The sequence below is a fragment of the Barbus barbus genome (genome assembly GCF_936440315.1).
Source record: "Barbus barbus genome assembly, chromosome: 35".
Classification (NCBI taxonomy): Eukaryota; Metazoa; Chordata; class Actinopteri; order Cypriniformes; family Cyprinidae; genus Barbus; species Barbus barbus.
Genome location: NC_136763.1, coordinates 25,216,657 through 25,285,452, shown reverse-complemented (window position 1 = coordinate 25,285,452; position 68,796 = coordinate 25,216,657). Strand labels below are relative to the sequence as shown.

The following is a 68,796-nucleotide window of genomic DNA, read 5'->3' as shown; positions in this document are numbered from 1 at the left end:
ATTTGATTGGTTTACTAGAATAGTCCCTTGTGTTTGATACAAGGGGATACTTCACTCGTTCCGCTTATTGCATCAGAGTGCGCAAACACACACACACAAAAAAGTATAACAGTGTATTTTATACTTTTATATTTTCACACAGACAATAACCGTTTCTCAAAAGAAATAGTGCCTATTTGAAAATTTGCAATGCCGATTTGGAAGCTCCAGGCGATCACCGGGTGCTCCGTGCTCATGTATCCGCCTCGAGCAGCCTTACGCTCGGCTAGTCCTCCCGACATCTGCCGCTAGCTCTGATGTCTCTGTGGTGATTAAACGAGAATCAATTTGTTTTGTGTATATTTAACAGGCATTCGTGGTCTCATGAATCTATTATTTGTTCCTGGTCATATCGTTTTGAGCACAAAGTTTAACTTTATATTTATTTTGAACTTTACCGTAGTAACTTGCAGCGCTGACTGTAGCAAACATTTGACTGTAAATTGTTTGCTTTTGTCTTTATTTCCTCTTATATAAACCTTTTATACTTTTCAAGATTCAAGATTTTTATTCGTCACATACACAATTATACAGAGTATAACCAGCAGTGAAATGTAAGTAAATATAACTGTGTACTATTATTGACATAAAAGAGGCAGAGTTGTGCTTATTGTCGCGCTTTATTGTCGATCGCTACTTTCCGGCATACACCACACCTATCAAGTAAAGGGTACTGTTGGCAGTGGAAACGCAGGCCTGATCAGAGTTACCCGTACCGAATCGTACTGAACTGTACCGTACCGTACCGCTCAGTGGAAACGAGGCATAAGGTTATCAAATACCCTGTTGCTGTCGGTACATAAGATATGCTTAAAACTAAAGGGAGATGGACTGCACAGGGATCCCTTCTTCACGATGCTGTTGAGCTTCAGGGAGCTATGGTATGTCATCATGAGGAGAAACTCTCCTATCTCACTGTGGATGATCTAGTTGTGTGGGTCACCCAGCTCTTGGGTCAATTGAGTCAGTTTGACTTATCCGACCAGGATACCATTTTGCCAGTGCCTGGACTACTAGCCATCTGCCAGATATTCTTGAGCCATGCATCAATAATCTGCCTGTATATGCTGGTGAACCTAATAATTGTTGCTTTTTCATTATACAGTATGAGGTGGTGTTCTCACCTGCACAACCGGTCAAGAGTGGCTTACGTTATCTAAACTGATTTGAAAATATGAATTTGGGGCATCATAATGGCCGTTCTGTGAGATGCTATCATGAAGGATGAAACTTTCTTCAACTTAAATCCAAATTATGCTGAATTTAGCGTTATTCACATCCTTACCAAAGACATCCATCTCGAGAGATATCCCCATCTTTTTGTCTGACGGTTTAGTTCACATTTAAAAGATTTATAACATAAACACACACACACATAACACAGTTGACAAAGTAACACAGTTGACAGGTATGAACGTAGTATCCATAAAGCCCATTTAAACACACACATATTATAATAACATACATTATAAAGTTAATGACTATATTACATTATTATAAAGTTAAATGAAGTTTTATAATGCATCATGACACTTCAAGTTGTAAGGACTTGTTTAATAACATCATAACACTTTATCAGTCGTGACTATGCAGACATTAGGGTGACCATACATGCCATTCTTCCCGGACATGTCCTGGCCAGGATTTCTATATTGCTTTGATTCAAAGTACCTCGAGAGCGTTTCGAAAACATAAGGAACCAAAGTCATACACCACACGCAAAAAAAGCCAAAACCTAGATATTTTAGGCAATGTAGAAATCCTGGCCAGTACGAAAAATGGCACAGAAACAGATATATGCCAAATCTATAATATTATATAGGTTTCAGTCAATCATGAGGAATTCTGAATGCATTATAGCCCTTGACAAATGTGAATATAATGTGTATATAATATTATGGATAGGCCTACTGAGTTCATAGAAAGTGTGGCCGTGATTAGATCAGTTCAGTTTATCCATTGTAATGCAAATCATGGTATTTAGGCAATTCCTATGTAATTTACGTATAATGACAATAGTTTGTGAATATTTTTTTTTTATCAACAGCACTAAGTGGGAGCATAAATTGACCCACAAAAGTTGTTTGCACTGCACTCTTTCGTCGCTTGATCTTTCGTTTAGGCGCGCTGATCCATTGAATCACTTATTACACAAAACCATGATCCACACTCACATGAAATAGTCTTTTCTTTTTGTTTTATTCAACATTTTATCACCAGTAGGACAAGGACACAAGGCCTCAAAGGCCTTCTTCGGTGTTTATAAATTGCATAAATTGACCCTGATTTGCCAACAATGTCAACCGTGTTAATCCTTGTCAACTGAGTTACAGCTGATGGGGAACACAGTTGACATTTCGGCCATTTTAGGGCCTTGCGCAAACTGCTGACCTTGGACTAGTTAGTACATGACCTTGATTAACTTATGTTTTTATATTCTGTCTCTACATCTTTATAAATATAACATGTGATGCAAGTTCACCAGAACATGTTGACGGTCAATTAATCTACTCTACGTGCAGACAATAATATAGATGAAATATTGAAGAGGAGAAGTTATGACTTTCCACAATGTCTTCAAACTTCCCTACAAAAAAGTAAAATACATCAAGTGATGTTGGACATGTGACTTTGGAACAAATCATTGCTGATTTATAGGGGGTTTGATAGTGAGTAACACAGTTGACACTGATTTCTCGGACATACACAGAATGGATGATTTAATGTAGATGCATGAGCAAAATATTTTTTAAAACACCTTTCTCATAATTTAATGATTATTTTGCACAAATAATTATAAGTCAAGTCAAGTCAAGTCTGCTTTATTGTCAATTCTTCCACATGTATAGCACAGACATACAGAGAATTGGAATTGCGTTACTCTCAGACCATTGGTGCATACAGTTAACATTAAACACGTTCAAATACAGATAATACAGTTTAAACATATGTACATACAACTATACAGCTATACAAATAAGGACATTGTAGAGAAAAATAAAGAAATAGATCAAGTGGCATAAGGCGCATGGCAGATAGTGCAAACCAGTTAAATAAATAAAAAACTGTGCAGATATATTTGTAGTGCAAAAAGAGCTTATCAATCTGAGAACATTGTGGAAAAATAAAAAAGATAAAGTGACACAAGGCACATGTCAGAATAGTTAGAGTGCAAACCAGTTAAATAAAACAAAACTGTGCAGATATATGTGTAGTGCAAAAAGAGCTTATCAGTCTGTTAAATTGACAGGAGAACAGTCTTTTTATCAGACCATCCGAAGAGGTAGTTTGCAGTCAATGCTGGATGAGATAGTGATCAGTCCAGTGCTGCACAAGTGACAGGTGCTGGTCACAGTTTTTAAGTGTGTGTGTGGGGGGGTAGTATCAGCGTAGTGTCAGAGTTCAGAGTTGCATGGGGTAAAAGAGGGGAGCGGGGGCAAGGATGGGAGGGAGTTCAGCTTCCTGACAGCCTGATGTATGAAGCTGTCCTTCAGTCTGCTGCTCCTCGTCTGGAGACTCCGCAGTCTCCTCCCTGATGGCAGCAGACTGAAGAAGCTGTGTGTCGGGTTGGTGGGATCACCTGCAATGCGGAGGGCTTTGCGGGTGAGACGGGTGCTGTAAATGTCCTGGAGGGAGGGGAGAGAGACAGCAACGATCTTCTCAGCTGCTCTCACTATGCGCTGAAGTGACTTGCGGCAGGATGCGTTGCAAGCGCCATACCACACAGTGATGCAGCTGGTTAGGATGCTCTCGATGGTGCCTCTGTAGAAGGTGCACATGATGGGGGCCGGGGCTCTGGCTCTTCTGAGTTTGCGGAGGAAGTAGAGACGCTGCTGTGCTTTCTTGGCCAGTGCTACAGTGTTGTTAGTCCAGGAGAGGTCCTCTGTGATGTGCACACCCAGGAACTTGGTGCTGCACACTCTCTCCACAGTCGCACCGTTGATGGTCAGAGGGGCATGCTGAGTGTGTACTCTCCTGAAGTCAACAACAATCTCCTTCGTCTTCTCCACATTCAGAGAGAGATTGTTGTCACTGCACCACCCGGCCAGGCGGCTCACCTCGCTCCTGTAGTTTGTCTCATCTCTGTTGCTAATGAGACCCACCACAGTTGTGTCATCCGCAAACTTAATGATCAGGTTTAAGTTGTGTGATGGTATGCAGTCGTGGGTCAGCAAAGTGAAGAGGAGGGGGCTCAGCACACATCCTTGGGGGGCCCCAGTGATCAGTGTGATGATGCTGGATGTGTTACTGCCAACCCGTACTGCTTGAGGTCTCCCGGTCAGGAAGTCCAACAGCCAGTTGCACAGAGAGGTGTTGAGCCCCAGCTGGACCAGTTTGTGTGTGAGCTGTTGAGGGATGATTGTGTTGAATGCTGAACTGAAGTCTATGAACAGCATCCTGACATATGAGTCTTTTTTGTCCAGATGTGTGAGGGCTGGGTGGAGGGCAGTGGCGATGGCATCATCGGTCGAGCGGTTGGACCTATATGCAAACTGGAAGGGGTCAAGTGAGGGGGGGAGGACAGACTTGATGTGGTGCATGACTAGCCGTTCAAAGCACTTCATGAGAACAGGAGTGAGTGCTATTGGACGGTAGTCATTGAAGCAGGATGGAGATGACTTCTTCGGGACTGGAATGATGGTGGTAGCTTTGAAGCATGTGGGGACAACGGCCTGATTTAGCGAGATGTTGAAGATGTCTGTGAAGACATCAGTGAGTTCCACTGCACAGTCTCTCAGTACACGCCCAGGAATGTTGTCAGGACCCGGAGCTTTGCGTGCGTTGATCCTGCTGAGGGATCTCCTCACACTGTCCGGGGACAGCGTCATCACCTGGTCGCCGGGAGGGGGTGGGGTCTTCTGTGCAGTGGTGCTGTTTTGTGCCTCAAAGCGAGCAAAGAAGGCATTCAGCTCGTTCAGCAGGGGGATGGTGCTGTCACAGGTCTGTGGTGGGGGCTTGTAGTCCGTAATGGTCTGTATCCCCTGCCACTAGCTCCGAGAGTCTCTGCTGTCGCTGAAACGATGGGCTATCCTCATGGAGTACTGTCTCTTGGCCTCTCTGATGCCGCGGGATAGGTTGGCCCTAGCTGTCTTCAGGCCCTCCTCATCTCCAGCTCTAAAGGCAGCGTTCCGAGCCTTCAGAAGTCTGTAGACCTCCCCTGTCATCCACGGCTTCTGGTTGGCCCGGACAGTGATGGACTTTGTGACTGTTACATCATCAATGCACTTGGAGATGTAGGCAGTGACAGTCTCTGAGTACTCTTGGAGGTCTGTAGTGTTGTTGTGTGTTGCAGCCTGTTTAAACATATTCCAGTCAGTGGTGTCAAAGCAGTCTTGAAGTGCCTCTGACGACCCTTCCGGCCACACTTGAATCTGTTTGTGAACTGGTTTGATGACTTTAACGAGCGGTCTGTATGCAGGCATTAGAATGACAGTGATGTGGTCTGAGGCTCCGAGGTGGGGGAGGGGGAGGGCCTTGTAAGCTCCTCTCTGGGTGGTGTAAACAAAGTCCAGGGTATTTTTTCCCCTTGTTGGAAAGTCTATGTGTTGATGTATTTTTGGGAACACACACTTTAAGTCTGCGTGGTTGAAATCCCCGGCCAAGATGAGAAAAGCATCTGGGTGGGCTGTCTGCTGCTCACTGGTGTGCTGGTACAGATCATTTAGTGCCTCACTCCTGTTGTTGTTGTTGGAGCTGGGAGGGATGTATACAGCAACGAGCAGTATGGCTGAATATTCCCTCGGTAGATAGAACGGCCGGCACTTAATAATCATAAACTCCACCAGGGGTGAGCAGTGTTTGCAGACCACAACAGCGTCGCGACACCATGCATCATTGATGTAAACACAGAGACCGCCGCCGCGGATCTTACCTCCCTCGACGAGAGCTCTGTCAGCTCGATAGCATGTTAGCTGGTCGAGCTGTATGGCGCAGTCCGGTACGCTGTTGTTAAGCCATGTTTCCGTAAACACAAAAACACAACAGTCTCTTACAGTCCTCTGAGTGGAGCGGAGTAGTCGGATGTAGTCCAGTTTATTGTTCAAAGAGCGTACGTTTGCCAGTACGATGGTGGGGATAGCTGGCTTGTGTGGGTTGGCTGCTAGCCTAGCTCGGATACCTCCGCGCTTACCCCTCTTCTGATTCCCCTCACGCCGCTTGTAGCGCCTCCGCTGTGGGCGAGATGCAGTAGTGGGGGTCGGTGATGGAGTAGGCTTTCGGAGCAGACCGAGGTCCCGCAGCTCTTCGGCGTGCGCTGAGTTTAACTCAAAAAATGTGATTCTGCCGACATCGAGCAGAAACTCACGACTGTATGCGCGCTTAAAGACAGGTAGACGAGACGAAGATGTGCAAAAACATTGCGACTTACAAGACAAAAAACACGAAAACACCTTTCGGTCGGGAGAGAGAGAAGCCGCTGTGACTGTGCGCGCCGCCATTTTGGGAATAAGAAATATATACAGAAAAATTTATTTTAGAGCCAATCTGAAGAGCAAAACCTCACATTTACCAAATCAGACAGCACAAAAACAGCAACTTCCAGTACAGAATAAGCCATTTTTGCAAGATAAAAGATGGATATCTGTTGAATTTTTGTATTAAATTAATTAGAAATGTCCCCTGATATAAAAGTGGTCATTGTTAATGACCAACAGTTAATTAAAAATTTGTAAAATTGATAATAGAGTCCATGGACATGACATGCACCTCTAATTATAGAATCACTCTTCAGGGAATCACAGTGAAGACCTAAAGACCTAAGATTTATTTAACTCCCTCTGCATCCCTATTGTTTTGGGTCACTCCTGACTTTCCTCACACAACCCTCACAGTCACAGGACAAACAACACTATCCTGTCTTGGAGACTTTCTTGTCATGTTACTTGTCTTGCATCTGTAGTCTCTCATCTCAAATTTTGTTGTTTACCACACTACTATTTTGATTGGGCCGACGGTTTGATTTTGATCCTAAATGACAGTTTGTGGCAGAGGTGGACACATCAGGAATGGGTGTCAGAGTGATTCTTTCCTGAGAATACCCTTATGATAATAAGTTACATCAGTGGCTTTTGAAGAGTGGTGTCCGACCACAGAATTCAGAAATACATCCAGTCTACCAAATGGCTGAATACCAGGTAGGCTCGTTGGGCTTTGTTCTTTTAGATGTTCCTCCAGATAACATTTTCCCTTGGGGCATGTTATCGGGGCTGTCACCTGACCCTAGCCAGGTGCCTGGGGAATTCCTGGCGGCTCTACTATTCATGCCTGCTGTAGTCCACACTGCCATTCTTTAGTGGGGTCACGCCTCCAAGCTAATGTATTGTTCTGGGGTAAGGAGGTTGCTGGCTTGTGGTGCTTTTGGTGGCAGGCCATGGCATCTGTTAGTTTGTTGGGGTGTGCAATGTGTGCACTCAAAACAAATCCTCTAATCAACCCCCGTTGGTCTGTTAAATTTCCTTCTTTGGTCACTTATTGCCCTGGATTTTTGTTAATGGTCTCTCTTCATCCAATGGCAATGCTGTAACATTTACATTTACATTTAGTCATTTGGCAGACGCTTTTATCCAAAGCGACTTACAATTGGGGAATACAAAAAGCGATTCATCTTGAAGAGGCAGTCAGACAGAGGAAGTGCTCGTAACACCAAGTCTCAGTCATTGCTCAAATAAGTACAAGCTAGGTGGAGAGAAAGATAGAGGGAAAGTTTTTTTTTTTTTTTTTTTTGTAACCCTCACCGTGGTGGATCAGTTTTCTATAGAGGACCACTTCGGTCCCTATCTAATCTTGGCTAGGGAGATGGCCCAGGTGGTCAATGACCATGTCTTCCGGAGGATGTGGCCTCTGACAGATGATCCAGTTTGTTACCCACTTTTGGAGGGAATTCTCCAGTCTGTCCACCAGCCTGTCGTCAGAATTCCCACCACAGATGAACTGTCAGACCATATGTGCCAAACAGGTTCTTGAGTGGATGCTCTGATGTTTGGTGTCCCACAACCCTTCCGCCTAGAGTAAGCAGCTTACTCGGGTGGGATATGCTCAAAGATCTCATTGCTGGTGTTTTTTATCCAAGCTTGTCCCAAATCATGTATTGTAAATGATATCAAACCCCATTGTTCCTATCCGAGGGAGATTAAACTGCTGCCCCCTCAGTCCAGGCATTTACCCAGCACTGCCGTCGTACATGGAGTAGGACCAGGAAGGTCCAGTCTGAGAGGTGCACCAAAAGAGCTGCTGTTGGACTATGGCACCCAGGTACATCTTTGGTCAAAGGGTGCAGTTCTCCATCAAGGACCTGCACTTAAACAAATGTTCTGGAACTATGTGAATCTGAAGCCGAAGGAATCAATGGATTCCTTACTTCTTATTCGCCTAAAGAAAGGTCCCTCAGTCTTCTACCTGTTTACTTGAGTTTTTAAGAATATACACACACACATAAACACTGTTTTACTGACAAGAGTTCGGGGTTGTAATTTGTTTATTATGATTTGTAAGTTGTACAGCTAAATGAATGAAATACCTGTGGTCCTTGTACAGTGTTGTTGGCCCTTTAAACCCAGATGGGGAAATAGTAGTGAGAATTCTTTGTTTGCTAAGTTTGGGATTGTACCAATAGTTAATATAGAATGGGTGTTTCAGGGACAACGTAAATGTAATGTTTCTTTTTTAAATAATGTTTCAGTCTATCAGTAAGTGGGAGTGAAAGGGAGACTTCCCTTTGGACAACACGTTGCCCCTTTTTAACATGAGTATGTTGCTGTAACAACTCATCAGTCCTAACAATAATTATAAAAACCACAATATATTTTAAAAGATACACTTCACCTGATCATCCACTTAAGCCTTTGGTGCTTGGCACCCAATAATTGTCAATTATTTATGATTATCTAGGAAAAAGGGTACAATATTTAATTTTTGAGAAAAATACTTTTCAGATTTTAATTTAATTCTAGCACTATTTCTGCAAAAACAATCCTGAATTAAAATTGAATACTCATGTGAAAACCAAACATTTTATTTAATATTTTATTTATGCATAAAGTAAGCAACTCTCTTTGTCTCCTCACAAAATCCATTAAATGTTACTGAAGTTTCTGACAAATTAACAAAACGTGTTTTTTTCTAAAACACCCTCAGCTGAAGATAAGGAATTCAGTGAAGCTGTTAAATCAGTATTTGCAATATCATGCAAGAAGAAGAAGAAAAAAAAGATGCTTTGTTTACTACAACTGATCTCTTTCTCTGTCCAAAATAATATACAGGTATGACTTCTATTGCTTCTTTCTATTTAAATCGGATATCCGAGTATGCAAACTGCAATATTGTTCCCAACACTTTGGAGAGATGCTTTTATAAGTAACTACAGACTAATTATGTGTGTGTATATGCAATATTAAACTGTATATGTATATAGAGGATCATTTCACACGTTTCTCTCCAGTGTTTTAAAATTATATTAGCATAAAAAGATCCATAAAATGCACAAAGTTTGTTACTATAGAACTAAAAGTTTTAACCAATTCAGTTACAGTATATAAGCATGTAACATAACAAAGAAAAATATTCAGTCATTACATAGAAATGCAGCAATCTTTTGTCAATAAACAGCAGACATCCCTCTAAAGATATACTCTGTGTAGTTGCCAGATATTATCACCAGAAAGCATTCTGATGCAAGGAAATGCCCAATTCTATCACTAGTTGTCCAACAGCTCTTAAAAAATACAGACGAGACTCTCGTCAAACAGTAGATATCATGTTAACAATAGAATGAGAAGTTAATAAACTGACAGGTACAATATCATTTGGTGCAACAATAACATCAGATGTCTGCCCTTGTCATCTGGCCCACGTGTGCTGAAGGCATTGCATATGCAGATTCACATTAGAGTAAACCTATGCATAAGACAACACTTCTATATCACACTGCAAACCTCGACTTTAAAACTTCCTTCTCAGATATTACAACGAGTCTTACAACCAAACAGCAAACTTATATCAATAGATATTTCAACACAGCTGTGCTTGAACACAAGGCAATATAATGTTAAAATGACTTTGGAAAGAAAACAACAGGCAGACTATCTGTCCTCATGTCAATATTTCAGTAAAATAATATGTACATAATTACTGTGTAAAAAAAAATACACATGAACACATCCTAAGCCCACAAGATCTTATTATAAGTTGCACATAAATCTGTATATGAAATTGTGGGGCTTTTGGATGTTTTCATTGTGTCATTCTCACAAAAACATATCTCAGCCATATATCACTCCAAAATCAGGAAGGGGGAACAAAAAACCTTTAGCATTCAGAAAATGAAGCCTATTTTTAGGCACTGATATTTTGTCAGATTTGACTCATTACGTTTAATGCAACCAATCATTTTACTTTTGAGTTGTTTTGTAATTCTCAATAATGGCTGTTATTGATGGCTCCTATTGGCTAAATAAAGCCACTAGGACAAAATTTTATATATTTTAATGTATATTCAAAAACACTTTTTTTTTCATTATGGTAATAAGACTATCAGTGAAATGTGCTAAATGTCCATAAAAAATACTGTAACGATGAAAAACTTAATGGCATAAAACAAACCTAATTTTCTTGATGCAAAATGTATGATTGTGAGGACCAGTGATCCACAAAACATGGCCTTGACAGGTCTTGTGAGATTTGCCAGTCATTAAGTGAGTGAAGTGAAAGGGACACTTCCTGTGAGCAGAACTCAACTGGTGGTGTCATTTCCACCAGCTCATGGCAATGACAGAACAAACCAGCTGTTACACATAGTAATATACACATCTTTCAAAGTCATACATAGTTACAATATCAGATCAAACATGTATCATTGAGAAAAAGCCTGTGAATGCTTAATGAATTAATACATGGAGCACACTGTGAATTTCCATATGGTTACACATGGGTACAGTGTTACAAACAGATCTCGCGATGGTAGTAGGACGTTACCTGAGTCCTCAGGACAGTAGGGTACTAACCCCTAGCACTTTACAGCAGGCCTATACATCACAAACGATGCTGATTTTAATCACACAATGCTGTTACATCTTACATGAAGTGTGTATCAATAGGTGTCAGTCGATAGATGATGGGTTGTACCTTTTGTTTTTTTGGTTAGTAACATGAAATTCCCATGTTAGGTGTTTTTTGTTCTTCACCTCTTAAAAGTACCATAAAACCCCTTCTAGCCCCATAATATATTGCCAAAAAGTATAAAACAACCCTCAATGATCAAAAGAGAACCTTGTTTGTTTCTATATAAAGAAACAGAGGAGAATTTCTCCTCATTGTGTCTGTAGCGCATCTGTCTGTCAGCAGGTGGAGCCACAGCGCCAGTGGCTCTGAGAGAGGTCTGGTGTGCTGTGTCTCAGGGCTTGTCTAAAGAGTATGGTGTCAGACAGCGAGTCGGCCCGGGGCGGGATGTAGAGGGCTCCACGTGGACGGAGGGGCAGTGGGAGGCTCCTGGGTGAAAGAGCAAGCCTGGCCCTCGACTTTTGCCACGCCGCGACCCTGACACAATCGCCGGTGTCTCAACAGTCTGTCTGTCCGTGAGAAGTTCTTGAGGTGAAAAACGGAGAAGTTAGTGGAAGTGTTCAACTAAAGCATTTACACTTTTGACTAATTTGACTAAAAAACCTAAATTACAAACTGGAAATTAATTTCATTTCTAAGTGTATTCCATTTGTACTTGGCTACAGTGATTGCTGGGTTGAAATGGTGCTTCTGCTAATTTAGAAAATCCACAAAAACAAAACAAATGACTCCTATTCAGGGTCAGAAAGCTCTTATATAAAAACAGAAAATATCTTAATTTGTGTTCTGAAGATGAACGAAGGTCTTACGGGTTTAGGATGACATGAGGGTGAGTAATTAATGACAGAATGTTCATTTTTGGGTGGACTATCCCTTTAACTCAAAAATGATTTAGTCATCATTTACTCACCCTCATGTTGTTTGTTTATTTATGTTTTAACACCATATCAGCAACATTGGCTATATTCATGGCAACATCAACAGCATCATAATTTGATCAATGCTAAAATTCCGGGAGAGACTTTTTCACAAATTTCAAGTCACAAATTGGTTTCTCTTCCCTCCTCTCAGAGTCTTGAATGGCCAATTTGACATCTTGTATATAAAACCTGGTCATATCCATTTTCAAAAGTAATTATTCCTTTCATTTACTGCTCATATAGTTTGCATTCATTTAATTCCATTTGCCTCATGTCGTTTTAAGTTTTGGTTACTTGGACTTTAAATGGAGGGACGGAAACCGCTCCGGTTTAAATAAAAATATCATCATTTTAGTTTAGAAGAAGTCTTATGGGTTTGAAACAACATGTGGGTGAGTAAATGCTGAAAAGTGTTATGAGGGCAAACCGACCAACTGTTCACTCACATACCTAGCAAAAGTGGCATCATCGTTCATTATTTGACATTTAGCCTACATATTTCAATTTAATGCAGTATTGCCCTAACGGTTTATATTGTTACATTTGGTCGAAATGGTAATAAAACTATTTCCAGACAGCTGTAAGGACAAAAGCACATTGCGACACCGATAGTCTCTGGAAGTCGGCAGCTCTTGAAAACGAATGCCTCTTTGTTGCTGCAAGTTTATTACGGTATGAAAGGGGCTAATGAATGATCATGGGAGTAATCTTATATCTGAAAACCCCTGTGTTATAAAACATGTTCTTACCTGCTGGCAGCGCTCACACTGGTAAGGCTTTTCACCGCTGTGAACACGCTTGTGTCTCTCCAGATGGTACCTCTGAATGAACCTCATGTCACACATGTCACAAGCAAATGGCTTCTCTCCTAACAGAGATAAAGAGTATTTATTGAAGCACCCCGCATCTTCATTCTCACAGCATGCCACAACATCGACAACGATTCTGAAACACTGCTTCTGACATGAAAGGATCGAGACTGATTGGCATATCGTGAAAATCTTAAATAGAGAGTAGATTCATGCTTAGAAATAAAGTATATGACTCCATACAAACTCGAGTTTGTAGAGTTTAATATGGAAATAAAACTGCTCAGTTGTAAAGTGGCACACTGGGGTTTTGGTTTTAAAAATCAGAAACCTAGTTTGAGACTTGAGGTTATGTTCTTGGAGAATAAATACGACTGATCACTGAAACTGGTCAAAAGAAACTATTTTTAATCGATTATGCTTTAACACTTAAATGAATGTAAATAAACTTAATAAAAACAAAAGTACATCCACAGAAACATGAGGCAGGAACACCTACGCAGATATTGTGAAACCTGATATTACACGTGAAGCAAGTCTTGCAAAGCTCGCACCCAAGAGAAGTTAATTAAACGGGTGAACATTTTTAAATGTCTTGATTTTGATGCAAACATTATATGATGCAGGATATAGCTAATAAATATTTAAAAAGAAACAGATGCTATTAAAAAAAAAAAATCAGTATTATACATTTTGGCCATTAATTTGAATGTCAATAATCTCAGTTTTTTTTCTTTCTTTTTTTCTCTAAACACCACAACATGTATACAAACTTTAGTTCCAATTAAGGGATACTGGATACGAATCAGGGGTACAGTGAGCGGACACATACCAGTATGAGTCAGGCTGTGTCTTTCCAAGTGGTAACGTTGGAAAAACCGCATGTCGCACATCGAGCAAGCATACGGCTTCACCCCTAAATGCAGAGTCAATTTTAGTGAGTGAATGCCTTTACACAACATTCAAAGCAAATAATGCTGTTTAAAAAATGTAGAGCATGCTCTTGATTTTTTTTCTTTTCTGCATGCTGTCATTAAACCCATTTTACTTATTACACCACTTGCAATATTATAAGACCAACAATTTATTGTCTAATGTAGTTTGTGTGTTTGGATGGTTTTAAAAAGGAAATAATTTTCCCAAACAACAAAGTGGCTAAAAGTTAAATGTTTTTCTTTTCTTTTCTTTTTTTAATTAGTAGATGAGAGAGGAGTCACAATAGACCTGCATAATGAACCCTGTCCATTCCTTTAAAGGGGTCATATGATGCGATTTCAAGTTTTCCGTTCTCTTTGGAGTGTTACAAGCTGATTGTGCATAGATGAGATCCCTGAAGTTCCAAAAACTAAAGTCTCAAAACCAAAGAGATGTTCTTTATCAAAGTTAAGACTCTGCCACGTCCCCCTAAAACGGCTCATTCAAACACGCCCCACATGTCTACGTCACGATGTGGAAATATTTGCATAATGCAGCCTAAATGTTCACACAAAGAGAGAAGGCATGGTTTCAATAACCGTAGTAGTGTTGATGCAGCCGTGTCAGGGAGAAGCTGTGCGTTTCCGTGTGAAAGCAAAAGCACTTTATTTGAGCTTCCCAAAGCAGATGCCAATCACAATGCACTGTGCCAGTTGGCCAATCAGAGCAGACTGTGCTTGTCGGAAGGAGGGGCTTTGTAGAAAACGAAGCGTTTGAGAGGCGGGGCATAGAGGACCTACAATGTACAGTATTTGAAAAATAATGTGTTTTTTGAACATTAAAGCATGTCAACATATTCTGTTACACCAAATAATGATCTTTAAAGCATCATATGACCTCTTTAAACTATGTGGCAGAACGCAAGGTACTTAAGGTAACTTCATGTCTCCTAATGAATTTATTTGAACAGTACCTAAGGAGAGGGTTAGAGAAAGATTCATTTAATTGGAAATGGAAATATCTATAAATAATCAGCAATTCAATAATAATAATTAATAAGCAGTTTCTGGGAATGGTGAATATGGAGCAACATGACAGGCCGCTATAAGTGAATCAGTGACATGATGACTTTGATGACAGATATACTGCGTATCTATCAGGTACAAAGTAAGACCTTCATGAAGCACTATCATTAAATTAATAAAACGTTGACGACTCTGACTTTAAAATGGGAATTAAAGAAATTGAATAAATGTCCATTTTATGCTTCCTTGACACATAAAGCATAAAATGGACATTTATTCAATTTCTTTAATTGAAGAAGAAAACTAACATGAACTACAAAAAGGCAGGGGTTTGAGATGACACATACCCGTATGAGTGAGGCTGTGTCTCTGCAGGTGGTAACGCTGAAAAAACCTCATGTCACACATCGAGCAAGCATACGGCTTCACCCCTGAATGCACAGAGCACCAACAGTTCATGTATGCGTTTATATTAATATAGCATTTTTTGGGGGAAAAAATAAACATAAAATCCTGCTCATAGCAAGTGCATCCGCAGTAACCAAAAAAAACACAAATACATATGGACTACATTACAAAGCATCCATAAATTAGATGAAGTATTATGTGTGCATTATAATAATCTTCTATTTAACATGAAATTGTGTGTGCGCCACAAACATGCCTGTTCATAACCCCCCCCTCCTCTGTAATCAGATGAGCAATTCAATTCAAAACAAATACTCCTGCTTTGGATTGTGGCATTATCATCAGCATGCGTTTTAGGAAAAATACAAACTCGAGTTTGTTGTAGTTTAAACAGATTGTGTCTCTCTCCATAACATACTGAGAGCTTTCACAGGGCTCGCAAAATTTCGGTCAGGCATTCTTCAGATTCTGGTAGCCCAAAATAAAAAAAAAAATAAAAAAAATGGCTGAACTTTACTGCAGAAAATCAGCATGATTAAAAACATCCATTATTGTAATTTTCTTCAAATAAGCAGGGGTGCAAGGGATTTTGTTGTTTGATTAACATTAATGACAGACAGCAGCAGGTATTTACCGCCTGAATGCACGTATCTAATATGGACGATACACATGCGATTTTTTTTCTCCACTGTTTACGTTCACTTAAGACAAAACAAGAATACTTGAGACGGGTATTTTGAGAATTTTGTGTCCGGTCAAGCTCAAGGATACGTGAAAGAGGAATCAATTCTGTGTTTGCACGCTGTCTGAAACACCACTCTCTATGAGTGCTTTGAGTGTGTGTGCAAATAAAACAGCACGCCCTACAGTACTCTTTCACTTCTTCATGCACTGAAAAGTTTAAAACGCTTGAATGTTTAAATTAGCAATGAATGCAAATGACCAACTATGATCCGTTTCACCATTACAAGCAAGTGAACAACGTGAATCACTATTCCAGGCAGGGCGGCGACACATTTTAGCCCGTCGGGCTAGAGATTTTGCGAGCCCTGCTTTGAGAGGCAATTCATAATAATATGTACACAGAGATTCCACCTACCCGTATGGGTGAGGCTGTGTCTCTGTAGATGGTAACGTTGGAAAAAACGCATGTCGCACATGGTGCAAGCATAAGGCTTCACCCCTAAATGCACAAAGTAGCAGTGTATTAGCCTTACTGCCACCTGTCAACTTAAACCAAGCACTCATGGGAACTGCTCAACTCACAGAACAACACAGTCTCATTAGCCAGTTATGCATAGAATGCTAAGAGCAGTTCACACACTGAGCATCTACTAGACATGAAATACACTGCAGTGCTGCCACCTTAGAAAAAAAAAATGGAAATAGTTTTGCTCAGGTTCTGGATTAAGCTAAACAAATCTGGGTTAAAGTGCAACTATGAGCTTATAGTTTTAGCCATTTTACCTTTTGAGAAGTGCTTTTTCTTGATACTTAATGCGCTACTACTATAAAGCTACAGAATAATTATTATTTTTCTCAAATTTAGACTGAAGAATATCAAGCTTATTTTTGGTCTGATTTTGTGCATCGACTGTTAAAGTGTATGAATGTGGACAGAATTGTCATTTTGGATGAACTAACATGTAAATGTATAATACATCAATAAATAATCATATGAAAATGTATAAATCTGTAGTGTCAATGATAGCTGAACAGTATGCACTTTAACCCAAGAGCACATTCATTTAATTAAACAAATGGACACTCCATTTCTTCTGTTTGACAGTAATATATTAAACTAATTCATATTAAAATTGCATACTTCCAACTTCCTGTTAGACAATGTCAGCAGAGCTCAGATATGATCTAAGGGGGGTAAGACAGAAAGACACATACCAGTATGAGTGAGGCTGTGTCTCTGCAGATGGTAACGGTGGAAAAAACGCATGTCACACATGGAACAAGCATACGGCTTCACCCCTAGATGACCAGAGCAAAATATTAACCATACGCATCATCTCAATAACACAACCTAACAAATTCCAACTGAGAATCAGAGATAGTAGCCTAGTTTTACATTCTGACCCAATTGTCATGTTATGACTAAATCGTGGTTTAATTCTCCAAGTGATGATGTCGGAAATGCATATTTTCATAATTATTGCTCAATGCAGACTGTAGTTGTACTTGACTCTTCAATCTCTGAATTAACTGAAAATGTTCTTTCAAAATATCGCAGCAATAAAAAGTGATTAAATTACCTATGATGAACCTTTTTGTTCTCCCACAAAGTACATAAATACATGTGCATTTATACCCATCACTAGATTAATGTCTTCCAAATAACAATAAAAGAACAAACAATATATATCCCACTCATAAAACAATGAACCAACTACTATGAGTCAAACATGAACCACTGCACAAAGTTTTGTAATTTAGTGAAACTGGACATGTGTCATTCTTTCTTTAGGTGACTAACCATGACTGACACTGTGGGTGTTTTTAAGGGAAACTTCACTGATTCTCTTCTGAAAACCTTTTTAATAAATCTCAACAAGATAAAGCAGTTAATGGTAAAAGTTTATATCATTTTGAACATTATTTCATGTTCATTTATTTTACATGCTGAAGAAAATCAGCAGTGTGAGAGTGGTACAAAGAGACGACACATACCCGTATGGGTGATGGTGTGTCTTTGGAGATGGTAGCGTTGGAAAAACCTCATATCACACATTGTGCAAGCAAACGGCTTCACCCCTAAACGCAGAGTACTAGTATTAGAATGGACTTTCTGATATCAGCTTCAACGTAGCAACTTCATGATCAAACATAACAGAACATTCACAAAAATATATAGATTTTCACATTTTTAGATGGATAATCCTCTACTTAAAAAAAAAAAAAAAAAAATTGAAAATTGAAAATAACTAAAGTCTCCATGCATAATTATAAAAATCATATGAGAAAAAAAAAAAAAGTGTTCACAACAGTAGGCTCATTCTCAGGAAATGGTGCCATTTGTGCCCCATAAACGAAATACAAAAACTGTTGGAAAAAACACAGATATTGTAAAAACTAATATATAATGGTCTAACAGATTCCCCTTTTATTTAATATGAAATTGCTACCAAGCAAAACATTTTAAATGTTTAGTAAATGATGGTGGTGGTGTAGTTTTAAGGCTGCTGCATGACAAGCGTTATTTCTAATTAGTTATTTTTATAATGCTGGGGCGGTCTAACCATGTAGCATTCTGTGTAGATTTCTAATGGGTCAGATGTGTTTTGTTGTCTGTGCTGCACATCTGATCTGCTCTGAGGCACAGAGTGGTGGTTTGTGTGACACTGATGCAAAATCACAGATTTCATGCTCCCCAATGGACATCACACTGCCTGAACTCTTCACTATCCTCTATGTGCCATTTCTTTTACAGAGAATAGTAAATATAGACAAGGGACTGATTTCTAAGGCCCAAGTACCATTTCTTTTTCTGCATTACGCACCATCTTGCACACAGCTGTGTCCGCGCAGCTTTCAAAGTACACTCAACCGCAGATGAGCATGGATGGACGACTTCGACACACGTACAATAGCACCTAGCCGTCTCAACATTCACCATCTGCATGGACCAAAAACAAAATTGGCCTGCAATTTGTTTTGGAGGACACTATAGATAACCCTAAAGGCCCCGATATACTTCAAGTGAAACCAAAGACAAACTGGTGTGATGTCAGTCTGTCAAGATCAGATGCGAGTAAAATAATACACTGGAGAGCTGCTGCACAGCAGAAACTGATTTTTTTTTCTTTTTTTACAGGAGTCTATTGTATGAAGTATTACACAAACATATGATTTGACTGGAGTGCTGAACTGGGTTGGCTGACAGTGGGTGGAGTCCACACATTTGTGAATTGGCGCTAGAAATGTTTCAAAATCCACAAATGTGTGCAGCGATCCACAAACGCACAGAAAGCCATTCCCAAATGTACAGGGAGCGATCCACAAATTAATGCCAGGCAAAGTTGTGTTAGTGACATAAAGTCACTTTTTTTTGCAAATCTCATTTTATTCATTTGTGAACTTAATTCATGTTTGGGAAACCAAGATTTATTTGTGGATCTCATTCCATTTATTTGTCAATGTTTCATTTTTAATTTATTTGGAATTATGCAACAATTCTATCTCCTTAGTTTTCCGGTGAAACAAGGCACCTTGTGGAACAACTGATCAGAGCAAAACATAAACAGTGATGTTTTCTATTACATGCACAGAAATATGAACTAATTCTGTGTGCTGCAATGGTATTATTTACTAGTTAAGGCCAATTTGAGCCAACAGTAACCGGTTTAAAATAAATGTAGTGCTTCGGGGTTAGTAGCAATACATAATTACTAGAACCTTGCAAGGCAAACACTGACCAGCATCTACATTAAAATGACATGAATAACATTGTTTTAATATACCGTTTCAATGGTACTTGTCAAGGGGTGGGATATATTAGAAATCAAATGAGCAGTCAATTCTTGAATTTCATGTGTTGCAAGCAAGAAAAAGGGCAAGCGAAAAGATCTGAGTGACTCTGACAAAAGGCCAAATGGTGATGGCTAGACGATTGACTTGGAGCATCTCCAAAACGCCAAGTCTTGTGGGGTATTCCCAATTTGCAGTGGTTTAGGACCTACCAAACACGATGCAAGGAAGGACAACCAATGAACCAGAGTCAGGGTCATGGGCACTCAAGGCTCACTAATGAATGTGGAAAGTGAAGGCTAGCCTGTCTGGTCTGGTCTGATCACACAGAGTTCAAATCAACCGCTGAAAGCACCTAAAATGACACATGAGCAACAGAACTGGATTCATGGAATAGTTTGCCTGGTCTGATGAATCACATTGTCTTTTAGTCGTTTACCTGGAGAAGAGATGGCAGCAGGGGAAGAAACTCTATGGGAAGAAGCGTTTTTCTCTGTGTAATGTTCTGTTGGAAACCTTGGGTCCTGGCATTCATGTGGATGTTACTTTGATACAAACCAGTGTTACTGCAGACACCCCTTTATGGCTGTGCTGTTTGCTGATGGCAGTGCCCTCTTTCAGCAGAATAATGCACCCTGCCACACTGCAAACATTGTTCAGGAATGATTTGAGGAACATGATAAAGAGCTCAAGGTGTTGCCTTGGCCTCCCAATTTCCCAGATCTCAATCCAATTGAGCATCTATGGGATGTGCCGGAGGAAAAATCCGATTAATGGAGGACTTGCAGAATCCATCCATCCTTGCAACTTGCAGGATTTAAAGGATCTGCTGCTAATTGGTGCCAGAGACCACAGGACACATTTAGAGGTCTTATGAAGTCCAAGCCTTGATGTGCCAGAGCTGTTTTGGCAGCATAAGGGGACCTACACAACATTAGACAGGTGGTTTTAATGTTGTTGCTGATCAGTGTTTTTAGTATTAGCCGCTGAAAAAAAGGTCCAACTTTATATTAGGGGTCTTTAACTATTATGTACTTACACTGCTGACCAGTGGTTGCATTAGATTTTCTCATCGTCTGTCATTTTGACGGACAGGGTCGTAAAAATCTCATTATAATCTATCATTACCCATCATTTTAATTTTCATATTTTATTGAAAAGAAATGTAATAAATTGTTCACATTTTCATTTTTAATCATGAATGTACTATTATGCATTTGTTTATTTAGAGAACAAATGAACATAGACTGTGCATTATGTTCAACACCATATAAAGCAGATTCATTTTTAATTGTTTATTTTTTCACAGTGAAAGCAGAGGCCACTAAAACACAATGTTTGTGTCTGAAATATAGGCGCAGGCAAGTTTTAATTTTGTTCTGAAGGCTCACCCCCCCTGCGCTCTTCTGCGGTCTCTGCTGGAGACTGCAGTTAACCGCACCACTTCAGCCAAAATGTTCTTCCAGGGAAGTAGTTTGCATGAATGTGGATCTGCAAGCATTGCTTCACCGGGAGGAAATCCCACAGATCAAAGACGAGACAATAATAGATAACAGCTAATTAATATGCACACTCACCACCAACTAGACAGGGGTGGAAATTACAGTTGCAAGTTGCAATAGATTTCTCCTTCACGGATAAAAAAAAAATAAAAAAATCAGAATCAGTCAATGACGAAAAATATTTCATTAATGCAACCACTGCTGCTGACAATACCCATACCCCATTATTTAAGTTATTTCTGAGAAACGGTGTTGAAAATTAAAACAGTCAAACAGACAAATTTGTGAATATGTTCTAGCTGCCTTTACTGTGTGTGTTCAAATTATGTTTGTTTGTGTAACATATAGCGTGTTCATGAATTTGGGGGCAAAGCAATGAAGGGAGGGACGCGTTTCTTTTTGTTAGCGGTGGGTTTGTTTGAGTGTTAACTTCACTGTAATCACTTACTGTACCTTTAAACCTAACCATATTACCTTAACGTAAGCACATAGTAGTTAACAACTAATATAAAGTGTGCCCAAAAAAAACAAAAACATATTGGTTAAGTAGTAAACTGAATATTGTGGGGGGATGTGCCCCCCAAGGTGTCCCACAATGTCTATGAGTGTTATGGCCCTGCACTTTTGGGCTAAGGTGGGAAAATATATTTCTTGGATGCAGTAACTTTCAGCACCTCTTCGAACAAACAAACAAAAGAAAATTTCTGTGCCGGGATATGGCAGAGTTCCCTGAGAATGGGCCATGACACACACTCCTCTGGCCTGTGGCTGTGTCACTGGAGATGACGACGTTGACCAAATTAAATAAATAAAATAGGTGCAACTCAGAGGACACTGAAAAAAATATGTTTACCCCTTTGGGGTAAAAAAAGCCAAAATGCATAGAGAACCATGGAAAGTGTGATTGCCATGTGGTAAAGGCTGCAAACTAAAGTGTCTTATGTGCTTAAATGTGCATTGCCCCCTTGGACTCATACCCGTATGGGTTAGGCTGTGTCTCTGCAGGTGGTAACGCTGAAAAAACCTCATGTCACACATGGAACAAGCATACGGCTTCACTCCTAAACACAGAGTACCGGAGTGTTAAGTTTTGATGAATAAAAACTTTCAGTATGTCCAACACCCCATTGCATTGTCTGTAACTATGCCCAAACTCGAGTTTGTTGCAGTCAACCCTATCTTTGCAAACTGTTTTGCTTACATGTTTTGTCATGAACTATAAAAACCAATGTGTACAAGGTATTAAAGCATTGCTGCCAACTGTGTAATAATACTGAGCCAGAAACCTTTGAAGGAATATTTGGAGGTTTCCCCATGTTCCCAATCAGTTCCCTGTTTATAATCTTGTTAGTGTAGAAACCAAGTTTTTTTTGTAAAATTTACAAAAAAAAAAAAACGAGTATAGTGACAAACACTGACAAGTTGGCAACAGTGCTAAGCAGTGCATTGGTGTAGTCAAGTCAAGAACAATGCAAAGGGTAAGGAGAGATGGCTCATACCCGTATGAGTGAGGCTGTGTCTCTGCAGATGGTAACGTTGAAAAAAACGCCTGTCACACATGGAGCAAGCATACGGCTTCACCCCTAGATGACCAGAGCAAAATATGCATAAGATTTAATACAAAGATATGTATATGCAACAGGTTTATGTCAATATAGGAGCTGATTGTAGACAGATATTGCTGAAATCGCATGCTTCACAAGAACAGAGTGCAAGAGATGTTTGCAAGCACATAAAAAGCAAGTGAAATATGGCTGCACAGCTTAATAAGGCACTGACTCACAACACAAGTGCTAATAATGGCTACCAGCTACTAACACAGCAAGTGTTAACACTAACACTTTTGAAGGTTAGCAGGAAACTGTCTCAAGTCATTTTACTTCCATATTTCTAAAGGAAATAGAATATTCAACAAGTAAAAAGTTATTTTATATATTGTAAACAATGTCTAATACAATAAATCGAAGATACGGATAACATAATCAGTGCTTTATATCGATAATTTAGCACAAACTACTCCTTTAAATTCTCCTCTCATTTCAGTTATACTTATCAAAATGGCCATTTTGACAATTTTGTGTGACTTTGACCTAAGCCATGAGAGACGACTTTGTGCATGCTTTGTCATAAATTTTATGCAGTCCTGCATTGTACTGGTATACAGTTGTGCTCAAAATTATTCATACCCTTGGTAAATATGATCAAAGGAGGATGTACAAATAAATCTGTATCATTAATCCTTGATCTTTTATTTTTAAAATTTACAAAAAAGCATTGGAGAATAAAAATGTAAAATGGGAGGGAAATCTCATAATGAAATAAATGTTTCTCTCTAACGAACATTGGCCACAATTAACCATACTCTTTTATTCAATACGTTTTACAGCCTCCTTTTACCAAGATAACAGCTCTTAGGCCGTGTTCACACTTGGCGTCTTTTTCTGCAGCTCAGAGCGTTTTTTCAAGTTGAAAAAATTTCAACTTTTCTGAAAAAAAACGCCCTACGTCAAGCGGCTTTTTGACAGCTGACCAATGACAAGCGAGTAGCGAGATCTGTCGTTTCCATAACAACAAGAAGAAAAATGGAGAAGGTGCCGGTAGATAGACTGCTCGTACTAGTTTCGGAGCACAAGGAGCTGTATGATATGAGCACAAAACTCTATCATAATATTGGTTCCTTCCCCGTATAATGTCGTGCACCCACAAACGTCGTTGTGAATCGACATTTTCTTTCCCGTTAACTTCAAAAGCCAATGCAAGAGCCAACTTTTTACTCTTTCTTGACATTTCTGCAGTACACAGCGCTAGGCTACTGTTACAGCTGTTGCTATGACAACAAAAGACGCTCTCAGCTGCTATTTGTAACAGACGCTGCCAGCTTTGTTTTTCATTAAAAAAACGCTCGTCAACTTTTTCTAGTCAAAAAAGACGCCAAGTGTGAACACGGCCTTAGTCTTCACCTATAATGTTTGATAAGTTTAGAGAACATCTGACGAGATCCGAGACCATTCCTTCATCCAGAATCACTCCAGACCCTTCAGATTCCCAGCTCCATGTTGGTACTTCTCTTTAGTGAAAATGACGTGACATACGGCCAAGTATGGTGACCCATACTCGGAATTCGTGCTCTGCATTTTATCCCATCCAACATGCACACACACAACAGTGAACACACACACACACAACAGTGAACACACACCCGGAGCAGTGGGCAGCCATTTATGCTGCGGCGCCCGGGGAGCAGTTGGGGGTTCGGTGCCTTGCTCAAGGGCACCTCAGTCGTGGTATTGAGGGTGGAGAGAGCGCTGGACATGCACTCCCCCCACCTACAATCCCTGCCAGCCCGAGACTCGAACCCACAACCTTTGGATTACGAGTCCGACTCTCTAACCATTAGGCCACGACTTAGTTCACCCTATTTATTTTCTACAGGGTTCACATCAGGGAACTGGGTTGTTGGCTTTGTTCTCAGTGACATTTGATTTTGATGTTTGTTTGTGGATCATTTTCCTGTTAGAAATTCCAACCACGGCCCATTATAAGAGTTCTAGCATGGACAGTCAGGTTTTCATAATGTTGGTATTTGCTAGAATCCATGATGCCATCTATCTGAACAAGATATCCAGGATCTCTGGCAGAAAATAGGCCCACAACATTAAAGACACAGCAGTATATTTCATTGTACACAAGAGGTACTTTATATCCCTGTGTGCAACCCATCTTGAGTGTTTGCTGCTAATTAAAAAGCTTTTTTGTTTGTTTGTTTCATCTGACCATAGAAGCCAGTGTCATTTGAGGCTCCAGTAGTGTCTAGCAAATTAATATGCCGGAGTTTGTTTCTGGATGAGAAACTTTTCTTTTCTAGATGTTTCTTCAAACCCTCCCAAACAACATGTGGTGATGCAGGTGCTGTTTGATCATTTGTTTAGGCTTTCTGACCCCAAGACTTCTCCAGCGGTGATCCTTGGAGAGTCACTAAAACTATCCTCCTCACCTTGCTTTAAGACAAAATAGACCCACATCCTCTTCCAGGCAGATTTGTAACATTTTCTGTCGAATGGAAATTCGTAATTATTGCCCTGATGGTGGAAATGGCTCTTTTCTTACAGCCACTTTCGAATTTGTAAAGTTCAACAATCTTTTGCTGCACATCAGAAATATATTCTTTGATTTTACTCATTGTGATCAACGATTGAGAGAATTTGGCCTTTGCGTTCCTTCATATTTATATTCCTGTGAAAAAGGAGGCCAAGGCTGGATAATTTCATGTTCTTAGTCACCCTGGTGTGATAAATGCAAATATGAATGGGAATATACTTCAGAGATATTTTAATCTTAATTTCTAGGGGTACCAATTATTTTGGCCATTGTTTGTGTACTAAAGAAAAATATTTATTTCATAATGTGATTTTCCACCACTTTTTTTTTTTTTACTTCAATTAAAGGTTAGATTTTTATTTTATTTTATTTTAGAATGAAAGATCGAATGGATAAACATTGTAAACTTATTTTCACAGCCTTCTTTGATCATATATAACAGGGGTATGAATAATTTTGAGCACAACTGTATTTCCCTGTCACAATATAGCAAAATCTCTATTGACTGACACGTCTCATCATAGTGCTCAACCTTAGTCCTCCTGATCTGTGCGTTTATCCATGTTTCTGTGTCACTCATGCAGGACTGCTGTACAGAAAACTGAGTTAACCATGTCGACAAATATTTGAAGATCATGGTATACACTAGAGCAGCACGATTCTGGATAAACTGAGAATCAGGATGTTTTTTTTCCTTCAAACAGAGATCACGATTCTCCCATCATTCTAAACTAAACTAAATAACGTGTAATTTACTAGAGGCTGTGAAAAAAACTTCTGTAGTCTATTTGAAAATGCTTAATCTGAATGATTCATTGACAAAAAAAATGAACAGTCACTTGTCTTCTTCACCTTGTGGCACAGCAATTTAAAGACAAACGTTATTTGAAGGGCCAATTACTTTCAAAAGGTGATTGCTCTATTTTGATCAGTTTACTATAGACATCAGTATTTTTTCCTAACTATATACTTTTATCCCGTTACTTCAGTGATAATCTGAATGATTGTAAGACTGAAATTAAACTGTGGTTAAAAAAATAAGACCGAAACATGATAACTGCTCTTTCTGTCAGTGGCAGTGCGAAAGCGGATTTGAATGTTGTGGCCGGTCTAAAGACTTTTTTTTAATTCAGTTACATAAAAACATAAATTAGTGTAAGCTGAATCCAAAAATAAGACTGATTACCCTTTGGATAACTGCTAGTTGATGAAACTCATACTTAAGACCCTGTCTTAACATAGAGGCTTAGTTTATGCAACTGGTCCCACTGATATGACTTTGCCAAAGGTGAATTTTAGAAACAGGAGAATACGTGTCATTTGGAAATAAGATTGTGTCGGTGTTTGAATTGAGATCACGATCTTGTGACGATTAATTGTGCAGCTCTAGTATACACACAACAAATTAAAATCTGTTGCAATAGACATTTTACAATGATGCAATGATACATATTTTGCCATATCGCCCAGCCCTAATTTGGCAAATCAATAAAGTGGGGTCCAGAAAATATTACTTAATACTGCCAACTGGTAGATAAACTGTTAGCCCCATTTCAAACCTAAAACTATGAAATCTGTAAACAAGCTTATGAGATATCCGCATAAACTACGATTGCCAGGTTGGACACCGAGATTTTGAATGCATTGTAAAAAATAAAAAGGCACAAACATCTCAAAATCAATGGATTTTTGGGAGGAAAACTAAGGAAGTTGTCATTCTTCAATAATAAGTTGAAGAGTGCCACACTTTGCGTGCACCTTCAGAACTTAAGATCTTCTGCAGTACTGCACAAAAGCCAACCTCAATAACATACATTTATTCATGGAAATTTGCTGTTAGAACAAAGATCAGCAGGGCCCCTTTCAAAGATCGAGGTGAAAGAGAAAAGCAATTTTTGTGAAGATTAAATATGAAGCAGGGACTTGTGATTGCCTCACAGACAAAGCAAACGTCATGCAGACGATATCTAGCATGCTAAAAATGCAACAGAGGCAACAAGGGTCATGTGCATGACAATGTGTAGGAATGCTCAGCAAAGCAGAAAGGAACTGCAGAGTGAGCGTAACACGGCATGAACAAATGAACAAAAGCAATGCAGAAAGTTGCAGCAGCGCACTGGGTAATAGATGACTTGTACCCGTATGAATGAGGCTGTGTCGCTGAAGGTGGTATCTTTGGAAAAATCTCATGTCACACATGGTGCAAGCATATGGTTTGACCCCTAAACGTAGAACAAAATATCAATAAACTGTCTTCAAATTGTAGTTCTGCACAACATCATATGGCAGCTTACTCAAAAGTACAGCAATTCTGCTAACTAGTACTTCTACTAACTAGTACTGCTGTTTAAATGGATTTATATTTATAAATATCTAAAAGTTATTCTGACATTTTCAAATAATTCTAAAAGCCTAGTACTTTATTCTTAGCATCATTTCAATTGAACTTTTTCTTTTTGGAGCCTGGGTCAACTTTCTAATTGCTCAAATGCTTAAAAAGAAAGAAAGAAAGAAAGAAAGAAAGAGAGTGATTTGAACATGGTGTGAATAGCTTTGGTGTAAAAAATATTTGCAAGTATTTTAGACTTGTGTCATTCTACTTGGTGTGAAGAGACCTTAAACAAATTAAAATAAAGGTTTTTGTTCTGTGTAGACGCACTATGATCTGTAACTCTGCTTACAAGTATCCGTTTTGGGGTTTATATAATCAAAAAGACTAATGAGAGCATCTGACAGCATTTTAAAAAAAAATCCAAAATGGAACAATTGTGACTTTGATATAGTTAATGTAAATAAAGATGTCATTACATTTTTAAAGATAGTGTAAAAAGTAAATATTGAAGAATTGTTTTAGAAATAATGCCCAATGTAACGACACATACCAGTATGAGTGAGGCTGTGCCTCTCCAAGTGGTAACGTTGGAAAAACCGCATGTCACACATGGAACAAGCATACGGCTTCACCCCTAAATGCACAGAGTGGCAAATTCAATGATCGTCTACACAGAATCTAAACCTTGCTCAAATGTCCTCATAACAAATATCAAGCTTTATACACTCACAAGGGTTTAGCTGACTCAAGATACAGTACATGATTTTTGATTTAGTTCAGATTAACATGCAAACAATTAGTTTGGATTCATGCAGTGTTCATGAAATTTTGTTGGATAAAATGTGTCTGATCACCACTGGGAAATAAGTCTGACAGCATTAAATAGTCATTTAACTAAGGTGCAAACTAGGGATGCTCATTTTAACCAGTTAACCAATTGTAAGAATTTTGACCGATTATTACAATGAGTTAGTGTCAAATTTTTTTTCAGTAGGCCTAATTTATCATTAATTTAGCATGGTTAAAATACGCTACATATATAAAACAATTGTGTTTTTTAGAAAAAAGTCGCCTTTTATTATTTCATTCAGAAATAGTGGTAATGCCGATGCAAAATGTTTACAAACATTTTCATAAACACTGTAAACATAGCTAGGCTCACTCCACAACCAATCCTTTCAATTTAACAGCATTTAGAAAAGAACAACAATTAAAAGTATAAGAAGCTATAGCTATATAAACAACAAGCCAAAACGTATTAATTTAACGAACCCGAAACCAACCCAATTACCCACGTAAAACTAAATGTTTTGCATAACATCACGGCGGTACGGCGATAACGCTTAACGGCACGGATTTTACTCCTTATTTAAAATGAGCAGTGTGTTTTTCCATATGTTTGACTGACCCTGGAAAATAAATGTTAGTATTTTAACGGGTCACAGACACTTATCCTTTCGAATTTAATTTGATTCTAATTTAAAATAATTTTGTCGGTTAACGGTTAATAATCGGTTAACGAGTGTCGGCTGTCGGTTAGGAGTAATAACCAAAATGAACATCCCTAGTGCAAACATTAATTGTACAGGGAGAAGACTTGACATAAAAACTGCACTTCAGAACTTTGGCCTCTCTACTGCCATCTTTGGCTGCAACATAAGATTACACGTCACTTGTGGAGCACTTATTGTCTCTTATGATCATTATATCAGAGCAGCTCTAAAGCTTGACCTGACTCGACAGCTCCGTTTGAATTAATATGAAATGCTTATAAGGAGTGAATCAGGGTAAGGCAAGAACATGAATTTCAAAACTTAAAAAAAATAAATTTGCGCTCAATATTGGAATTTAGTTCATTTTTAGCAAAACAAAAACAAAAAAATAAGTCTTCTATAGTGCAGCTTTAAGAAAACGTTTGTTCTGTTCTGGTATTTGGATTTTAAATCAGTCCAATAATTCATCACTCACATACAAAATAAATGATCTAATCAAATTATCTTATCAAATGACAAATGTGAAGGTAACAGTTGCTATTTAAAATCAAAATGCACAGGAACAATTCGTACCAGTGTGAGTGAGGCTGTGTCGTTCCAAGTGGTAGCGCTGAATAAATCTCATGTCACACACGGCACAAGCAAACGGCTTTTCTCCTGTGATAAAGACAGACATTTGAGTGAAAACCAGTGAAACACTAACATGTCACTACAATCTATCATGATAAATGTGTGTGAATAAAAAGTGGATAATTCTTGTACCTAAATGTCTAAAACTTTAGCACATATATTAATGTGCTGTATAGTACATGTTTTTCTATGGCAGTATATTACAGCTGTAATATTCATACCAGTATGAATGAGAATGTGTCTCTTCAGGTGGTATCCGCTCCTGAAGGCCCCGTAACAGTGATCACAGATAAAGTTCTTCTGGACTTTTGAAAGTGGACAATTTCCATTTTCATCCACAACCGCCTACCAGGAAAATGAATAGAAGACATTTTAATTGCACTGATCGCACTTTTCAATGGACTGGAATTTGCAATGTTCAAACAGCAAACAGATGAACCACAATTATCTAAAAACATTATCCATACACTATATTCCAGATCTTCTGAAGCTACACAACAGCTTTGTGTGAGGAACAGGCTGAAATGTACTCTCTCACAATCTTAAATAGGTCACAACTTTGAACAATGTTCCTTTTTTAAAAAAGGTAACTTTCTGCATCCCTACTACTATTGCATGATTATTACATAAGAATCTATATTACGGAGTTTATTATACGTCATGCGTATTTTTCAGTTTTAAATACATCATACATTTCACACTAAAATGCATGAAAAACACTGACGAGAAACGCATCACAAAACCAGTTAGAAAATTAAAAATCGGTTGACAGTCACCCACAAGGGAAATCAAGTCACAGAGCAGTGGCAAATATCACTGCATGACAATCAGGCCCATGTAAAATTGCTTTTTGAATGTCTTTTGCGTACTATTCAATGCCGAGTAATGCACAGTATTGCATAGCTCATGCCAAAACTAAATTTCTGTCATTATTTACACATGGCCATGTCATTCTAATGCTGTATACTTCCTTTATTGAACAGACACAGAACAACACATTTCATGAAAGCCAGAGGGGACGGTCCACAACAAAACTGGACCACATTTAACACACTCTTAAGACCCGTTCACACCAAGGACAATAAATATCAAGATATAGTTCTAAAAATCGTTCTCCATATTAAAGAATAGCAGAGTCCACACCACAGCTATAAAGATAAAGGCACAGAGAAACGATATCGTTGGAATCACTTTCAGAGCGATTTTTTCCACATTGACACCCAATCGATATTGTCCGCTAGTGTGGACGCTAATATCTTCATCGTTATTGTTCTGGGTGTGAACTGGGGTTTAAAAATAGCATGTTCTTTCATGTTTCCCAAAATAAAGAAATGCATACAGGTTTTGAATAACATGAAAGTGACACAATAAAAAGACATGCATACACATGACTCACACACAACACAAAAACTTAATAAATGTCACGCATAAAAGAACCAGAACTTAAAGTACCAAACTTCACAAAAGCAGATCTGATTCATTCCCAAAATGCAAAGCCCTTTAGATGAGAGCAAGATGATACTGGTGCTGTGAAAACACAATAACAGTTATTGTGCAACAGCTTTCCCCTCCCTTTACAGACCGCCCCACCCCCCCCGACCAAAACCTCCCCCACAACCACACCATTACCATACAGCAACAGCCCGTTTAAATGCTTGCAATGTCACATCGGAAGAAATATTTTTTTTTTTTACAAAACTCTCAGTAACCCTCTCATACGACCGAATAACACTGACAATCTTAAATGTCTCACAGAAAGCAAACTTTGCGTGATAAATGGCCGACTGGCAATCCATTCACAGGACTGTGACACACTACACTACACTACACCCCCACACACTGACCTTCCCTGCTTGACCATCCTGCTCTCTCACTTTTGAGGGTGTTCCCGACTTCCTGTTCTTTTTCTTCAGCTGCATGTCTTCATTGGGTCTCATTTCCTTCTCATCCAGCAGTCGGGGAGCTGTAAAATCGCCCTCTTTCCGCAGAAGCTAGACACACAAACACATAAATCACAAATGTTTGGAAACCTACAAAGCCACCTCTGCGTTTTAATACAACACTATATAATAAACAGATTTCTGAAATAATCTTATACATTTTACCAACAAAGTGAATGAATGCATCTAAGTTTATTTTATTTTGTGCCAATAATTACAGGCTTATATGTAGAGGTCAAGGGTTTTTTTTTTTTTTTTAATAAGGCAATACAAATAACTGGCTAGTTGATACAACATTTTAGGTTTTGAACCTATATCTGGGCGCTATAACTAATCAACATTTCTTTCAATTTCTAACCTACTTTTTGCATTTACCAGTTCATTTTAAATGGCCCTTCTGTGAGAGAAGAGCAAAAAAGTACAATATTCAATGTAGTGTTTTAAACAATATGAGATTATTAAAGACCCATGTGTTATTATTAACGAAATAAAGATAAAATAATTAGAAAAATGCTAGTTTCAGATTAAATATAGTGTGTCACATTGTAGGACATGTCCAACACTGAATTTAAATGTATACTTATTTTACACAATTTTTAATTAAAATCACTGTTTAATAACAGAAAATCATGCATTATATACTGCCAAATCACTACATTTAATCATTTAGCAGACGCTTTCATCCGACACATCCTACAAATGAGGACAATACAAAAGGACAAGAGCAGTTTCGAAATATGTAAAGATGTGTCTTTGGCGTTTCTCAAAAATTAATTGTTTATTAATTTTTTTTCCAGATGGCATAAAATAACCAATTTAACCAAAATTACTAATTTGCAACTCTAATCACAAATCTAGAAATGCATCGATTGCAATTTCCTTGGCTGATTCCAATTTCGGATTTTTTTGTAAGTGCGACCTGCCGATACCGATTTTCTAAGAACTATAATTGACGGCATACACAAACAAACATCTTTTATTTTTTATTTCTAATTATTTACATAAAATAAATGATTAAACATTACAATTGCCCCAGTCAAAAGTTGCAAATGTTCTCTCATTAAAACAACTCTCAAAATAAAGTGCTCTGCGACTAGAAAGACGTATAAATAACAATTAACTGAAAATGAGCTGCTGTATATAACGAAACAGATGTCATTTTCCACTGTTTATAAATGGTTATTTTTTCCCCTAACTTTATTAAATGTGTCATCTTTCACTTCAAATTCGTACATTGTTTCAAATAAGTTCAGCATTTGAAGAAGCATTAGATATATTTACACAAACTGTTTGATGAAGCTGAGGTGCCATAAAAGCATTTACACCGTACAATTTCAAATGCATAAAAAAATTAAGAAATGTTTTAAAATGGATGTTTTTTGAAGATACAAATAAGAAATGTTGCGAAAAATGCAATGATGCTTTTAAATGACACCAAACCACCAGTAGGTGGAGACAAATGAGTCCTTCATTCAACCGATTCATTCAGAAATGAGGAGAGTGACTGTTTATGAATGGGTTACTGAATCATTGACTCACTCGATTTGTTTAAAAAACGTGGATTCATTCAGTAACGAAACACCGCTGCATTGCTCGGAGACACAACAGCTCTAATGTGGCTTTGATTGGAACTATTTTAGTCAGTGAAATTGAGCAAAAACAGTCAATATTAAGTCTAAAATCTAAGTCACTTAATTTGAACTTCTTGTTTATTGAACTACTATTGCAGGGATCGGTCCTGGAGTGCCGATGTCCTGCAGAGTTTAGCTCCAACCCAGATCCATCTCTAAAATCTATCTAAGAAAATAAAAAATAAATTAAAAAAATCTGAAGGTGTCTCCTAACCAGTGGAGGGCAGGTCATGCTCGTTGGTAAGACCATATGTCCTTGCGTCCCACGATCCTGCACATCCCTCTGGGCTGAACTGTGGCCTGAAGCCGGACCCAATGGGGACATCATTTTCTTAGGAGCAGCGATGGAACTGGCCTGCATCAGAGCCATGCTGGACAGCACCGCTTCACATCCCAACAGCCCTGCCTTAAAAAACAACATCAAGACAAAGAATGAGCTGCTGCTGCTGGAAGTGTAAACTTTATGTGGTAATCACTTAGCACTAATGGATTTGGGACAAGAATTAAAGTGAAAATCCAAAATCTAATAACCCAATAGAGGAATATAACATACATGCCCTGAAGTGAGAAACATGTAGAGAACTAACCCATTTCATGTGGTCCCGGACCGAGCTGCCGGGCATGTGTGACATGGTGGTGGACAACAGTTGAGGGACAGGCGAGATGTGTAGATGAGACGTCAGTTTGGACCAAGTGTCACGCAAATCTCACCGAACTCTACCATGGGGCAGCAATGTCTTTTCTTTGCAGTGACAAAGATGAATAAGAGTAGAAACATGAGACATTCACCAAGCAAATAGTGTTCTAAGACTGATCAGGTCGGGTAACACAACAATCACAGGCTTTCATCCACTGGAGGCAGCACTTAAACCCATAAATCGCTTTGAATACAAAGAATTTGCTAGGCCAAAAACTTTTTAAAAATTTTAGATGACGTTGATTACATAAATATGTCAATTTGTGTTCCCTATGTCAGTGTGTCTCACTGATTACATTCATCCCAATTTGATAGCAGCTCTGGCTCCTGCTGGGCATAGTGAAAAGGAGACTTTATCCCAAAGATCTTGAGCCTGATCAGCAAAAGTGTGGGAGTTCTTTAAACAGAGACGTAATAAAACGGCGCTCTGCATGCTTGGTAAAAGTGAAATGGCCTACCGCAGCAAAACTGCTAACACAGGAGTATCTCAAAAGAAAATCCTTGGGTTCCGACTTCAAAACAGACTTTTATTTGGACTATTTGGTCAGACTTTTGGTTTGTCGCCAGTGCCTGGGATTCTTCATTGCCTCCTTATGTCATGTTTCACACAAAGACTCAACCAAGACTCCCTGTTTTCCATTTGAAACCCATTTATACGCAGATATACCTAAAGTAAATAATGTAGAATTACATTAACCTTATGCTCAAAGCCAATGTTGGCTAAATTTAGCCAATAAATAATGCAAGTGCATTTCCAATTACAGTCAGCACTAGACATTGTAGTAAATCATACTTAATGTTCACAGTAACAAATGGCTGGAATGTGCTTAATACAGTGGTGTTCATACTGATTTATTTTCTCTTTCCTATAACCAAACTGAAACTTTTGGGAAACCTGAGCTGTTTGAAGAGTTGCGGTAATTATTAATTGGTAAGTTTACCAAAAGATTAATTGAATAAATTAATCACTAGATTTTTTTGGCGAAAAAAGATTGTATGATTAGCTGACTTGTCAGAAAAATAGATAGATTAATCGATTAACCACTGTTTCGGTCGAAGATGAGACTGAACAGTGACAACAACATTGCTGAATAGCAACCGTAGATGTTCACGTTTTTGAGTGTTTGTTTAAAGAAGTTAAAAGATCTTAACAACCCTAATGCACAACAGAAAAGAAGTGCAGACACTGGACAAAGACAACACTTTTTCTAGTTTGTGCACATCGACTGTATGATTTTGCACATGTGATCAAATGGACTACTTTGAAAGGCTATGCATCTGCCCGTACACATACGCTAAATATTTTGATCAATACCAATGTATACTTTGGCTTAAATTAATATTACCAAATGGATATTTTTTTACTTGAAATTTTAATTGGATGAAGCATTTTTGAAGCTTCTGCGAAACGCCAATGAACACACACCAGGACTGCAAATTCAATGTGTGCAATAGCCAAAAATACATTGTATGGGTCAAAATTATTGATACTACTTTTATGCCAAAAATCATTAGATATTAAGTAAAGATCATGAAGATATTTAGAAACTTTTAGAAACATTTTCAAATATCGTCCTATCATAGCAAACCATACATCAATGGATAAGATCATTCAGCTTTCAGATGACGTATAAATGTCAAATTTGAAAAATGAACACTTATGACTGGTTTTGTGGTCCAGGGGTCACATTTATAAACTCAACAATTTGTATAATTAATAAAATGTCACTGTTTATTGACAAATAGTGTCTTTTGTCACCATTTTATAAAAGCATCAATCCATGCAGCGCTATCTTACAGTGATTTCCCCAAATTCATGCTCAGTGCTGTCCTGGATCACTGCTTTAGCTTCGGTCTTCTTAAATGTTAAATATCGGTCTCTAGCAGTATACGAAGTCCCATTTAGTAAATTAATTCTAAACAAATGCCAGACATCTTTGTAGGACTTTAAGTCAAAGCCTGTTTGACTAGTGCAATCAATCCACTGAAAATCCTTGTGGTCACACAAATCCCCTTCAAACAGGAAAGCATATGCAGATGTATTTCTCTCAAGCTTGCTCATTTATCTGACACATCCACATCATGGCATGAAGTATGGAGTTGACTGAGGTGTGTTAGCTGATGAGAGACATCCAAAGGCTCCAGTACTGCCAGAGACAGATGACTGAAATGATAGGTTTAACAGCAACACCGAATACATTCATGCATGCATGTTGTGATAAATGCAGAGAGAAGAAAGATAACTCATACAAGCAAACACACATAATCCTTTCATTCAGTCGAGCTTCATTTATTTAAATGTCTCGCATGCGTCAGGAATGATTAGTTTATTTTAAACGCGATCATGTGTGTTTCGTGCACATATGGCTTTCTATAATCAAGTCTCTCTCTCTCGAGGCCTCTAAAAGCGCAAAAGACCACATCATTCCGAAAGATAAAAGAGCAGTGATAATCATTTCTATTGAAGCTCTAGATGTAGTGCTCAGAAATCTTACCTTAGTGCTGCTCGATTTCGCTCTTTTATTCCAGCTCAGGTCAGTTTACAAACACAGGAAACGCCACCGGAAAAGCTCCACGAGAACGCGCACACTGGCTACCACGTCACGAAGTGTTCATGAGCTCTTACACACAACAGCAAAAATCGTCTCAAAGTAATGCTGTATTTCAGCAAGCAATACATGAGACAGTGGCTTCTGACGTCAAAATTTACATTATCGTATATAAAATTTTGTAAAAAAAAAATAATAATAATAAAATAAGGAGATTAAGTACAATTTGTTTTTCTGTAAATGCACTTTTTTTTTATTAACAAAACCAAACAAAACATATTCCCAAAGTAAAGAAAACTCTTTATCAGTATTCAGTTTTTTCCCCCCACAATAATTTAGGGTAATGGCGGTGCCAAAATACATGCACTAGTCTCTGGGTGCTGTTTGCAAAAAGAACAGTTTGTTTGTTTGATTTTATTAAGAAAGTATTAACAGGAGATGATGGATAATTCCAAAGGACACTTCTTTAATCTTATTAGTAATCAAGTATCTATTTGGAGTCAACCAAACATTCCTCCAGGCAATGTCAGAGACAAAAAGAGCCAATAAACCGTAATATTTGGAATTGAAACAGAATTATTAAGAAATAACAAATTGCAAACTGTTGAAATGTGTAAGCTGTTTAATCTTTCCCTTTGAATGCAATGTGTTTTATTTAATTTTATACCCCTGACTAGTAATTGTTTTGTTTTGTTATAATATTTTTTTATTTGTATAACGCATTGCAGCCTGTCTGACAGACATTTCTGGCTGGATGAAGGTTCATTACCAGTGTTGCCAATTTATCTATTTTGTAGATTTAGAGACTTTTTTTTTTCAAAAGTTTAGGGACAAATATAGCAACTTCTTGGACAAACCTTATCTAAGTTCTCATCTTGCCCACTGATCTCTATTCATCTTTATATAGATCAGTGAATTTGGCATTATGATGTCATCTAGTGACGTTTAGCTACCAGTTTTAGCTACTTTCAATTGAAAGGAGTTGGCAACACTGTTCATTACCTTCAACTCAACCTTGCTAAGACAGAATTGCTCATGGTCTCAGCCAACCCAGCACTCTATACAGATAGGTTTGTCAACCATAACTCCTTCCAGGACAGCCAGGAACCTTGGAGTTGTGATGGATGATCGGTTAAGCTTCACAGACCATATTGCTACAACTGCCCGGTCCTGCAGGTTTGCCTTATACAACATTAGGAAGATTATACCCTTCCTAACAGAGCAGGCCGCACAACTCCTTGTCCAAGCTCTTGTTCTCTCCAGACTGGACTATTGTAATGCTCTCTTGGCAGGCCTTCCTGCATGTACTAGATCCAGATGATCCAGAATGCAGCAGTCAGAGTGGTCTCCAACGAGCCGAAGAAAGCTCATGTCACACCTTTCTTCATCAGCTTACACTGGCTGCCAATGGCCGCTCGCATCAAATTCAAGGTACTGATGCTTGCCTACAAGACAACCTCTGGCACTGCACCAAACTCGCTAGTTCAGACCTACACGTCCTCCAGAAGCTTGCGTTCTGCAAATGAACAATGCCTCGTGGTGCCATCCCACAGAGGCACAAAATCGCTTTCCTGTATGGTGTCAGCTGGTGGACTGACCTGCCTGTCTCAATCATCTCAAAAAACATCTAAAGACACATCTTTTTCGGCATCACCTGACCAATTAATACTAGCACTTACCTATTTTATTCTATTCGTTTTGGTCTAATTTATTTATGAGAAAAAAAAAACTAAAAAGTTGCTTTGGATAAATGCGTCTGCCAAATGACTAAATGTAAATTTAAAATTGTTTTTAGTATATAAACAAATCATTATTATTGGTTATTGTCCAGCAGTGTATCTGATTTCTTAGCCAATTAAAAGCTAGAAATAAGAGAAAAAATAAAGTTGCGTATACACTTAAAGTTAAAAAAAAAATTGAAGCTTGCATTTATTTGATCCAAAGTACAGCAAAACAGTAAAATTTAGAAATATTTTTATTTAAAATAACTGTTTTCTATTTGAATATATTTTAAAATGTAATTTATTCCTGTGATTTCAAAGCATCATTACTCCAGTCACATGATCCTTCAGAAATCATTCTAATATTCTGATTGGCTGCTAAAAAATAAAAATAAAAAAGTAAATAATGTATTATTATTATGATGTTGAAAACAGCGGAGTAGATTCAGGATTCTTTGATGAATAGAAAGTTCAGAAGAACAGCACTGATCTGAAATAGAAATATTTTATGACATTATAAATGTCTTTATCATCACTTTTGATCAATTTAACCCCTGGCTCCACTCTCCTGTGGCCTCTTCTGGCCCTTAGGGTCCAAATTCTCAATTTAGGCTCCTCCTTGACTTTTATTGCTCAGATTGAGGCTAGGCTCTACCCTGAGATGAGTATATGAAGAGCACAGAGCTGTGGGCTCCTTAGGCATATGGTCATTTTCCTTTTACACTAGACCCTCTAACACTTGCTCTCTCTTTTCTATTTCTATTCTAACTACTTGTTTTCTCTAACACTAGCATTCTCTATTCTTTTTATTTACTATTTAAAAAACCTTGCTGTGTGTACTGTGTTAGATTAACTGAGACTTGTCACATCACTTACATATTATTGCTCTTTTATTGGTTTTAATTGCTTCTGTTGTCCTCATTTGTAAGTCGCTTTGAATAAAAGCGTCTTCTAAATGATTAAATGTAAATGCATAAAAAGGTTATTTAAAGGTTTTTTACACATAGTAACATTTCAATTTAGAACTATACCAAACTGAAGAACCTCAGATATGCAGTTACATAGATTATCAACGGTCAACTCTTTCTTAAAATGCAATAGCTCTCTTGAGGATACTTCTCTCTTCTTCCCAACAAAGCACACTGTAAAAACTCCAACTCCAAATTTTCTACTCAGTTAAAAATTTTAAGTCAAGTGAACACATTTTTTTTTTTTGTTGAGTTTACAATCAAAACACCCTTCTGAGCACCGAGCACCCTTCTGAACACTGAAATGAGGAATGGGACACCCTACGGTCTCGTGGACTTAACGGACACATGCACACGGCGGCCACTGTAAGTTTGTAAGACCGCAAGTGCACATGATTTCATTTTTGGGTGAACCATCCCTTCAACTAAGGTTTTAAATATGACAAGTTTTTCCCCAAGATGGTACTACTACAAGCAGTTTACTAAAGTACCTCAATATTTAACTAATTACTTTGTCATAGCTCTAAACAATTTCTCTTTTCCTTCTTTCCCTAAATCAGACCAGACCCTGTACTGCAGGATAAAGCTGAATGTGCCAGCACTGACAGGTTTTTAATGGTTTTCGGCTGAGCAGGGAGGCCCTGACCGTGCTGCTGGATCTTCAGAGAAGTGAATGATGACATGGATGGGTGTTACTTCCCTTTTATTTACACATGCGAATATGCATAACAAAAAATAAAAAATGTACAGAAAGTACTCAAGCTCATTTACAAATAAATTACATTTGAATGAATAACGTATACAACTTACCATTTCGTTTTTAACTTACATCACAAAAATAAACTGCAGAAATTAGTTTGTTTCATTTACAATGTGACATAAAAAAAGGTATTGAAAATTTTCATGTACCCATTTTTTCCACAGTTTTCTCTTCTTGAGAGAAGCGTTAATAAATAATTGATTGTCTCTCCATTCTCTCCTTGCTCTCATTGTCTCCTGTGCTCTTCTCCTCTCTGTCTCTCTGGAACTGGATATCCTCCTTGAGTAGCTCCACCAGCTTCCACTCACCCCCTCACCTGTCCCAGGACACTTGCAATCCTAAGGCAGAGCAAATAAACCATGCCTGTTAACGACAACAGCAGCACATGAATTTCAGCAAAAATGTGTCTATTAACTTGATTACTTTGTATTTTTAAGTCCTTCCAAAGCAGGCTCATCTTCTCCAGAATAGTCGCAAAACAAGAGAAAATGGAAACACTTATGAAAAATATTTAGACAGTGGTGCAGTCTTTGAAAATATGATAAATGTTCCTAAAAGAAAGAATGAACTTTGTGTTGAAAGAAGTCTGGCGGCTAACTAGTTAGCATTTGAAAGTTATGTATTAAACGGGTCATATTATGCGATTCCTTTTTTTTTCCTTTTCTTTAGTATGTTATGTAGCTGTTTGTGCATGTATAAGATCTGCAGAGTTACAAAGGATTTATTCTATCTAAAAGAGAAGCCTGATCCAGACCGGGCTAAAACCCCTCATTAAAACACGCCCCCACATGTCTACGTCACGATGTGGAAATATTTGTGTAATGCCACTCAAATGTGCAGGTAAAGAAAAAAGCCGTGGTTTCAGTAACTGCAGCCATGTCAGGGAGACACTGTGTGTTTCTATGCAAAAGCAAAAGCACTTTATTTGGCCTTCAGAATGTAGATGCAATTAGGAATCATTGGTTAAGATTTGTTTACAACACAACAGCACAACCCAAATGTTCGAATTTCTGCAACGCATTTTATGGACGACAGTTTCCTGAACCTAGGAGAGTACAAGGCTGGCTATTTCTTAAAAAAAAAAAGGGTAAATTCCAACTTTGCTCTGACAATCTGCGCTTCTGAATCAGCGACTGTAAGTTTGTTTTGTTATTAGTTGAAGTATTTGTTAAAATGCTGAGTTTTGCACAGTGTAGAGTAACGTGTTGTGTGTGTGAGAGAGAGAGACATGGGTCACATCACAGTGGAGTCAACTGTCTTAACCGCAGCTTGTGTACTGCAAATACATATGAGCATCATCGTTGTGTCTGTCACGCGACTCTGTTCCCCTCTCGGGCTTGAACTGATGATAAAACTAACAACATTATTAACTGTCTTTATATTTACTTTGAAAGCTGAAGCTCGCGATTATGGCAAGGAGCGTTATATTTCCGACGCGTGCTTGTGGTGTTCGGCCAATCACAATGCATTGGGTCAGTTGGCCTAACAGAGCAGACTGTGTTTGTTGGAAGGAGGGGCTTTATAGAAAACAATGCATTTGAGAGAGGCGGGGCATAGAGGAAATACAATAATGTACAGTATTTTAAAAAATAATGTGTTTTTTTTTTTACATTAAAGCATGTCAACCTATTCTGTTACACCAAATACACAAAATAATGATCTTTAAAAAAGCATCATATGACCCCTTTAAGATATATGGTTAGAGGTACAGTTCAAATGTTTATGTTGATTAAACGAGTATAGAATTAACTGTATAGAGGTTAATTATGTGTTGTATGTGGTAGTGCTGGGTGATATTCTAGTTTATCTGGTACATAGTTTTTTGTTTTGTCATCCATTCATTCATTTTAGAAGCGCTCGTTCATGGCGTAATACAGTGTAATACAACACAGGGACAAATTAATTGTAAATTGACTATTAGGGTTTATACATAATTTCCGTGACAGAGTTCAAGATAAATCCTTCAATCTTACTACTGGAGCTGCCCGTATCAAATGATTATTAAACAGCAAGCAAACTATGCAAAAGCGGCAGTCCTTCCGGTGCACTCAGTGTCCGAATTCACTCACTCGTTTTCATTCACTCCTTCAAGTGAACTGTATGAGTGGACTAATGTAGGGAATAGAGAATGAGGGTATAGGGGGCGATTTCGGATACAGCCATGGACTTCCTCTTCCTCTGCCGAGTATTGTTCTGCATTTAGCACTCTCCTAGTGTTAGCTGCCTTACCGAGCTATTCTGTGTTCTCTAAGTCTAAGTTTAGTTTATTTTGTTTATAGTCTCATTTCCTGTTTCCTGCCCTTGTATCGTGGATTAACCCTTGTCTCACCGTTTCGCACTCTGTGTATACCTTGTTTGGATTATTGTTCAGGTTATCGGACTACCCCTCTTCTCAAGCCCTCTGGATATTGTTCACCGATCGAGGACCCACGCATGCCCTAGACCCTGCCTGTTATTTTTCTATGTTTATTAATAAAAGCTTACAAATGGATTCGCACGTCTCTCGTCTCGTCGGTGCCGTTACAATAACAGTGAATGGGGAAACTGTTACCGGAAAATGTTAAAATGGGATATGGGTGCTACCCAGTTAGACCTTTTATAAAACCTGCATTGAGATGTTTCAATTGCCAAAGATTAGGCCATGAAGTATGCAAGGGAAAGAATCGTTGTTGTAAATGTGGAGGTGAACACGGTTATGGAGAATGCGGGGATCTAGTTGCACCTAAGTGTTGCAACTGTGGAGGTCCTCGTAGTGCAGCATATTTAGGATGTATAGCACAAAAACAAGCCGTGGAAGTAATTAAGTACAAATCAGAGCATAATGTTTCATATGCACAAGCAGTAAAGAAGGTTCAAAATGAGCAAGGAAATAGGATGAGTTATGGAAGAGCTAATGCAATTGAAACACCAAACAGGGGAACAGAGAGGTATAAACCAGATGTAGATGCAAGTATGCTTATGGTTAGCAAAGTAAGCTTCACTGCGTTTATTGCTGAAGTTATCAACTGCACAGCACAAACAAACGGACAGAGAAACTGTAAATCATTATATCTGCAGCAGCTCGTCAGCTAGGTATAATGGAATTATCAGTTGAGAAAATTCAGACTCTATTAGGGCAATCTGAGAATAATGCAAGCTCTCAGGAAACCCCAGACAGACAAAGGTTAAGAACATAAGACATGCAGGATAATTCAATGGAATGCTAGGAGTCTGATTGCGAATGGTCAAGAATTCAAGAAGGTTGTGCATGAAATAACAGACCTTCCTGATTTAATATGCATACAGGAGGCATGGCTTAAATCGCATTTAGACTTCGTTATTCCAGGGTTTTTATCCATTAGAAAAGATAGATCAAGAATAACAGGTGGAGGGTGTGCAACGTTTATAAAGAATGGGGTGGCTTATAGGGAAGTAAAGGTAGAAACACATTATGAATGCATTAAGGTGGAAGTGTGGACATCATTAGGAAAAGTAACAATAATAAACTATTACAATCCATGTGAACAAATATCTTTAATGGAATTAAATAACATTTGGAGTAAAGAAGAATGTATAGTGATATGGTGCGGGGACTGTAATGCACACTTTGGGGAAGTCCAAACTCAGATAAAAATGGCACAGTGGTGGAAGAATACATGGAGGACAATTTATTGGTATATGCTTAAAGGATGGTAGTGGGACAAGGTTCGACATCAGGAAACAAATAAAACCTTGCGTAGATCTAACAATAGTTTCAGCATCAATAGCAGTGAAATGTCAGTGGGAGGTGCTAGAGCAGTCATCAGTTGGGAGTGACTGTTTTCCAATATTTTGCATGGTAGGATTAGAAATGCAAAGGAGTATGATGATAAAACAAAATAGATGGAAATTTGAGGAAGCTGATTGGGAGAAGTATAATAAGATATGTGAGTTAGAATTAATGAGTTCACTCAAAAAAATGAAACCTTGACTTTAATTAATTTTTTCTTGTCAACAGGTTCCACAAAATATAATTATGAAAGTTGAAAACAAATATTTCAAGGTTATCTAACTGAATGGGGTTGTTTTAGGGAGAAATAATATTTTTGACTCAAGCCAACTATTATCATTCATTTTTGCTCAACAAGAGACATTTGAGTTTAACTAACTAAAGTCAGTTATGTTATATGGACTAACCAAATTTGTTTCGAATTTGCATATTACATATTTGTTTATTCAAAGTAAACTAATGATTTTACAACAAAACATTAAATTCAAGCTTAATTAATCAAAATAAAACGCTTTCGCTAACTTTAATTTTTACTAGTTAGGTTGAATTAACTCTAGTTTGTCAACAGGTTCCACACAAAATACTTCAGTAAACTCAACTCAAAATTTATTAGTTCCTTTATTCACAGCACAAGAGTTTATCAACAACACAACTGTTTATCAATTCTGTTTTACAAAAGAGAGAGAAAAAAAAAAGTTAAACATACCCATGAGTGGCAGCATTTAAAGTTGGTTATCTTTACCTTTAAAAAACAAAAAAAACAACAACAACTCTGGACACGTTTTACATGCATGTCACCCAGAACAGTGGTGTGTGTCACACAAAAAAATAGAAAAAAGGTATGTAAACTTTCAAGTGTTTTTCAATTAAATGGTTTCAAGTGCAAAGCAGGCCTTCATGTTAAACGCCACACGCTCAATGTTGGTTCACTCATACAGTTTGTTTTTAAGCATCTGTACCTTGGTTGAGAGTCTGGTAGCATCCAGCTGGAGGAAGATTTTCTGAAGCACCTCAAAGAACGTTTTCAGTTCCTGAGGATAACTGAGGTTCAATGCATATATGACACCCATTAAGAGTGCACATGCAGAAGCGATGTCTCCCAAGTCGTGAAGCACTTCAACACCCTCAATCACTATTCCAACATCAACTGGAGTGGTGGTGGCATCACCTCCCTCAGCATTAATGCTGTAGATGCCAAAGACAACTTGTTCAAGGTCCCTCTGGGCAGCACAGCCATCTGAATCCTTTCCACACATAAAAATGGACAACAATGAAATCACCAGCCAATTACATAATTCCAAAGAGCTCATTGCATTGCAGTTTAATGTAATCCATAAATGTTTTAAAATAGTGCTTGATTACTAACTTTTGGTCCAAACTGATTCCTCACAATTTGTATACTCACTGGCCACTTAAGTACACCTGTATGATCTGATGCAATCTAATATAGCAGCGCTGCCACAAGTTCTACTTTTATAAGATAATTTTTCAATTTTTAGATTAAATTATCAGAAATATGATTTTGGTCTAGACCAAAATTGCCATTCCTACAAGTCATATCCCACAATGTTAAATGGATATTGTGATATTCTTAAAAGCCCTATACCGTTACTGCTGCAGTAATTGTTAGTATTACCTACCAGATAGTCTTTGAAGAGACTGCTCGGATCTTCATTTAGATAGATACAAAGTGCCCTGAGGAGGCACTCCCTCTTCTTTTCAACAGTTTCATTCTAAATAGAAAAAAAAGTTCTGTTATTTCTGTTGCTTGTAACTTTGAATGGTCATTTTGAACGTCAGTACATCAGTTTCCCCAAAATTCTGGTTATTTATCCATAGTGTGTAGTGTAAATACAAAATAGCAATTTGTTTAAAGAGAAAACAAAATGCTGTTAATCTCAGAAGCTTTGTGAAATACAATCAAAGAAATTTTATATTCATATTGGGTGCATTTGCAATGTTTCTGACAAATGGTAACACAGACTAGACAATTTACTTATTCCTAAATGTGTTCTACAAAGTAGTAAACTACACCTGTGCAGTCGGAGCAAAGGTGAAGTTAATTTTCTTTCCTTTAGATCCACCCGTCTTCAGCACTCTGATGAGCTGATCAGCGTGGTGGTCAAGTTGTGCAAAAAATGTTGTGACGAGGGGAACGGTGGTAATCCTCAGAAATTCTGCTTCCACCTTTAAATAATGTCCACAAACAACCTGTTATTGGCGTATACTAAATTTTTTGTAAAAACGCCATATATTACTGTATTCTATAATTCTTTCATACTGTCATTTGAATATTTAAGCACACACACCACCCAAAAAAACAAAAACAAAAAGTGATTTCAGTTAAAAGAAGCTTGACTTGCAAAAAATAAATACATTTTAGAAGAGTTTTACAAATAGCAAACCATATGACTTAAAATAATTTAAAACATTTATATAATCTGTTAAAAACTGAAATTATCAATTGCTACTGATAATTAAAAGTAAACAGGATACAAACAGAAACAAGCTACTCAGAACTAACAAATGAAATGGTCACGCAAGAAACAGTATTTACATTAGTAGATGTTGCAGATCTTACCTTGTGAGTACCTTGGCAGGAACAGAAAACACCTTTTATTAAGGACCTGAAAAATTGCAAAGGATAAAAACAAACAAAATGATTAGATAAAGATTTTGTGAAATTTAATTAATCTGAAAAACTACAAACCAACAAAAATAAATCACACTTTGTCATTTTTATATATATCTATGCATGTCTAAGACGCTAGAACTCTCTAAAACTAAAGCAGACCAAAAATAAAGAACATATCTCTTATTACAAATAAAAAATGATCGATACTGGTGGAAAAACAAATATCCTCCTACCTTTACCAGTCGTTGAAAAGGTAAGACGTCCCTCTGTCAAAACCAATCGAAGAAAATCTTTGCAGGGGGTCACGCAGGTGTGCAGATTCAAATACACGTTAGTCTGACGCGTCTTGCTCTTCTTCTTCTTTGGGGTTTCATGGCAGTTGGCGTCGCACTATACTGCCACCCTCTGGGTGTAAGAATTTTTTACTTAACATAAATGGTTTGTGTTTAGACAACGCGTTAGGATTTTGTACAGTTAAGTTGAGACATAATTACGTGGACCTTAATAGAAAAAAACATTTCAAGTCAACAAAGACAATTATTATAAGTAAACTGAATATACAAATATTATGTAAAGTGCACAACCTTCCTTGTTCATTTTTTTGAGTAGTACAGAGGATGATAATGATAAATGTACAGAGAAACTAAGTTTGATTTTGCTCAAAGCGGCAGAAGAAAGTATACCAAAAGTTGAAGGAAATAGGAGGAAGAAAGCTGTACCGTGGTGGAACGATGAATGCAGTAATTCAATTAAAAACAGGAATAAAGCATTTAAAATGCTGAAAAGAACATTGACACCATGAGCAGTAATAGAATATCAGAGGGAGAGAGCAAAGGCTAGAAGCACAATTAAGCATGCAAAAAAATAAATACTGGAGAGATTATTGTGATTCCATTGGCAAGGAAACTGAATTAGGAGAGGTATGGAATATGTTAAAGAAGATTATTGGAGTATATAAAACCAAAAATATGCCAGCAATCTCAGGAGAAGGAAAGACAGCTATTACAGAAAAGGACAAGGCAAAATTAGTTAAAACCTTTCAGAAAACACATAGTAAAGAAAATCTCGATGAGAATTATAAAATGAAAAGACAGGAAATTTTGAATCAACATCAAGACATATTTACTAAAATACCTGATGGAAAAAGAGCATTAGATGCTGAATTTGAAATATGGGAACTTAAAAGGGTATTACATAGATAAAACATGTATTACATGTGATAAAACGAACAGCACAAGATGGAATTTGTTACATTATGCTCAAATATGCAAATGACAGAATTCTTAAAGTAGTATTGGGCTTGTATAATAAGATATGGGTAGAAGGAAGAATGCCAAGGTCGTGGAAACATGCAATAATAATTCTAATAGCTAAACCAGGGAAAGATGCATCGATAGCAGGGAATTACAGGCCAATTGCGCTTACATCAAATTTATGTAAGCTGATGGAAAAAATAATTGTAAATAGGCTAAATTATGCACTTGAGAGTAAAGGAGCATTGGCACCTAATCAATATGGTTTAAGGCTGATCAACATTAGATGCATTAGTAAAGCTTGAAACAGATGCAAAGAAAGCTATAGCAGTTAAAGAGGGATTAGTGGCAGTTTACTTTGATATGGAAAAGGCTTATGACATGTTATGGAAAGAGGGAGTACTTATTAAAATGAAGAGAATTGGAATAGAAGGAAGAATGTTTAATTGGGTTTTAAGTTTTTATTTGACAGAACAATTCAAGTTCAAGTGGGTAGTGAAGTATCTCAAACTCTAAGTGTGGAAAATGGAACACCTCAGGGAAGTGTGATTAGTCCTATATTATTTAATATTATGATTAACGATATTTTTGGAAAAGTGGCTCCGGGAATTAGCACTTGCTTATATGCAGACGATGGAATAATGGGGAAAAAAGGAAGGAATATATCTTTTAATATGGATCAATTTTCAAGAAGCTATAGAAGTAGTTGGGAAATGGTCATTAGAATGGGGTTTCAGATTCTCATTATCTAAAACATGCTACCAGATATTTACAAGGAAGAAAATTAAAGAGAATAAAATGCTAAAATGATATGGGTCTTCTTTAGAGAAAGTGTCAACATTTAAGTATCTAGGATTGTGGTTTGATGACAAATTAACCTGGAAGGACCATATAGATTATATATTAAAGAAATGTGGTAAAGTTTTAAATTTAATGAGAGCAGTAGCAGGACAAGATTGGGGTGCTGACAAACAGTCATTAAAGGGCATTTATGTTGATCTTATGCGATCAACATTAGATTATGGATGCATTGTTTATGAGTCAGCATTGTCAACATTGTTAAAGAAACTAGATGTCATGCAAGCTAAGGCATTAAGACTCATTTTAGGAGCAGTTAAAACCACACCCATTGCAGCATTGCAAGTAGAAACATCAGAAATGCCATTATTTATAAGAAGACAAAAACTGGCTATGGCATACTGGATAAATTTGCAGGGACAAAGAGACAATCATCCTGTAAGGGAAGCCCTGAATGATTGCTGGGAAATTTTAAATGCAACAGGTAAAGGCATTGCATGGAAAATAAAGGGGTGGGTTAGTGAAGATGGTCTCAAAATCATTTGCACCAATAGTAGTCATATCCCCAATTCCACCTTGGATACTAGCTCAACCTGAAATAGACATAAAATTACACGAGAACAGAAGGGAAATGGTTGAAGCTGTTAGTATAAATGCATATGTAAATGAGTATATAAAAAATTCACACTACTCATTTCTTCAAATATATACAGATGGTTCAAAGAGTATAGATACTGGAAGGACAGGGACTGCATTCTATGTTCCAGAGTTTAAGGTGAGTAAGTCTGGAAGGATAACAGATGGTAAATCAGTATATACAGCTGAGATGACAGCAATTCTAATGGCACTAGAGTGGGTTTATGAAGTTAGACCTGATAAAGTAATAATATGCTATGATTCAATGGCAGTCCTTGGGAGTTTACAATCATTGGAAACAATTAGAACTGACATTTTAACAGAAATCATGATCAGGTTATACAGTTTACGACAGGTGGGAATAATAATTTGATTTATGTGGGTTCCAGCACACGTGGGAATTCAAGGTAATGAGGAAGCAGACAAAATAGCCAAAGAATCATTAAAAATGAAACACATTTTTACACATTTAAGAACAGGACATTCAAATCTAAATCATACTTTACACATTATAGGGAAACAACACAGGTTTATGTGATGTCTGTTTAATAGAAGAGACTGTAGAACATGTTTTGAAGAAATGTAAGGCTTATAAAAAAGAAAGGAGGATTCTAAAGGAAGAATTACAAGCAGTACGGTGCCAGGAATTCACTATAACCAGCTTATTAAATGATGGTCCAAATTCAGGAAAACAAATAAATGCAATCATGAGATTTATTAAGAATAGCGGGTTATATAATAGGACATATAGGAGTATTTAGTTCACTCTTTTCACACTTCATCACAGTAGGTTGATGTTGGTTCGCAACCCGCCATAAAACCAAAAGAAGAAGAAGAGCAAACCGAGAGGGATGCAGATTGTAACCTGTCACATGAACGTCTTTTCTCTGGCTCCAGACAACTTATGTTTTGTTGCTTTTGAGTGGTAACCATTGGTGCTACTGTGGATTTATTTGGAGATTTGTAAATTTGTTTAGAATGTGAGTGTTTTGTAAGGAAACTTGTAGGAAGGTGGGTGCCTTTTTCTTTAATTACTTTTCTCCTGGTAATCTGGGTAGTCAAGGAGATAGGGAAGTTTGTTTTGTTATTCATTTGCTTTTGGTTTATGTATAGGTAAGTTATGGTTAAAACTGAGTTAGAAATCTTTTTGTTTGTTATGTTGGCCTTTGCCCCCTCCTGAAGTTTGTTTCCCTTTATCTTTTTCTTATGATTTATTAAAAAAAAATTAAAGTTATTTTGTTTGGAGGTGTGTTATTGGGGCTGGAGTCAAGAGGTCCCTGTGCTTCCTCTCTCCAAAATTTGTTACTGCTACGCCCATTACCTCTAGACTAAAAGAGGGCTGGCACGTAACTGTATATTGTTGGGGAATAACAGTTAAAACCCACAGTTAAAGACCAGGTATGATGAACAAAGACCAGGAGTCAGAGATGCGATTAATTAAAGAGAAATTTTCTGAAGAAATAGTTTGCAGTTTCATCCGCAGAAGTCAGCTTTAACACTCGCGATGGAGTTCGTAGGCCGCTCTTCTTTTCAATTCAAAAACACCAGCAATTATATCCTAACAGAGGTTGCGTCAATGCATAAGTCATAAAAATTCTGATTGCTTCTAAAACCTAGATAAACTTAGACAATTTCCACATATGGACGCAAGCTTGAAGCATATCTTCTGATGACTATTTTAGTGACAAATGATCAGAGGTCCGACGCTCTCCAAAGACGTATATCTGATACGCTGGACATCGGCAGCGGAATGTTTGTCCTGGGACTGTCTGAGCGTCTCCCTGTACAGACAGATACTAACACACATACACAGAGAAACACTTATCTTACTTCAAGGTTGCCTCAGCCCTAAACCTTATCGGGCATGGTCACACACACAATGAGAGCAGCTTCTTAGAGAGTAGAAAGGCAGACTATAGCCATAATCAACTTATTCTCTAACATGCATAAATGTAACTTTGATTAATAATTATTCAAGAAATATTATAATTAATATTAATCTGAAGGCCATTGTAGATCTGCCATCCACTCCTTCAAAAAAAAAAAATAAAAAAAAAAATATGATATATATATATATATTGTGACGAGTCGGCTGTTTAATAAAAACCTCTCCGAGGCTTGACGCCACACCCACTGTGTCTGTCGTTTGCTCCTCCCGCCACAGTGGTGGAGAATGCGGGCAGGCGGAGCTAGACAGCGCAGTTGGGTAACACCTGATGACATCATCCCCTCTCGCTCGCAAAAAGCCGTGGAACCTGCTCGGGGACAGAGGAACAACGGGGATAGCCTCCCAGCCACCAAAGGGGTAAGTGACGTACTTTCTATTTGTCATTTACCCTGTGGCTGGTTGAGGCTGATAACTAATACCCGGTTTCTCTGTCCCGGTTCCGGCGCGGTGCGAGAGGGAGAGTTGCCCGGAGAGGAATCCCTGCCCCGCCCACTCCGACCGCTGGAGCCTGGTTGAGGAAGGTAGCACTCCCGCGTGGGCGGCGACCCTTGGACGGGGATGTCGCTTGGGGGGGGGGGGGGGGGGGGGGGGGGGGGGTGACGAGTCGGCTGCCTCCCCCCTGTCCATCATCACCACCCCGTCCCGTATTCGCCGCCCTTCACAAGGCTCCCGACGGGAGTGGGTGTGTGAAAGAGGAGGGGCGCTGAACACCCAGGGCTGGCGGCGTGTGATGAGGCGCACCTGATGTGAATAGAGCCTCATCACCGCCGCTGTTTAAACGCCGAGCGCGCCTCTCCTCGAGAGACCGGACTCAACCCCATGCATGCACGCTGGTGTCCTCGTGGGTCCAGGAAGGGAGCGTCGAGGAGGACTGCCGCACCCGTTAGGCGGCTGACGGGCCAGGATGCCGGGCCGTCGAATCCCCCAGGAGCGCCGGGGGCCCAGGAGATGGAAGAAGCCGCGCAAGAGACGCCGCCGCCACTCGCTCCCGGCCCCGAGAGGGGAGCGCGTGCGGCCACCGGACTCCGCCCCTTCCCTGGACCTTTCCCTTCTGAACACTACCCCCTCCTGCACAAGCCCCGCAGCACAACGAGGACACCAGATTCCCCGTTTATTTGGACACCTTTCCCCTTTGGACACTTTATTTTGCCTTTTTATTGTTTAATAAAAACCTCTCCGAGGCTTGACGCCACACCCACTGTGTCTGTCGTTTGCTCCTCCCACCACAATATATATATATATATACATTAGTCATGACCAAAAATATTGACACCCTTGGTAAATATGATCTGAGCTCTGCTATCGATTGCTTCAGTCTGTTCCTGTCTGTTGTGCTGCTGAGAGCTCAGCTCCGCTATTTTATTGAATCTTTACCTTACTTTCACCCCCTGTTGTTTGACTAATTTGATCATTCCCTTTTTAAAACCACGAGTGCAGCGCATCAGCTGGTTAGCTTGTTACTCGTGGTTCCATTCGCGTTTCTATTCGTGCCTATTATTGTTTTCTATTTTCTCGCTCCGTTTTCATTTCTCTCTCGCTCCGTTTTTCACGAGTTCATCAAACAACAGTGGTAAGTGTTAAGTTAAGTTGGTATCATTCTTCAGTCACGGTGAGTAATGGCTTCTTCTCCTGCTATAGTTGATTGCACTTCACGTCACATGTACAGTTTATCTCTCTCTGTCAGCGACGAGGGATTCACATGTGATAAATGCAGGGAAATAGTTAGGCTGACAGAGAAGATTTCAGAATTAGAGACACGCATCCAAACTTTAGTTGAGGACAGTAAGAATGTGAGGGCTGTAGATACTGCTTTTGATGCGACCAGCTCACGTAGTCCTGTACATTGTTCGGTCCTGGTAGAGCCCGTGCAGCAGGGCAACTGGGTGACTGTGAGGCGGCCTAGTCGCGGGTCAAAACACTGCTCTTCCATTCCGATCAAACATCAAACAGGTTCTCCCCACTCAGTGACGCACTCACTGAGAAACCTGATGAAAGTGCTCTAGTTATTGGCGATTCTATTGTACGGAACGTGAAAATAGAGACACCAGCCACCATAGTGCAATATTTACCAGGAGCCAGAGCGCCTGACATCTTGGCAAATTTAAAAGTGCTGGCTAATGCTAAACGTAAATTCAGTAAGATTGTTATTCACGTCGGTGCTAATGATGTTCGACTTCGGCAGTCAGAGATCACTAAATATAATGTTAAAGAGGTTTGTGAACTTGCAAGTACGATGTCAGACACTGTAATATGCTCTGGTCCGCTCCCTGCTTACCGGGGTGATGAGATACATAGCAGACTGCCGTCACTCAATGGCTGGATGTCTAAGTGGTGACCGCAGAATAACATAGACTTTATAGACAATTGGACAAGTTTTTGGGGCAGACCTGACCTGTTGAAAAGAGATGGTGTTCAGCCGCTCTTCTCTCTAGAAATATGGCACATAGTCTTAGAGTTCATACTTGACTAACTGAGGCCCAGGTCAGGAAGCAGACAGACTGGCTAAACCGACCGTCTGCTAGCCGTCTCACGTCACAGAAGTCAGTTAATTCTCAGCACATAGAGACAACTTCACCTAGATATCACACTATAGAGACTGTGTCTGTTCCCCGAACTAGAAAATACAGAAAACGTCCAAATCAAATTAAGAGTAACAATTTAATTGATGTTCAACAAATAAAAAATGTTTACAATACAGAGAAACAATTGATAAAGCTTGGTTTACTGAATATCAGGTCCCTTTCTACAAAAGCACTTTTTGTAAATGATTTGATCAATGATAATAATCTAGATTTGCTCTGTTTGACAGAAACATGGCTAAAACCAGATTAATACATTACTTTAAATGAGTCCACCCCCCAAGATTACTGCTATAAAAATGAGTCACGTCCAAAAGGTAAAGGAGGGGGGGGGGGTGTTACTACAATTTAAAGCAATATTCTCAGTATTTCTCAGAGGGCAGGCCTTAAGTATAACTGGTTTAAAGTTATGGTGCTGCGTATAACATTATCTAGAGAAACACGTGTTAGTGATAAATCCCCTGTGATGTTTGTACTGGCTACTGTATACAGGCCACCAGGGCACCATGCAGACTTTATTAAAGAATTCGCTGATTTTCTATCTGAGTTAGTACTGGCTGCAGATAAAGTCTTAATTGTTGGCGATTTTAATATCCATGTCGATAATGAAAAATATGCATTAGGATCAGCATTCATAGACATTCTGAACTCTATTGGGGTTAGACAACACGTTTCAGGACCTACTCATTGTCGAAATCATACTCTATATGAAATCAATTTAATACTGTCACATGGAATTGATGTCAGTGGTGTTGAAATATTGCAGCAGAGCGATGATATCTCAGATCATTATCTAGTCTTGTGTAAACTCCATATAGCTAAAACTGTAAATTCTACACCTTGTTACAAGTATGGTAGAACCATCACCTCTACCACAAAAGACTACTTTGTAAGTAATCTTCCTGATTTATCTCAATTCCTCAGCATATCCAACAGCGCAGAAAAACTTGATGATGTAACAGAAACTATGGACTCTCTCTTTTCTAGCACTTTAGATACAGTTGCTCCTTTACGCTTAAGGAAGATCAAAGAAAACAGTCCGACTCCGTGGTATAATGAGCACACTTGCACCTTAAAGAGAGCAGCCCGGAAAATGGAGTGCAGATGGAGGAAAACAAAACTAGAGGTATTTCGTATAGCCTGGCGGGAAAATACACTATCCTACAGAAAAGCATTAAAAACTGCTAGATCTATTTACGTTTTGTCTCTTCTAGAAGAAAACAAACATAACCCCTGGTATTTATTCAATACAGTCACTAAATTAATGAAAAATAAAGTATCAACAGGTGTTGGCATTTCCCAAGAGCACAGCAGTAATGACTTTATGAACTACTTTCCTTCCAAGATCGAGTCTATCAGAGATAAAATTGTAATCATGCAGCTGTCAGCAACAGTATCGCATCAGATAGTGCACTATAGATCCCCTGAGGAACAATTACACTCATTCTCTACTATAGGAGAGGAAGAATTGTATAAATTTGTTAAATCATCTAAACCAACAACATGTACGTTAGACCCTATTCCATCTAATCTACTAAAAGAGTTGCTTCCAGAAGTCATAGATCCTCTTTTAGCTATTATTAATTCATCGCTGTCATTAGGATATGTCCCCAAAACCTTCGAATTGCCTGTTATGAAGCCTCTCATTAAAAAACCACAACTTGACCACAAAGATCTAGTTAATTACAGACCGATCTCAAATCTCCCTTTTCTGTCAAAGATATTAGAAAAGGTAGTATCCTCGCAATTATATTCCTTCTTAGAGAAAACTAGTATCTGTGAGGAATTCCAGTCAGGATTTAGACCATATCATAGTACTGAGACTGCTCTCATTAGAGTTACAAATGACCTGCTTCTATCATCTGATCGTGGTTGTATGTCTTTATTAGTTCTACTGGATCTTAGCGCTGCGTTCGACACTATTGACCACAACATTCTTTTAAATAGACTAGAACACTTTGTTGGCATTAGTGGAAGTGCATTAGCATGGTTCAAATCATACTTATCTGAACGCCATCAGTGCGTAGCAGTGAATGAAGAGGTATCATATCGATCACAAGTGCAGTATGGAGTACCTCAAGGCTTAGTACTAGGGCTGTTACTTTTCACGCTTTACATGTTACCCTTGGGAGATATTATCAGGAGACATGGTGTTAGCTTTCACTGTTATGCTGATGATACTTCTTACTGCTAAGTTCTAAAAAAACAGAGGTGTTAATTATCAGACCTAAAAACCCCACATGTAATAACGTAGAATAGAGCCCTGCACGGGTCTCAAATTTAGGCCCTAGCCCGGCCCACGTCCGACAGCTTATCAGAATTACCGGCCCAAGTCCGACCCGAGCCGAGTTTTTTATTAAGTTAATTTAGAAAAACGTTTGGAGCATTTTTGTTCGTTAAATAGCCTATAAGTTTTTTTTTTTTTTTAAAGTAACGACCAAGCGGCCAGCTGCATGAGCTGATCATAGCCTATGTTTGATTAATTTAGCCTTCTCATATCATCACGACTTGCCTAAAATAAAATGTATAGATATACTAAAACAGTTCTTAACAATAGTTAAATTCTTAACAATAATTAAGAATTTCCAATCAACATAAAATGTTACGAAACTGCCTGTAAGAAGACGTGTGTCTATCGTCCTAATGCACGTTGAGGAGGAGAGTTTGAGTGGCTAAAGACTCTCTAAGGACCAGAGCTGGAGAATTTCAGAAAATATTTGAGTCTCGGGGTCAGAAAACCTTAAAAAAAAAAATGTCAAACAGCACCTCACCACATGTTGTTTGGGAGGGTTTCAAGAAAAATGATCCTAGCTCATCGAAAAACAAACTCCAGCATAATCAGTTATCAGACACGACTGGAACTTCAAATGGGACTGGCTTCCATGGTCAGATGAGATTAAAAAATGAGCTTTTTAGCACAAACACTCAAGATGGGTTTGGTGAACACGGGGATAAAAAGTACCCCATGTGTACAATGAAATATACTGCTGTATTTTTGATGTTGTGGGTCTATATTTCTGCTGGAGGTCCTGGACATCTTGTTTAGACACATGGCATCATGGATTCTATCAAATACCAACAGATAAAAAATCAATAAGTGACTGGCCATGTTACGATCTTCCAACCGTACAATAATCCAAACACAAACCTCAAAAACAACACAAAAATGTGTCACTGAGCACAAAACCAAGCTTCTGCTGGCCATTCCAGTCCTCTGACCTGAACCTTGTAGAAGATGAGTGAGCTGAACTGAAGAGAAGAAGCTGTGAATCTGAAGGATCTGGAGTGATTCTGGATGAAGGAATGGTCTCTGATCTCTTGTCAGGTGTTCTCTAACCTCATCAGGCATTATAGGAGAACATTTAGAGCTGTTAAACTGGCAAAAAGTATTGAATAAAAGGGTGCCGTTAATTATGACCAATGTGTATTAGAGAAAAACATTTATTTCATAATGATATTTCCCCCCATTTAAATTCTTCTTATCCAATGAAAGGTTAGATTTTTGTGATTTTTTTAAATAAAAGATCAAAAGGATTAACAATGCAGATGAATTTTCCCAGCCTTCTTTGATTTATTTATCTTTTCTTTACAAATTCTCATTTTGTACTTCTAATTTGTGACCAGTGTTTTGTTTTGCTCTCTCCTCCAAACTTCTTTCTATTGTTCGTCACTTCTCACCGGAGCTTACGACCACATTCCTATGTCATGTGCAGGAACGCCATGATGGATTTATCCTCTTTATTTTTATTCAAAAACTTTTTTTAAATATAACTCTGATGTTCATAGGTAAAAAAATTAGATTAGCCTTTTTATATTTTGTGTGGGCGGCCCTGAAATGCCCCTTTCATCGCCCAACAACTTCACACTTTACGTGGCAACCACAAGCTTTGTTCAGTATTAATAGAGATGCAGCAGGTGAGTCAAGTTTAGTCATGAGAACCCTGCGACTTTGTTGTGTAGGCTGCTAGCTGTTACGTGTATGTGTCTGTTTAGTTCCGTTTTGCCCTTATTTGGTAGTTCCTGTTCTCATTAGTTAATCTTTGTTCATTCTTATCACCTGTCTTGTATTATTCATCTGGTTTGCTCATTAGTTTGCCTGTCTTTAAAGCCTTCTGTTTCTGTTCAGTCTTTGTCTCGGTTTAATGTTGATTAAAGGAATATGTGTTGATGCTACTTTGTTCTCTTGGCCTTTGTTTGAGAATTTATCTTGACTACAACCACGTCCCGTATCACTAGCTGTGCTTACAAGATAAATAAGATGTATATTTTCATGTTATTGGCATTACAGAAGTGACTTTATTCATAACCATTAAACTGGCATTTGACTTTTATATTATCTAAAACTGCATGGAATAAAATACTTACGGTTGCTGATTTTAGCCTACTCATTTTATTCTAGGACTATTTAAAGCTGCAGTCTGTAACTTTTTTTTTTTTTTTTTGGTTAAAACTTTTCCAAAATCAATTTTTGATCAAGTACATAACCAGCCAGTGTTCAAAACTATTTCCTTACCTTAGCCCGATTCACAACAGTAAGCTTAGAATAATGTTTTATAATTTGAGTGGTACTAGTGTCAGGATTGCCAGCTGGAGTGCCCTCGGCATTCACCAGAGTGACCTCAGACCTCAGACTCTTGCCACTGTAGTCTGGACTCCGTTTCCCATAACCCTCAGCCTAGGGACCAGTCTCAGACTCCTCCCGTTTCCTATCAGGAGGGATATTTATGTCGGACACTTGCTCACACACTGCGAAGTATTGATTTGCATAGCTGACATTAATGAGTGTTTCCCTTGCCTTGATGTCCTAGTTCCTTATTTTCTTGCCTTGCCTGTGTTCTGACCTTCGACTGGACTCTTGTGCTTTGTGAATGTTTGCTGCCAGCCTCAACCATTGCCTGTTTTGCTCTCTTGTTTTGCCTTAGATGTTACTGTTTGCTGGTATTTTGACCCTGCCTGTTTCGACTATGTTCTTAAATATAGCTGCAGATGGATCCTCAATTTGAGCATGCCACTGCATCAGTGTTAATTTTGACAGCAAATTTTGATTTAATTTTAGTCATAGTTCAATTCAATTAAATTCAAGTTTATTTGTATAGCGCTTTTCATGATACAAATCATTTCAAATAGTCTTTTGACTAAAATGCCATTTAGTTTTAGTCATATTTTAGTCATCTGAATTGTTTTTAGTTTTAGTCGACTAAATCTAAAGTAAATTTAGTCGGCTAAATTCTAATGGGTTTAGTTACAGTGTAATGCATTTATTAAGCATTTCTCTAAAATTTCCAAACTCGTTATATACAGTAGGTTTGATTGTTAAGGTTTTATCATGATAAAAAGTGTAAACAAATTTTACTTGTGTGGAGCGGCTGACACCGAACAGCGTACGCAGTTTGCGTCCAGTGGATATTCTCCAAAATGACACGACACTGACGCAGGGGAGACGAATTGTTGCATAAAGTGATTATTTTTTTGAGTATAAAAAGTATTCTCGTAGCTTCATAACGTTACGGTTGAACCACTGATGGCAGATGACTATTCTGACAATGTCTTTCATACTTTTCTGAGCCTTGACAATGCAAATTGTTTGGCAGTCAATGGGACAGTCACAAGCCTCCCGTTTTCATCCAAAATATCTAAATATCTGTTCCGAAGACGAACAAAGCTTTTACGGGTTTGGAACGACATGGGGGTAAGTGATTAATGACACAATTTTCATTTTGGGGTGGAGTAACCCTTTAAAGCATATTCAATGTTTTTACCCATGGACAAAAATATGAAAAATCTAGCTTATTTTTTGTTTTCCATTTCTTAACGTTTCTCTTTTTTAAATTTATTTTTAAATAGAGAATCAAATGACTACAAGGTGCACAGACCTTGAGGGACCCCAGGAAGCCGATAAACATTTGCCAAGTTTAACAGCAAAACAGCTGCTAGTTAAATATGACTTGAACATTGTTGGGGAAAGTTACCTTTAAAAGTAATGCATTACAATATCGCTTTACTCCCTAAAAAATTAACTAAATATGTTAGTTACTTTTTATGGAAAGTAACGTGTTACTTTTGAGATACTTTTTAAATCTGGGTAGGGTTTGCTTGCTTGTTTTTAATGTAAAAAAGTTATTCTTTTAAAAATGCAAAAGCCCTTTCACACCAAGGAAAAGAATATGCCTCAGGCTGAAGGAAATGTAAATTCACGTCTGTACAGAGGGTGCAGCTCAAACAAATTGCATGAAGAACATGACGCAGGAGAAGAAAGTTCAACACTATTCAGCAATAACTAAAATGAAACAAATGTCATTAGTGTTTATTAGTATGGTTGAACTGGATCATCGAAGATCCGTAGCAAAGACATTGGTTAATAAAATGGGATTAAATACATAAATGATGTGTCTTATTTGACATATTTAATTATTGCAGGTTTGTATAATATTCTGAGTTGTATTTGACTGTTTTTATTCATTTTAAGGAATGCTGAATCTGTTTTTGTGCAGGTGAGATGAGTAAATGCATGTTGACATTTAGTCTAAAACTGCAGTAAGCATGTTCACACAACACACAGAACACCTCTGCACTTTCTGTTGATTTCTCTCAACATGGCAACACGAGAGCTGTTAGTTAAGACATTGGAAACAAAGTAACTGGAGTTAATTATTTGAAAAAGTAACTCAGATATTTCGTTCTAAATTAAAAAGCATTGCATTACTTTAATAGTTACTTAAAGTAATCTGATTACCAATCTGACCTCCAACACTGGATTTGAACTACTGAAGGGCCACCCCTTGAACTCCAACAGAAACTAGGATTTTGTGATCTACATCGTATCAAACTCCACACTAAGATCTAATAAAACTAAGTCAAGTTACCTTTATTTATATAGCACTTTTAAAAATATAGATTGTGTCAAAGCAACTTTCCAATATCAATATAGGAAATATTGTGTCAATAATGTAATATGACAAGATTAAACACTCAATTTTCATTTAAAGGCAGTTCATTATTGAATTCAGTGATGTCATCGTCCAGCTCAGTTCAGTTTAAATAGTATCTGTGCAATCAGGTCGACTGTCAGGATCCTACCCTGACAGTCTTGTCTGTCTTGTCCCTGTTCAATGTTTCTTTGTTTGTTTTGTGTTTGAGCACATGGCTCTGTCTCTGTTTGTGTTTGCCACGTGCTCCTCTTGTCTAACCTCCCTGTTTCCCATGGTCACGCCCCCTTGTTTAGTCCTTGTCTAGTCCTCATTTGCTTGATTGTGTTCACCTGATCCTCGTGTGCTCTGCTGCTTTAGGCTACGTCCACACGAAGACGGGTTTCTCCGTATCCAATCTTTTTTTTTGCCTCAAAATCCGTAAACACGGAGTCGTCTCAGGAAATATCTGCGTCCACACGGAATCACTGAAACCGACTGAAAACGATGTAGTACACATGCCACAGAGATACACAAAAAAACAGAGAAGACGACTTGGATCATGTGCGTAAAACTTGCGCGCTGAATATAAACTAACACACAAAGCAGAAGATTTTGCTTTAATAAAACTAATGAGCTCAGTAGGTTCTGCAGCACGAACACAGGCACGTAGTCTGACATTGTTGTTGTTGTTGTCGCTGTTATGTGACGTAGCGGTGTCTGATTAGGGGCGAGACGTGGGCTGATGACGTCATCGTTTCAGAAAATATACGGATTCGGCGTCCACACGAAAACATGAAACCGGCGTTTTCAAATTTATCCACGTTGGGACCCGGTTTCAAAAATGATCGGTTTCACTCTTCGAAAACGCCGGTTTCGTGTGGACGAAACACCTATACGGTAAAAAATGTATGCGTATACAGAGAAACACGTCTTCGTGTGGACGGGGCCTTATATTGCGTTCCTTTCCCTTGCGTCCTTGCTGGTTCGTTTTGGTGTCTACCGGTTTCTTGGTCCTAAAGATATCCTTTGATCTAGCTCAAGTGATTTTTTGATCTCTTGTCTTGTTATTTTATATCCTCGGTTCCTTTTTGTTTTCTCTAGTTCTGTCTAGTTCTTGTTTTTTGATTGTGTATTCTTATCTAGTGTTTTCTCTTTTGATTAGATTTTCTTTTGTCTGTCTTGTGTCGTTGTGTTGTCTTGTTTGTTATTGTGTTTTGCCTTGTCCTGCCCTTTACCCAGATTCCCTGGCCTCTGACCCCTACCACCTGGAAGCAGCTCTCCACTCTCATGAGTCAGGTCTTTGGTTCTGTGAGTCACTACCTGGCGGCTAGACTGGTGTGACTTCTGAGATTCACTTCAAGCTACGGTGTTCCTGTCTTCCTGCCTTCCTCTGGAGCTGCTGCCTCTGTGCTTGAGTCCGCTGCCACCTTGGACAGGCTCAGTGGTCATCCCTCCTGCCTGTATTGTGTTGTCTGCCCTGCCCCTCTGTTTGGACTGATTCACTTCTCACTCCCCCTGCTGTTTCTAGTCAACATCTTGTCAATAATATTACCATTGTCCGCTCATTTGCATCTGGGTCTCATTTCTTGCAGATCCCTGACAGTCGACGATATCGCTGGAAATTAAGTGTCCCCAACTAAGCAAGCTAGAGGCGACAGCGGCAAGGAACCAAAACTCCATCGGTGACAGAATGGAGAAAAAACCTTGGGAGAAATCATGCTCAGTCGGGGGTCAGTTCTCCTCTGGCCAGACGAAACCAGCAGTTCAATTCCAACTGCAGCAAAGTCAGATTGTGTAGAGGACTCCCAAGGTCTTGTCCCGATGGCCGTCTAGGTGACAAGAGCCCCTTTCGCACCGCTTTAGTTCCAGAACTAAAAGTACAGTACTAAAGTACTGGGACGATTTTGCGCGAACTAATTCCCAGTACCATTTAAAGGGTTGCATTTGCACCGACAGTGGGTACTAAGAAGTGACGTAAGCCAGTCGACAGCAACGTCATTTGTGTGCGGCGTTCAACAACGAAAACAAAAAACAACGTCATTAACAACAGGAAGATGGAGAACGCTGTGATCGGAGCTGTGTTTTTGTTGTGTCTCGCGGGTTTCACAATAATGGACATGGAATGTTTACACAGTATAGGTTTACACAGCGTTTTAAATCATGGCGGGTGAGGGTGTTTTCGTACACGTTTAGCCAATCAGCGTACACTTACGTCACGATAGTTCCTATGGAACTATTTTAGACCCTACTCTGAAGTAGGAGCTAATTTAGTTCCTCCAAACGGAGTTCCGGGAACTAAAACAGTTCCTAGTTCCCGTGGTGCGAACATGGTGCGAACAAAAAGTGGGTAGTTCCACAATTAGTTTGGATACTATGAAAAGGTTCCTGTTGTGCGAAAGAGCCTAAGGTCTTCACTGGGGATCTGTCTCTGGGGCTCATCTAGGTGTCCTGATCTCCGCTGACATTCAGGGATGTAGAGGTCATCTCTAGGTGCCGATCCACCATCTGATCTGGATACAGTCTGGATCTGGGTGGCTACGGTGACCTCGGAACAAGAAAGAAACAGACTAATATTAGCGTAGATGCCATTCTTTTTACGATGTAACAAGTACATCAGGTGTTATGGGAAGTGTTTCCGGTTGACCTAATTAATGCAGCCTAACAATCCTTTAATGGATTTGAATATTAGAAGCGTACTAGTGTGTTGTGTGTAAGCCAGGTTAACCCTTTAAAACCTAAGGGTAAAATAGGTCATTTTTACATATTTTGTTTATTTGACTGTAAAATTCTAACAGAATGTGCTATTTTCAAGTGCAAGGTGTCATTTTTTTCAGAAAACAGACTGCTTTCAAAAAAGTACAGTTTTTGACCATTAATGTCGTGTGTTGAGTTTGTAAACAGAATTTAAATAGACAAAAATAAAAAACAACAGTAAAACATTTTCTGTTTTTTATTTATAAAAAAGAGAAAAATCGTGATCGAAATAATCCAACACTTCTTACTTCAAAATTCAACTATATTACATATATACAAGTAGTTTTGGGACACTGGGTTGCACAGTTTTCATGCAGGAGGCTTTTTTGTTCATACACGCATACATTTATACATGCATGTAAATGCGTGCACATGCATACACCCATACATTTACACGCACGGACTCATTATAGCGATGCACACACTACATGTGAAAAAGTCTCACTCAGACTGCTCCCAAAGTCTCATCAAAAATCATCCCAATCGACTCCTGTGCTGTTTACTCCTCCTTCACCATGTTTTTGTTTGTTTCGTTCATTATTTTATGCAATCCAAAACTCCGCGCTCCCTATCGCTCCATTCAAATTCTCCCTCCCCGCTCTCCCGGAAATCAGCCGTCATTTGTCGACGGAGCGCAAGAAATTACCGTAATAAGCAATATATTGCCGAAAAGCGCATGTAGTTTACTGTCAGGAGCAATTTGAATTATTGTGATGGTGCAAACGGTTGAAGAGTTACGGTAACATGAATACAGCTTGGTTTAGTGTGTCGGCGACGACACAGCCGGTCTTAAAGGGTTAAAGAGATGGGGCTTTAATCTAGATTTAAACTGACAGAGTGTGTCTGCTTCCTGAACAGTGTTAGGTCGATTGTTCCAGAGTTTGGGTGCTAAATAGGAAAAGGATCTCCCGCCCGCAGTTGATTATCAAATGGCCAGAGTTTTGAGATCGCAGCGTACGTGAAGGACTATAATGCGATAAGAGCTCGCTCAAGGACTGAGGAGCTAAACCAGGACTGTCCAAACTCTGTCCTGGAGGGCCGGTGTCCTGCAGAGTTTAGCTCCAATTTGCCTCAACACACCGGCATGGAAGCTTCTAGTATGCCTAGTAAGAGTTTGATTAGCTGCTTCAGGTGTGTTTAATTAGGGTTGGAGGTAAACTCTGCAGGACACCGGCCCTCCAGGACCATTTTTGGACAGCCCTGAGATAAACCATTCAGGGCTTTATAAGTAATTAACAGGATTTTAAAATCTATACGATGTATAATATAGGGAGCCAGTGCAGTGTTGACAGAACTGGGCTAATGTTTGATTGGAGAAGTGTTAGAATCAACAATTAATAAAATATAATTTGCAATTTTTAAAAGTACTTATTCTGTACTACTGTCACGAACAGGCTAGGAGACACGGAGGAGTAGGGTCAATACAACAGGCCTTATTGAATAGGTGCAAGGGAGAATACTGAGTGGAGGAGCGGGGGCTGGATCCAGGCGGGGTGGTCGGCGGTGCGCACTGCCGCGGGGAAGATCGGGGCTAGGAAGTTCCAGGAACGGTGGAGAACAGGAGCGGTGGAGACTTCGAGCGGTGGAGATCAGGAGTTCTGTGGGCAACACAAGGTTAGTAGTCTGGCTAGGTTCGGGTAGTGAACGGTAGACCGGACGAGGAAGGAGTGCTGGCGGTGAGTGGATATAGTGCTGGTAATTAGCAGGTGATAGGTGCGGGGAATCAGTACACAGGTGACTGAGATCTGGGTAACGAGGGTGCAGGTGACTGTGATTCTCTGACATTACCCCCTCCTCTAGGGGCGGCTCCTGACGCCCTACCACGGCGACGGGGGCGGCCTCGGCCTCTGGGTGCGGGACGACTAGGATGGTTGCGATGGAACTCTTCGAGGAGCAAGGGGTCGAGGATGTCGTCCCTGGCCACCCAGGATCTTTCCTCTGGGCCATACCCCTCCCAGTCCACCAGGTACTCGAGCCGGGCGCCCCGTCGCTGCGAGTCCAGGATGTTGCGGACTCGGTAGACCTCAGCCCCATCGATCATCTCCGGAGGAGGGGGCGTGTCCGGTCCTGTGGGTCCTGTGGTAGAGGGGGAGAAGGGTTTGAGTAGTGAGACATGGAAGGTGGGGTGGATGCGATACCTGGGGGGGGAGCTGAAGCTCATAGGTGACGTCGTTCACCTGCCTCTGGATCTTAAACGGACCAATGAAGCGGGGACTCAGCTTCTTGCAGGGCAGGTGAAGACGGATATCCCTGGTCGACAGCCAGACCCGATCTCCTGGCTGGTATTGGGGGGGTTCGGATCTCCGGACGTCTGCAAAGCGTTTATGTCTCCGCACTGCCCGCTGAAGATGGATATGGTTGTCGACGCCGCCTTTGGGACTCAGTCCCAAACCCTCTCACTTTCTCGGAACCATTGGTCCACAGCTGGAAACTCCGCTGGTTCCTCCGTCCAGGGGAACAGAGGGGGTTGGTAGCCGAGCATGCACTGGAACGGGGTGAGGCCGGTGGTGACCTGACGAAGGGAGTTCTGTGCATACTCGGCCCATGGGAGAAAACGGCTCCAGCTGTGCTGATCGGGGGAGCAGTATGACCGGATGTAGCGTCCGAGCTCCTGGATCTTACGCTCAGTCTGGCCGTTGGTTTGGGGGTGATAGCCCGAGGACAGGCTGACAGTGATTCCCAAGAGGCGGAAGAAGGATCTCCAGACCCGGGACACAAACTGAGGGCCACGGTCCGACACAATGTCCTCCGGTAGGCCAAAGTTGCGGAACACATGGTGGAATAGGCATTCGGCGGTCTCCAACGCCGTGGGCAAGCCCCTGAGGGGGATGAGTTTGCAGGCTTTGGAGAAACGGTCCACCACAACTAGGACACAGGTGTGGCCCTCAGACACCGGGAGGTCGGTGACGAAATCCACACCGAGATGGGACCAGGGCCTCTGGGGAACTGGTAGGGGAACCAGTTTGCCTGCGGGCAGATGGCGAGGAGACTGGGACATGGCACAGACTGAGCAACCTCGGACATACCTGATGACATCCGCGGTCATACCGGGCCACCAGTACCGAGCTTGGAGAAGTGAGAGGGTTCGTTGGCTGCCTGGATGTCCAGAGCCCGGTACTTCATGAGCTGAGCCCAGAAGGGTGAGGCGCTGGGAGCGGGGCACATAAGTTTTCCCTTCTGGGGCTCCCTGCGGAGCGGGTTCGGTGTGAGTGGCGTCACGGATGTTGTCGTTGAGCTCCCACTGGATGGGACTAACTATGAGGGCTGGAGGGAGAATGGGTTCGGGGTCTGTGGGTGTTTCTGGTGCATGAAGGCGGGAGAGTGCATCGGCCTTGGTGTTACGGGCTCCGGGGCGGTAAGTGATGGTGAAGGAAAACCGAGTGAAGAAGAGGGCCCAGTGTGCCTGGCGGGGATTCAAACGTTTGGCATCTCTAAGATATTGGAGGTTCTTGTGGTCCGTGATGACGGTGAAGGGGTGGGCGGCTCCCTCCAGCCAGTGACGCCAATCCTCCAGGGCTAGTTTGATGGCCAGCAGCTCTCGATTGCCGATGTCGTAGTTTACCTCCGCAGGGGACAGCTTCCGAGAGAAGTACGTGCAAGGATGGAGGCGGGGAGGCTCGTCGTGGTGGAGGCGTCGACTTCCACGACGAACGGGATCTGGGGGTCAGGGTGGCGAAGGATGGGGGCCGTGCTGAAGGCTTCCTTGAGCTGTTGGAATGCTTCGCGGGCTTCGGGGTTCCAGGACAGAGACTTGGGCTTACCGCGGAGCATGGAGGTGAGGGGTGACGAAAGTCGACTGAATAGATGGATGAACCGTCTGTAAAAGTTGGAGAAGCCCAGAAAACGTTGTAGTTCCTTGACCGTTTGTGGTAAGGGCCAGTCCAGGATGGCCTGGACCTTCCCCTGGTCCATCTGGATTCCTTCCGGGCTGATGGTATAACCGAGGAACTGTACCGTGGGGCGATGGAACTCGCACTACTCCAGTTTCAGGTAGAGCTGGTGTTCTCTGAGCCGCTGAAGGACCTGCTCAACGTGGTGGCGATGTTCAGCCAGGTTCCGAGAGTAAATCAGGATATCGTCTATGTAGACGATCACGAACTGGTGGAGGAACTCCCGGAACACCTCGTTCATGAAGCCTTGAAAGACGGATGGTGAGTTGGAGAGGCCGTACGGCATAACCCGGTACTCGTAGTGTCCTGATGGAGTGAGGAACGCCGTCTTCCACTCATCGCCCGCCCTTATCCTCACGAGGTTGTATGCGCTTCGCAGGTCCAACTTGGAGAAGATGCGGGCCCCACGGAGTTCCTCGAGTGCGGCCGGGACCAGGGGAAGCGGATACGGGAGCTTTACTGTCTCATCGTTGAGTGCGCGGTAATCTATGCAGGGCCTCAAGCCTCCATCCTTTTTGCCCACGAAGAAGAAGCTCGAGGAGGCGGGGGATGTTGATTGCCGGATAAAGCTTTGTTGAAGAGCCTCCTTGATGTACTCCTCCATTGCCTTGCGCTCCGGGATGGATAGAGGGTAGACCTTACCCTTTGGAAGTTTAGCTCCAGGCAGCAGGTCGATGGCACAGTCCCATGGCCGGTAGGCGAGTGGCTGCCTGTTTGCTGAATACATCCTGGAACGCCTGGTAGTCAGATGGGACGGTACACTTCACCTGGGGCTCAGGACTTTCTACCAGAGTGGAACAGACTGGCAGGGGTGCGGGGTTCTTGGGAATATTCTGCACAGACTGAAGGCAGGACTGGGTACAGAACTCGCTCCAGCGAGTGACTTCGCATGGATCCCATCTGACTACTGGAGAGTGTAGATTGAGCCATGGGCGTCCCAGGATGATATCCACCGTGGGCCCCTCCAGTACCAGAAAGGTGATGGACTCCTCATGTAGACAGCCGATCCTGAGTGTCACGGGGGGAGAGCGATACTTCACTCTACCACGCCCCAGCGGCTTTCCCTGGATGGTCTCGACTCGGAGCTCCCAGGGTTGCCGCCTCCGGGGGAGATTGAGGTGGGTTAGTAGGGCTTGGGAAATGAAGTTCCCCGAGGAGCCCGAGTCGACCAGGGCGGAGACTGTAAGAGAGGAGTCTGGGGTGAGGAGTTGTACTGGCATCAGTGATAATGAGGAAATATCTGGTTCAATTTGAAGGGTACTCACCGCGGGGCGTGGAGGTCTAACGGGGCATTCCCGGATGAAGTGTCCTTGTTTCTCACAGTAGAGGCACAGGTTGGCCGCGAGGCGGCGCGCACGCTCCGTGCGGGAAAGGCGGGCGGTATCTACAAGCATGGGTTCTGGTACTGGAGAACTTGCAGCGGGTGAGGCTGACTGGGGGGCGGGCTCGTCCTCGAGACAGGCGGTGAGGCGTTGAGAAATGCGAGAGGCGCGTTGCATGAAGGTTTCAAGTCCGACGCTGTCATCGTAGATGGCCATCAGGGCGCGCAGGCGGAAATTCAAGCCAAGGCGGTAGGCACTCAGTAAAGCGGCTTCGTTCCAGCCACTTGTGGTCGCTAGAGTGCGAAACTCTAAGGTGTAGTCATCCACGGACGCCTCTCCTTGGCGCAAGCGAAGAAGACG

The 68,796-nt window shown here is 39.8% G+C and overlaps 1 protein-coding gene and 1 long non-coding RNA gene across 23 annotated transcripts; both read right to left on the bottom strand.

Annotated features, from left to right (window-relative positions):
• Positions 1-9,030: 9,030 nt before the first annotated feature.
• LOC306855354 (uncharacterized protein) lies at positions 9,031-36,565 on the bottom strand. Of its 22 annotated transcripts, XM_079393979.1 has the most exons (16): positions 36,463-36,555; positions 33,858-34,012; positions 33,485-33,676; positions 31,574-31,690; positions 29,921-30,044; positions 29,643-29,726; positions 27,383-27,466; positions 22,646-22,729; positions 22,124-22,207; positions 17,848-17,931; positions 17,068-17,151; positions 16,268-16,351; positions 15,108-15,191; positions 13,653-13,736; positions 12,761-12,879; positions 9,031-11,616 (listed from the first exon to the last, which is right to left on the bottom strand). In XM_079393979.1, the coding sequence occupies exons 2-16, from the start codon at positions 33,900-33,902 to the stop codon at positions 11,452-11,454; spliced, it is 1,518 nt and encodes a 505-aa protein (XP_079250105.1). In that variant the 5' UTR covers positions 33,903-34,012; positions 36,463-36,555; the 3' UTR covers positions 9,031-11,451. The 22 variants fall into 22 exon arrangements, with proteins under 22 accessions (XP_079250105.1, XP_079250116.1, XP_079250120.1 ...); XM_079393990.1 differs by lacking the exons at positions 16,268-16,351; positions 22,124-22,207 and adding an exon at positions 28,127-28,210 and having other exon boundaries at positions 31,544-31,690; positions 36,463-36,551; XM_079393994.1 differs by lacking the exons at positions 22,124-22,207; positions 27,383-27,466 and adding an exon at positions 28,127-28,210 and having other exon boundaries at positions 31,544-31,690; positions 36,463-36,551.
• Positions 36,566-44,303: 7,738 nt separating this feature from the next.
• On the bottom strand, positions 44,304-46,720 carry LOC306855132. The gene is made up of 5 exons (XR_013782901.1): positions 46,582-46,720; positions 46,295-46,340; positions 45,748-45,900; positions 45,354-45,446; positions 44,304-44,957 (listed from the first exon to the last, which is right to left on the bottom strand). It is a non-coding gene; the product is annotated as an uncharacterized lncRNA (long non-coding RNA).
• Between the last annotated feature and the right edge of the window lie 22,076 nt (positions 46,721-68,796).

Bases quoted from the DNA above. Each gene is read 5' to 3' on its own strand.
- LOC306855354 (XM_079393979.1), bottom strand. From the start codon at position 33,902: ATGTCACACATGCCCGGCAGCTCGGTCCGGGACCACATGAAATGG. The intron at 17,932-22,123 runs GTATGAGTCCAA...CTCTGCGTTTAG, and splicing joins ACACAGCCTAACCCATACGG to GGGTGAAGCCGTTTGCTTGC. The intron at 15,192-16,267 runs GTAGGTGGAATC...CTGTGCATTCAG, and splicing joins ACACAGCCTCACCCATACGG to GGGTGAAGCCGTATGCTTGC.